The 60,948-nt window shown below is 44.6% G+C and overlaps 1 protein-coding gene and 1 long non-coding RNA gene across 7 annotated transcripts; one reads left to right on the forward strand and one right to left on the reverse strand.

Moving 5' to 3' along the window:
- Nucleotides 1–36,535: 36,535 nt before the first annotated feature.
- On the forward strand, nucleotides 36,536–44,206 carry LOC125521445. Of its 4 annotated transcripts, XR_007289280.1 has the most exons (8): nucleotides 36,540–37,072; nucleotides 37,162–37,233; nucleotides 37,683–37,853; nucleotides 38,250–38,389; nucleotides 40,521–40,574; nucleotides 41,756–42,729; nucleotides 42,824–43,058; nucleotides 43,789–44,206. It is a non-coding gene; the product is annotated as an uncharacterized LOC125521445 (long non-coding RNA). The 4 variants fall into 4 exon arrangements; XR_007289278.1 differs by having other exon boundaries at nucleotides 36,537–37,072; nucleotides 38,250–40,574; XR_007289279.1 differs by having other exon boundaries at nucleotides 36,537–37,072; nucleotides 40,521–42,729.
- Nucleotides 44,207–45,807: 1,601 nt separating this feature from the next.
- Nucleotides 45,808–49,944, reverse strand: LOC125521444. 3 transcript variants are annotated; one of them, XM_048686495.1, is made up of 3 exons: nucleotides 48,763–49,938; nucleotides 47,395–48,660; nucleotides 45,808–46,488 (listed from the first exon to the last, which is right to left on the reverse strand). In XM_048686495.1, the coding sequence occupies exons 1-2, from the start codon at nucleotides 49,669–49,671 to the stop codon at nucleotides 47,698–47,700; spliced, it is 1,872 nt and encodes a 623-aa protein (XP_048542452.1). In that variant the 5' UTR covers nucleotides 49,672–49,938; the 3' UTR covers nucleotides 45,808–46,488; nucleotides 47,395–47,697. The 3 variants fall into 3 exon arrangements, with proteins under 3 accessions (XP_048542452.1, XP_048542453.1, XP_048542454.1); XM_048686496.1 differs by having other exon boundaries at nucleotides 47,395–48,079; nucleotides 48,248–49,938; XM_048686497.1 differs by having other exon boundaries at nucleotides 47,395–49,944.
- Between the last annotated feature and the right edge of the window lie 11,004 nt (nucleotides 49,945–60,948).

The following is a 60,948-nucleotide window of genomic DNA, read 5'->3' on the forward strand; positions in this document are numbered from 1 at the left end:
AATAACTAAATTATCTAGCCTATGTTTTTGTTGTGTTTTTTGTGTTTAATTGGTGTTTGTGCCAAGTAGAACCGTTGGGAAGACTTGGGGAAAGTCTTGTTGAACTTGCTGTAAAAAACAGAAACTTTAGCGCTCACGAGAATTGCTGTCATTTTTATTTGGAAAGTGATATTTAGTTAATTATTTTTGCAGATGATTAATAGATAAATTCCTCATGTCCATAAATTTATTTTAGAATTGTTTGGGTTCCAGATCTTTCGCTAGCTACAGATTACTACAGACTGTTCTGTTTTTGACAGATTCTGTTTTTCGTGTGTTGTTTGCTTGATGAATCTATGGCTAGTAAAATAGTTTATAAACCATAGAGAAGTTGGAATACAGTAGGTATAACACCCATATAAATAAATAATGAGTTCATTACAGTACCTTGAAGTGGTATTTTTTTTCCTTTCGCTAACGGAGCTCACGAGATTTTCTACTTTAAGTTTTGTGTTGTGAAGTTTTCAAGTTTTGGGTAAAGATTTGATGGATTATGGAACAAGGAGTGGCAAGAGCCTAAGCTTGGGGATGCACATGGCACCCCCAAGATAATCTAAGGACACCTAAAAGCCAAAGCTTGGGGATTCCCCGGAAGGCATCCCCTCTTTCGTCTACTTCTATCGGTAACTTTACTTGGAGCTATATTTTTATTCGCCACATGATATGTGTTTTGCTTGGAGCGTCTTGTATTATTTGAGTCTTTTATTGTTAGTTTACCAAAATCATCCTAGATGTACACACCTTTTGAGAGAGCCATACATGATTTGGAATTTGTTAGAATACTCTATGTGCTTCGCTTTTATCTTTTGAGTTATATAATTTTGCTCTAGTACTTCACTTATATCTTTTAGAGCACGGTGGTGGATTTGTTTTATAGAAACTATTGATCTATCATGCTTCACTTAGATTATTTTGAGAGTCTTGATAGCATGGTAATTTTCTTAAAATCCTAATATGCTTGGTATGCAAAATTAATAATAAAACTCTCTTATGAGTGTGTTGAATACTATGAGAAGTTTGATACTTGACAATTGTTTTGAGATATGGAGATGGTGATATTAAAGTTGTGCTAGTTGAGTAGTTGTGAATTTGAGAAATACTTGTGTTGAAGCTTGTGATTCCCGTAGCATGCACGTATGGTGAACCGTTATGTGATGAAGTCGGAGCATGATTTATTTATTGATTGTCTTCCTTATGAGTGGCGGTCAGGGACGAGCGATGGTCTTTTCCTACCAATCTATCCCCCTAGGAGCATGCGCGTAATACTTTGCTTTGATAAACTTTAGATTTTTGCAATAAGTATATGAGTTCTTTATGACGAATGTTGAGTCCATGGATCATACACACTCTCACCCTTCCACCGTTGCTAGCCTCTCTAATACCGCGCACCTTTCGCCGGTATCATACACCCACCATATACCTTCCTCAAAATAGCCACCATACATACCTATTATGGCATTTCCATAGCCATTCCGAGATATATTGCCATGCAACTTTCCACCGTTCCGTTTATGACACACTCCATCATTGTCATATTGCTTAGCATGATCATGTAGTTGACATAGTATTTGTGGCAAAGCCACCGTTCATAATTCTTCCATACTTGTCACTCATGCATCATTGCATATCCCGGTACACCGCCGGAGGCATTCACATAGAGTCATATTTTGTTCTAAGTATCGAGTTGTAATTGTTGAGTTGTAAGAAAAATAAAAGTGTGATGATCATCATTATTAGAGCATTGTCCCAGTGAGGAAAGGATGATGGAGACTATGACTCCCCCACAAGTCGGGATGAGACTCCGGACGAAAAATAAAAAATAGAGAAAGAAAAGAGGCCATAAAAAAGAGAGAGAAAAGGCCCAAATAAAAAAATGAGAGAAAAAGAGAGAAGGGACAATGTACTACCCTTTTACCACACTTGTGCTTCAAAGTAGCACCATGATCTTCATGATAGAGAGTCTCCTATGTTATAACTTTCATATACTGGTGGGAATTTTTCATTATAGAACTTGGCTTGTATATTCCAATGATGGGCTTCCTCAAAATGCCCTAGGTCTTCATGAGCAAGCAAGTTGGATGCACACCCACTTAGTTTCTTTTTGAGCTTTCATATACTTATAGCTCTAGTGCATCCGTTGCATGGCAATCCCTACTCACTCACATTGATATCTATTGATGGGCATCTCCATAGCCCGTTGATACGCCTAGTTGATGTGAGACTATCTTCTCCTTTTTTGTCTTCTCCACAACCACCACTCTATTCCACCTATAGTGCTATATCCATGGATCACGCTCATGTATTGCGTGAAGATTGAAAAAGTTTTGAGAATGTCAAAAGTATGAAACAATTGCTTGGCTTGTCATCGGGGTTGTGCATGATTTAAATATTTTGTGTGGTGAAGATAGAGCATAGCCAGACTATATGATTTTGTAGGGATAACTTTCTTTAGCCATGTCATTTTGAGAAGACATAATTGTTTTGTTAGTATGCTTGAAGTATTATTATTTTTATGTCAATATGAACTTTTGTCTTCAATCTTTCGGATCTGAATATTCATACCACAATTAAGAAGAATTACATAAAATTATGCCAAGTAGCACTCCGCATCAAAAATTCTGTTTTTATCATTTACCTACTCGAGGACGAGCAGGAATTAAGCTTGGGGATGCTTGATACGTCTCCAACGTATCTATAATTTTTGATTGCTCCATGCTATATTATCTACTGTTTTGGACATTATTGGGCTTTATTATCCACTTTTATATTATTTTTGCGACTAACCTATTAACCGAAGGCCCAGCCCAGAATTGATGTTTTTTGCCTGTTTTAGGGTTTCGAAGAAAAGGAACATCAAACGGAGTCCAAACGGAATGAAACCTTCGGGAACGTAATTTTCTCATTGAATACAACTCAGGAGACTTGGACCCTACGCCAAGACACGTAACAGGAGGCCACGAGGTAGGGGGCGCGCCTACCCCCCTAGGCGCGCCCTCCACCCTCGTGGGCCCCTATTGCTCCACCGAAGTACTTCTTCCTCCTATATATACCCACGTACCCCCAAACGATCAGATACGGAGCCAAAACCCTAATTCCACCGCCGCAACTTTCTGTATCCACGATATCCCATCTTGCGGCCTGTTCCGGAGCTCCGCCGAAGGAGGCCTCGATCACGGAGGGCTTCTACATCAACACCATAGCCCTTCCGATAAAGTGTGAGTAGTTTACCTCAGACCTACGGGTCCATAGTTAGTAGCTAGATGGCTTCTTCTCTCTTTTTGGATCTCAATACAATGTTCTCCCCCTCTCTTGTGGAGATCTATTCGATGTAATCTTCTTTTTGTGGTGTGTTTGTTGGGACTGATGAATTGTGGGATTATGATCAAGTCTATCTATGAATAATATTTGAATCTTCTCTGAATTCTTTTATGTATGATTGGTCATCTTTGCAAGTCTATTCGAATTATCAGTTTGGTTTGGCCTACTAGATTGATCTTTCTTGCAATGGGAGAAGTGCTTAGCTTTGGGTTCAATCTTGCGGTGTCCTTTCCCAGTGACAGTAAGGGCAGCAAGGCACGTATTGTATTATTGCCATCGAGGATAACAAGATGGGGTTTTCTTCATATTGCATGAGTCTATCCCTCTACATCATGTCATCTTGCTTAAGGCGTTACTCTGTTTTTAACTTATACTCTAGATGCATGCTGGATAGCGGTCGATGAGTGGAGTAATAGTAGTAGATGCAGGCAGGAGTCGGACTACTTGTCTCGGACGTGATGCCTATATACATGATTATACCTAGATATTCTCATAACTATGCTCATTTATGTCAATTGCTAAACAGTAATTTGTTCACCCACCGTAGAATACTTATGCTCTCGAGAGAAGCCACTAGTGAAACCTATGGCCCCCGGGTCTATCTTTATCATATCAATCTCCTACTACTTTGTTATTTACTTTTCTTTTATTTTACTTTACATATTTATCATAAAAATACCAAAAATATTATCTTTATCATATCTATCAGATCTCACTCTCGTAAGTGGCCCTATAGGGATTGACAACCCCTATTTGCGTTGGTTGCGAGGATTTATTTGTTTTGTAAGGTGCGACAGACTCGCGCGTAGCCTCCTACTGGATTGATACCTTGGTTCTCAAAAGCTGAGGGAAATACTTACGCTACTTTGCTGCATCATCCCTTCCTCTTCGGGGAAAACCAACGCAGTGCTAAAAGAGGTAGCAATGCACCATTGCCAAAGTTCGTCATGCCGAGACACCACGTGATGATCGGGTATGATAAGCTCTACATTCATATACAACGGGTGCAACACAGTTTTGCACACGCAGAAATACTCAAGTTAAACTTGACGAGCGTAGCATATGCAGATATGGCCTCGGAACACTGAGACCGAAAGGTCGAGCGTGAATCATATAGTAGATATGATCAACATAGTGATGTTCACCATTGAAAACTACTCCATCTCACGTGATGATCGGACATGGTTTTGTTGATATGGATCTCGTGATCACTCAGATGATTAGAGGAATGTCTATCTAAGTGGGAGTTCTTAAGTAATTTTATTAATTGAACTTTAATTTATCATGAACTTAGTCATGGTAGTATTTGCATATCTATGTTGTAGATCAATAGCTTGCGATGTACCTCCCCATTTATTTTTTGATTTGTTCCTAGAGAAAAATAAGTTGAAAGATGTTACTAGCAATGATGCGGATTAGATCCGTGATCTGAGGATTATTCACATTGTTGCACAGAAGAATTATGTCCTTGATGCACCGCTAGGTGACGGACCTATTGCAGGAGCATATGCAGACGTTATGAACATTTGGCAAAGCTCGGTATGATGACTACTTGATAGTTTAGTGCACCATGCTTTACGGCTTAGAACCGGGACTTCAAAAATGTTTTGAACACCACGGATCATATAAGATGTTCCAAGAGTTGGAATTAGTATTTCAGACTCATGCCCATGTCGAAAGGTATGAGACCTTTGACCAATACTTTGCCTACAAGATGGAGGAGAATAGCTCAGCTAGTGAGCATGTGCTCAGAATGTCTGAGTACTACAATCACTTGAATCAAGTGGGAGTTAATCTTCCAGATAAGATAGTGTTGACCGAGTTCTCTAGTCACTATCACCAAGTTACTAGAACTTCGTGATGAACTATAATATGCAAGGGATAACGGAAACGATTGTTGGCGAACATAGTAATTTCAAAAAAAATCCTGCGCACACGCAAGATCATGGTGATGCATAGCAACAATAGGGGAGAGTGTTGACCACGTACCCTCGTAGACCGAAAGCGGAAGCGTTAGCACAATGCGGTTGATGTAGTCGTACGTCTTCGCGATCCGACCTATCAAGTACCGAACGCACGACACCTCCGAGTTCAGCACACGTTCAGCCCGATGACGTCCCTCGAACTCTGATCCAGCCGAGTGTTGAGGGAGAGTTTCGTCAGCACGATGGCGTGGTGACGATGATGATGTTCTACCGACGCAAGGCTTCGCCTAAGCACCGCTACAGTATTATCGAGGTGGACTATGGTGGAGGGGGGCACCGCACATGGCTAAAAGATCAACAGATCAATTGTTGTGTCTCAAGGGTGCCCCCTTGCCCCCGCATATAAAGGAGCAAGGGGGAGAGGCGGTCGGCCAGGAGGGGCGTGCCAGGAGGAGTCCTACTCCCACCGGGAGTAGGACTCCCTCCCTTTTCCTAGTTGGATTAGGAGAGGGGAGGGAAGGAGAGAGAGGGGGAAAGGAAAGGGGGGCGCCACCCCCCTCCTTGTCCAATTCGGACTTATGGGGGAGGGGCGCGCGGCTGCCCCTTGGCCACCTCTCCTCTTCCACCAAATTGGGCCCATGAGGCCCAATAACCTCTGGGAGGTTCCGGTGTTGGGGAACGTAGTAATTTCAAAAAATTTCCTACGCACACGCAAGATCATGGTGATGCATAGCAACGAGAGGGGAGAGTGTTGTCTACGTACCCTCGTAGACCGAAGCGGAAGCGTTGATGCAACGTAGAGGAAGTAGTCGTACGTCTTCCCGGTCCAACCGATCCAACCACCGTTACTCCGGTACCTCCGAGTTCTTGGCACATGTTCAGCTCGATGACGCTCCCCGGGCTCCGATCCAGCAAAGCTTCGGGGAGGAGTTCCGTCAGCACGACGGCGTGGTGACGATCTTGATGTTCAACCGTCGCAGGGCTTCGCCTAAGCACTGCTACAATATGACCGAGGTGGAATATGGTGGAGGGGGGCACCGCACATGGCTAAGGAACGATCACGAAGATCAACTTGTGTGTCCTAGGGTGCCCCCCTGCCCCCATATATAAAGGAGCAAGGGGGAGGCCGGCCGGCCCTATGGGGCGCGCCAAAGGGAGGGGGGAGTCCTCCTCCTAGTGGGAGTAGGACTCCCCTTTCCTAGTCCAACTAGGAAGAAAGAGGGGGAAGGAAAGAGAGGGAGAGGGAGAGGGAAAGAAGGGCCGCGCCCCCCCTCTCTAGTCCAATTCGGACTCCCCATGGGGGGGCGCCACCTCCTGGGATGCTGCCCTCTCTCTCCCCTCAGGCCCACTAAGGCCCAATACTTCCCCGGGGGGTTCCGGTAACCCCTCCGGCACTCCGGTTTTCTCCGAAATTACCCAGAACACTTCCGGTGTCCGAATATAGTCGTCCAATATATCCATCTTTATGTCTCGACCATTTCGAGACTCCTCGTCATGTCCGTGATCACATCCGGGACTCCGAACAACCTTCGGTACATCAAAATACATAAACTCATAATGAAACTGTCATCGTAACGTTAAGTGTGCGGACCCTACGGTTCGAGAACAACGTAGACATGACCGAGACACGTCTCTGGTCAATAACCAATAGCGGAACCTGGATGCTCATATTGGTTCCTAAATATTCTACGAAGATCTTTATCGGTCAGACCGCATAACAACATACGTTGTTCCCTTTGTCATTGGTATGTTACTTGCCCGAGATTCGATCGTCGGTATCTCAATACCTAGTTCAATCTCGTCACCGGCAAGTCTCTTTACTCGTTCCATAATACATCATCTCACAACTAACTCATTAGTTGCAATGCTTGCAAGGCTTATGTGATGTGCATTACCGAGAGGGCCCAGAGATACCTCTCCGACAATCGGAGTGACAAATCATAATCTCGAAATACGCCAACCCAACATGTACCTTTGGAGACACCTGTAGAGCACCTTTATAATCACCCAGTTACGTTGTGACGTTTGGTAGCACACAAAGTGTTCCTCCGGCAAATGGGAGTTGCATAATCTCATAGTCATAGGAACATGTATAAGTCATGAAGAAAGCAATAGCAACATACTAAACGATCGGGTGCTAAGCTAATGGAATGGGTCATGTCAATCAGATCATTCAACTAATGATGTGATCCCGTTAATCAAATAACAACTCTTTGTTCATGGTTAGGAAACATAACCATCTTTGATTAACGAGCTAGTCAAGTAGAGGCATACTAGTGACACTCTGTTTGTCTATGTATTCACACATGTATTATGTTTCCGGTTAATACAATTCTAGCATGAATAATAAACATTTATCATGATATAAGGAAATAAATAATAACTTTATTATTGCCTCTAGGGCATATTTCCTTCATCCGGTAACCCCCCTGTACTCCGGTATATATCCGATAACCCCCGGAACCATTCCGGTGTCCGAATATAGTCATCCAATATATCAATCTTCATGTCTCGACCATTTCGAGAATCCTCGTTATGTCCTGATCACATCCGGGACTCCGAACAACCTTCGGTACATCAAAGCATATAAACTCATAATATAACTGTCATCGAAGCTTTAAGCGTGCGGACCCTACGGGTTCGAGAACTATGTAGACATGACCGAGACACGTCTCCGGTTAATAACCAATAGCGGAACCTGGATGCTCATATTGGCTTCCACATATTCTACGAAGATCTTTATCGGTCAGACCGCATAACAACATACGTTGTTCCCTTTGTCATCGGTATGTTACTTGCCCGAGATTTGATCGTCGGTATCTCAATACCTAGTTCAATCTCGTTACTGGCAAGTCTCTTTACTCGTTCTATAATACATCATCCTGCAACTAACTAATTAGTTGCAATGCTTGCAAGGCTTAAGTGATGTGCATTACCGAGTGGGCCCAGAGATACCTCTCTGACAATCGGAGTGACAAATCCTAATCTCGAAATACGCCAACCCAACAAGTACCTTCGGAGACACCTGTAGAGTGCCTTTATAATCACCCATTTACGTTGTGACGTTTGGTAGCACACAAAGTGTTCCTCCAGTAAACAGGAGTTGCATAATCTCATAGTCATAGGAACATGTATAAGTCATGAAGAAAGCAATAGCAACATACTAAACGATCAAGTGCTAAGCTAAAGGAATGGGTCAAGTCAATCACATCATTCTCCTAATGATGTGATCCCGTTAATCAAATGACAACTCATGTCTATGTCTAGGAAACATAACCATCTTTGATCCACGAGCTAGTCTAGTAGAGGCATACTAGTGACACTCTGTTTGTCTATGTATTCACACATGTATCATGTTTTCGGTTAATACAATTATAGCATGAATAATAAACATTTATCATGATATAAGGAAATAAATAATAACTTTATTATTGCCTCTGGGGCATATTTCTTTCAGTCTCCCACTTGCACTAGAGTCAATAATCTAGTTCACATCGCCATGTGATTTAACACCAATAGTTCACATCACCATGTGATTAACACCCATACTTCACATCATCATGTGACCAATACCCAAAGGGTTTACTAGAGTCAATAATCTAGTTCACATCACTATGTGATTAACACCGAAAGAGTACTAAGGTGTGATCATGTTTTGCTTGTGAGAGAAGTTTAGTTAACGGGTCTGCCACATTCAGATCCGTATGTATTTTGCAAATTTCTATGTCAACAATGCTCAGCACGGAGCTACTCTAGCTAATTGCTCTCACTTTCAATATGTATCCAGATTGAGACTTAGAGTCATCTGGATCAGTGTCAAAACTTGCATCGACGTAACCCTTTAGGACGAACCTTTTGTCATCTCCATAATCGAGAAACATATCCTTATTCCACTAAGGATAATTTTTGACCGTTGTCCAGTGATCTACTCCTAGATCACTATTGTACTCCCTTGCCAAACTCAGTGGTAAGGTATACAATAGATCTGGTTCACAGCATGGCATACTTTATAGAACCTATGGCGAGGCATAGGGAATGACTTTTCATTCTCTTTCTATTTTCTGCCGGGGTCGGGTTTTGAGTCTTACTCAACTTCACACCTTGAAACACAGGCAAGAACTCTTTCTTTGACTGTTCCATTTTGAACTACTTCAAAAACTTGTTAAGGTATGTACTCATTGAAAAAATTTATCAAGCGTCTTGATCTATCTCTATAGATCTTGATGCTCAATATGTAAGCAGCTTCACTGAGGTCTTTCTTTGAAAAACTCCTTTCAAACACTCCTTTATGCTTTACAGAAAAATCTACATCATTTCCGATCAACAATATGCCATTCACATATACTTATCAGAAAGGCTGTAGTGCTCCCACTCACTTTCTTGTAAATACAGGCTTCGCCGCAAGTATGTATAAAACAATATGCTTTGATCAACTCATCAAAGCGTATATTCCAACTTCAAGATGCTTGCACCAGTCCATAGATGGATCACTGGAGCTTGCACACTTTGTTAGCATCTTTTGGATCGATAAAACCTTCAGACTGCATCATATACAACTCTTCTTCCAGAAATCCATTCAGGAATGCAGTCTTTACATCCATTTGCCAAATTTCATAATCATAAAATGCGGAAATTGCTAACATGATTCGAACGGACTTAAGCATCACTATGGGTGAGAAAGTCTCATCATAGTCAACTCCTTGAACTTTGTCAAAAACTTTTTTCAACAAGTCTAGCTTTGTAGATAGTAACACTACTATCAGCGTCCGTCTTCCTCTTGAAGATCCATTTATTTCTATGGCTTGCCGATCAACGGTCAAGTCAACCAAAGTCCACACTTTGTTCTCATACATGGATCCCATCTCAGATTTCATGGCCTCAAGCCATTTCGCGAAACCTGGGCTCATCATCGCTTCCTCATAGTTCGTAGGTTCGTCATGGTCAATTAACATGACCTCCAGAACAGGATTACTGTACCACTCTGGTGCGGATCTCACTCTGGTTGACCTACGAGGTTCGGTAGTAACTTGATCTGAAGTTACATGATCATCATCATTAGCTTCCTCACTAATTGGTGTAAGAGTCACAGAAACAGATTTCTATGATGAACTACTTTCCAATAAGGGAGTAGGTATAGTTACCTCATCAAGTTCTACTTTCCTCCCACTCACTTCTTTCGAGAGAAACTCCTTCTCTAGAAAGGATCCATTCTCAACAACAAATATTTTGCCTTTGGATCTGTGATAGAAGGTGTACCCAACAGTCTCCTTTGGGTATCCTATGAAGACACACTTCTCCGACTTGGGTTTGAGCTTATCAAGATGAAACTTTTTCACATAAGCATCGCAACCCCAAACTTTAAGAAATGACAACTTTGATTTCTTGCCGAACCACAGTTCATACGATGTCGTCTCAACGGATTTAGATGGTGCCCTTTTTAACGTGAATGCAGCTCTCTCTAATGCATAACCCCAAAACTATAGTGGTTAATCGGTAAGAAACATCATAGATTGCACTATATCCAATAATAGTACGGTTATGACGTTCGGACACGCCATTATGCTGAGGTGTTCCAGGTGGCACGATTTTGTGAAACTATTCCACATTGTTTTAATTGAAGACCAAACTCGTAACTCAAATATTTGTCTCTACGATCAGATCATAGAAACTTTATTTTCTTGTCACGATGATTTTCGACTTCACTCTGAATTTATATGAACTTTTCAAATATTTCAGACTTATGTTTCATCAAGTAGATATACCTATATCTGCTCAAATCATCTGTGAAGGTCGGAAAATAACGATACCCGCTGCGAGTCTCAACACTCATCGGATCGCATACATCAGTATGTATTATTTCCAATAAGTCAGTTGCTCGCTCCATTGTTCAAGATAACGGAGTCTTAGTCATCTTGCCCATAAGGCATGGTTCACAAGCATCAACTAATTCATAATCAAGTGATTCCAAAAGTCCATCAGCATGGATTTTCTTCATGCACTTTACACCAATATGACCTAAACGGTAGTGCCACAAATACGTTGTACAATCATTATTAACTTTGCATCTTTTGGCTTCAATATTATGAATATGTGTATCACTACGATCAAGATCCAACAAACAATTTTCATTGGGTGTATAACCATAGGAGGTTTTATTCATGTAAACAGAATAACAATTATTCTCTAACTTAAATGAATAACCATATTGCAATAAACATGATCAAATCATATTCTTGCTCAACGCAAACACCAAATAACATTTATTTAGGTTCAACACTAATCCCAAAAGTATAGGGAGTGTGCGATGATGATCATATCATTCTTGGAAGTACTTCCAACACACATCGTCACTTCACCCTTAACTAGTCTCTATTCACTCTGCAACTCCCGTTTCAAGTTACTACTCTTAGCAACTGAATTAGTATCAAATACCGAGGGGCTACTATAAACACTAGTAAGGTACACATTAATAACCTGTATATCAAATATACCCTTGTTCACTTTGCCATACTTTTTATCCACCAAATATTCAGGGTAATTTCACTTCCAGTGACCATTTCCTTTGCATTAGAAGCACTCATTTTCAGGCTTTAGTCTAGCTTTGGGCATCTTCACGGAAGTGACAACTTGCTTGCCATTCTGCATGAAGTTCCCTTTCTTTCCCTTTGCCCTTTTCTTGAAACTAGTGGTCTTGTTAATCATCAACACTTGACGCTCTTTCTCGATTTCTACCTTCATCGATTTCATCATCATGAAAAGCTCGGGAATTGTTTCCATCATCCCTTGCATACTATAGTTCATCACAAAGTTCTACTAACTTGGTGATGGTGACTAGAGAATTCTATCAATCACTATTTTATCTGGAAGATTAACTCCCACTTGATTCAAGCGATTGTAGTACCCAGATAATCTGAGCACATGCTCACTGCTTGAGCTATTCTCCTCCATCTTCTAGCTATAGAACTTGTTGGAGACTTCATATCTCTCAACTCGGGTATTTGCTTGAAATATTAACTTCAACTTCTGGAACATCTCATATGGTCCATGACATTCAAAACGTCTTTGAAGTCCCGATTCTAAGCCGTTAAGCATGGTGCACTCAACTATCAAGTACTCATCATATTGATCTATCCAAACGTTCATAATGTCTTCATCTGCTCATGCAATAGGTCTGTCACCTAGCGGTGCATCAAGGACATAATTCTTCTGTGCAGCAATGAGGATAAACCTCAGATCACGGACCTAGTCCGCATCATTGCTACTAACATCTTTCAACTTAGATTTCTCTAGGAACATATAAGAAATAAAACAAGGGAGCTAAACGCGAGCTATTGATCTACAACATAGATATGCTAATACTACCAGGACTAAGCTCATGATAAATTAAAGTTCAATTAATCAAATTACTTAAGAACTCCCACTTAGATAGACATCCCTCTAATCCACTAAGTGATCACGTGATCCATATCAACTAAACCATGTCCGATCATCACGTGAGATGGAGTAGTTTCAATGGTGAACATCAATATGTTGATCATATCTACTATATGATTCATGCTTGACCTTTCGGTCTCCGTGTTCCGAGGCCATATCTGTTATATGCTAGGCTCGTCAAGTTTAACCTGAGTATTCTGCATGTGCAACTATTTTGCACCCGTTGTATTTGAACGTAGAGCCTATCACACCCGATCATCACGTGGTGTCTCAGCACGAAGAACTTTCGCAACGGTGCATACTCAGGGAGAACACTTATACCTTGATAATTTAGTGAGAGATCATCTTATGATGCTACCGTCAAACAAAGCAAGATAACATGCATAAAAGATAAACATCACATGCAATCAATATAAGTGATATGATATGGCCATCATCATCTTGTGCTTGTGATCTCCATCTCCGAAGCACCGTCATGATCACCATCGTCACTGGCGCGACATCTTGATCTCCATCGTAGCATCGTTGTCATCTCGCCAATTTTATGCTTCTACCACTATCGCTACCACTTAGTGATAAAGTAAAGAAATTACAGGGTGATTACATTGCATACAATAAAGCGACAACCATATGGCTCTTGCCAGTTGCTGATAACTCGGTTACAAAACATGATCATCTCATATAATAGAATTTAGCTTCATGTCTTGACCATATCACATCACAACATGCCCTGCAAAAACAATTTAGACGTCCTCTACTTTGTTGTTGCAAATTTTACGTGGCTGCTACGGGCTTAGCAAGAACCGTTCTTACCTACGCATCAAAACCACAACGATAGTTTGTCAAGTTGGTGCTGTTTTAACCTTCGCAAGGACCGGGCGTAGCCACACTCGGTTCAACTAAAGTTGGAGAAACTGACACCCGCCAGCCACCTGTGTGCAAAGCACGTCGGTAGAACCAGTCTCGCGTAAGCGTACGCGTAATGTCGGTCCGGGACGCTTCATCCAACAATACCGCCGAACCAAAGTATGACATGCTGGTAAGCAGTATGACTTATATCACCCACAACTCATTTGTGTTCTACTCATGCATATGACATCTACGCATAAAACCAGGCTCGGATGCCACTGTTGGGGAACGTAGTAATTTCAAAAAAATTCCTACGCACACGCAAGATCATGGTGATGCATATCAACGAGAGGGGAGAGTGTTGTCCACGTACCCTCGTAGACCGAAAGCGGAAGCGTTAGCACAACGCGGTTGATGTAGTCGTACGTCTTCACGATCCGACCAATCAAATACCGAACACACGGCACCTCCGAGTTCAGCACATATTCAGCCCGATGACGTCCCTCGAACTCTGATCCAGCCGAGTGTTGAGGGAGAGTTTCGTCAGCACGACGGCGTGGTGACGATGATGATGTTCTACTGACGCAGGGCTTCGCCTAAGCACCGCTACAGTATTATCGAGGTGGACTATGGTGGAGGGGGGCACCGCACACGACTAAAAGATCAACAGATCAATTGGTGTGTCTCTAGGGTGCCCCCTTGCCCCCGTATATAAAGGAGCATGGGGAGGAGAGGCGGCCGACCAGGAGGGGCGCGCCAGGAGGATTCCTACTCCCACCGGGAGTAGGACTCCCTCCCTTTTCCTTATTGCATTAGGAGAGGAGAGGGAAGGAGAGAGAGGGGGAAAGGAAAGGGGGGGTGTTGGGGATATTACTACCAGTATGACCCGCCCAGGAGGGGTCGGGTCAGCCCTAATGACGGGTTATGTAAGAAGCCCGATAAACATTCAAGATGATAGTTTACTAAACGTATAGAAGGCCCAAAGGCCTGGGGCTGGCTTAAGGCCTGATACTGTAAACCGCCGTATGTAAGGAAAGACTTGTAAAGAAAGGCATGTAAAGGAAGTCACCGAGCCGGACACGATTATGAGCCGGCCAGGACTCTGTAGGCCACCAGGCGTCAACCCGTGTATACAAGGGGACGACCCGGCGGCGGTTTAGGACAAGAAACAACCAAGTCGATAACCAAGCCGGCGAGTTGAGCCTCTTGGAGATCGAAACCTCAGCAATACCAATCCCAACTAGACGTGGGCTTTTACCTTCATCGTAAGGGGCCGAACTAGTATAAAAACTCTCCCGTGTGTCCTTTGTCCTGATTAACCCCATTAAGCTTCCTAGTGCGATGGTCCTACGACTAAGTCCTTGCTCTAGGACATCTGCCGTGACAATTCCACGACAGTTGGCGCCCACCATGGGGCCAGCGCATAGTGGATTTGAGTTCTTGGAGGGCAACTTCGAAGGGCTCAAGGGATATGCTGTGGGTCGGATGACCAAGAGTCGTCGCGGCAAACTCTACATCGACGATGAGGGCTGGGGCCCCAAGGCCGGCTCGATCGAGTACGGGTACCAGGTCCCCTTCAGCGGAATTCACGTCTTCATCGGCCGGATCGGCGAGTCAGGCCCTGAGCCGGACGTCCACACCAACCTCATCAAAACGGCTCAGCGCACCGGGTCCGCCCGTGTTCAATCTGTCATGAAACATGCCTTCGTAGGCTGCATCCATGGCGGTGAATACTCCGAAGGATCGATGGAAGGCGGGGAGACGGCTGTCTGCTCTGATACTGCATCATCAACAGGTGAGACGGACTCATTGTACCAACTGTAAGACGGCATGCTCGGGGGCTGTTCTGATGGTAGCAGTATTCCGGACCCCCTTGAGCCGCAGAATTGGGCCAGAGTCTTCATGGCGGGGACGCAGCCCGGGCAGAACTCCACCGCAGCGACGGCAGCAGCTACCAGGTCGGCAGCAGCCGGGTCAGGAGACCCCGCGCGCCCCCCGGCTCAGGTTCTAATGGACCTCATGGATAGGCTGACAACTCTGTTAACCGCGGTGGTAGAACCGGCAGATAAAGCCCAGCACGACGCAGAAGTGGCACGTGTGCGGGAGGAGATGGTGCAAGCTAAGGAAAATCTAGCCGCGGAGGAAACCCGGATGGCAGTAGAACGAGCAGCTCTGGATGCTCGTGCTCAGCAGCTTCAAGCAGAAACCTTCCGGCTCTCAGTGGATCTTAATGCATCAAACGAGGTCATGAGGAGGAGGCATCAGAAAACTCAGTCGCGTCTGCCTCTAACGTTGGATCCAAGGAACCTGTTCCATACACCCGGGGCCAGGGGAGCAACCCGCCGGAGGCAAATTGGGTCACGACACCCGGTGCACCAGTTCAGCCACGTGCCATGGAGCCACCTCGCATGAATACAGCTCCTCGTTATGTATCAACACCTCCGGGTCACTTCTCCAACCCTATGGAAAATCTCATCGCAGCGTCGGCTCGTTTGGCAGCTCTCCCAATGGAAGGCGACTCGCCAGCAGCAATTGAAACCCGGAGGGTAAGAGAACTACTTCAGACAGCTTTGGCCCAGCAGGACACATACTCCTACAGTCGAGACATGATTCATTCAACTCCTCACCCAAGCCGGAGCCCGAGTTACAGTAGACACATGGAGTCCACAGAGATGTCAAGTAATGCTCAACGCCACAACCGGCCATACAGGCATGAGCCGGTGCGGGCTGGAGCCCTTAACTTGGCGGATCAGGAGAGGATTCGTGGGTCGGATGACCAAGAGGCGGGACGGGCGGCTCAGATAGCAGCAGAGCAGGCGGCTCACCAAACCTTTCCGGCTTATCCAGCATCTCAGTTGAGGCCGGAGTGGCCACAAGAACCGGAGGCGTGCCTTGCCTGGTCCCAGCCATACGCAATGAGCGGTTGCCCAAGGATTTTAAGGGGCCTCGTAAGGTGCCTAATTACACGGCTTACCTACAGCCGGGGGCTTGGATTGAGAGTTATGAGATGGCTATGGAGCTGTTGGAGGTTAGCGATGCTGCAATGACCAAGTATTTTACCATGATGTTGGATGGAACGGCTCAGACCTGGTTGAAGGGATTGCCACCCAATTCTATCGGCTCATGGGCAGAATTGAAAGCACGGTTCATCCAAAACTTTAAGGACACGTGTAAGCAGCCAATGTCGATTGTGGACCTGACCGATTGCAAGCAAGAGGATGGTGAATCTACAACCCATTGGGTGCGCCGGGTCAAGGAGATAATACATTCATCTGATAAGATGGATGCCGGCTCAGCAGTTTTGATGTTGGAGAAAAATTGCCGTTTTGAACCTCTGAAGCAGAAGTTGGGGCAGCTTAAACGTGACTGTAATGACATGGGAACGTTGATGGCAGCTCTTGTCAAGTATGCTGATTCTGATACCACAATGGACCCGGTGTCTGACAAAGAAAAGGCAACAAAGGGAAAAAAGAATGGCAATGGCAAGGGTCACCAGCATAACCCGGCAAATTAGGGAGGTAATAAACGTAAGGCTGATGAGTTTGTTGCTAATACTAATGCGCAGGGTGGTAATCAGCGATGCAAGGGCAGACAACCCCCTTGATCGGGCGGGTCAGGCCCCACCCTTGAACAATTGTTGAATGAACCTTGTCCAAAACACGGCACCTGGGAGAAACCAGCCACCCACTTGTGGAAGGATTGCATGATCCTGAAGGCATTTAAAAATTCAAACGCATTCGATGGGGGTCACGGCCCAGGTGGCGGCTCAGGTGGAGGCGGCTTTCAGGGCCCGGGCGCCGGTTCAAGCGGAGGAGGGTTTCACGGTCAGGGTTATCCTGGTCACCAAGGAGGATATAATCAGCAACACGGCCAAGGGAATCAGCAGCAGCAGCAATCCGGCTATCAGAGCAACCCAAAGTAGTTGAGTAGCGGACAATATCATGTCTTTACTACCAGTTTATGTAAGAGGGACCAGAAACTCCACAAGAGGGTCGTCAGTGCCATTGAACTGGTAATTCCACATTATCTACGTTGGTCTGAGCAGCCTATTGTGTGGAGCAGAGAGGATCACCCGCCCCGGGTTGATAATCCGGGTCACTTGGCTTTGGTAGTGGCACCTCAGGTTGGTGGGTACAAGTTTACTAAGGTGCTCATGGATGGAGGCAGCAGCATCAACATCCTCTACTATGAGATGTTCCGCCGGATGGGATTGACGGATAAAAATCTTAAACAATCCAACACTGTTTTTCATGGTGTAGTACCTGGTAAATCGGCATACCCAGTTGGTAAGATTGAGCCAGAAGTAGCCTTTGGGGATGAGTATGACTCCAGAGCAGAAAAATTAACCTTTGAAGTGGTTAAGATCAAAAGCCCATATCATGCTCTGTTTGGGCGGCCGGCTTATGCCAAGTTCATGGCTCGGCCGTGTTACGTATATTTGCAGCTCAAGATGTCGGGTCATAAGGGCACCATTACAGTACATGGGAGCCGGAAGATAGCCTTGGAATGTGAAGAAGGTGATGTTGCGTATGCTGAATCTGTTTGTGCAACAGAGGAGTTAAAATTCTACAAGGATCATGTTGACCCGGCGGACATGACGTCATTAAAGAAACCGACAACAGAGCATGAGCCGGAGTTGAAATTCAAATCAGCTGATGACACTAAGATGGTTGACTTTGTACCTGGCGACTCATCCAAACAGTTCATCATCAGCGCAAACTTGGATCCGAAGTAGGAAAGCGCGCTCATCGAGTTCATCCGTGAGAACCAGGACATCTTTGCATGGAAACCTTCAGACATGCCGGGTGTCCCGAGGGAACTCGCCGAGCACACTCTTAATATCGATCCAAAGTTCAAACCTGTCAGATAGTTTCTCCGACGGTTCAATGAAGAAAGGCACAAGGCCATTGGAGAAGAGGTGGCCCGGCTCTTGGCAGCCGGGTTCATTGTGGAGGTCTTTCACCCCGAATGGTTAGCTAACCCGGTGCTTGTACTTAAAAAGAATGGCACCTGGCGTATGAGTGTGGATTACACATATTTGAACAAGGCTTGTCCAGCTGATCCTTTTGCTCTCCCCCGTATTAATCAAATCATTGATGCTACGGCGGATTGCGCACGGTTGAGTTTCTTAGATGCTTATTCCGTTTATCATCCGATTAAGATGGCAGTCAAGGATCAAGAGAAGACAGCTTCTATAACTCCTTTTGGAGCTTTCTACTATGTGTTTATGCTTTTTGGGCTTAAGAGTGCCCAGGCGACTTACCAGCGGTGTGTGCAGAATTTTCTTCACGAACAAATTGGGCGCAATGTTCATGCTTATGTGGATGATATAGTGGTAAAATCCAGGGAAGAGGAAACCTTGGTCACAGACCTGAAAGAGACTTTTGATAATCTTCGGGTTTACAAAATGATGCTTAACCCGGCCAAGTGTGTTTTTGGAGTGCCAGCCGGCAAGCTCTTGGGTTTTTTGGTGTGTAACCGAGATATTGAAGCTAACCCGGAGAAAATCAAGGCAATTACATCTCTAGCCAAACCAACCTGCGTCAATGATGTTCAGCGACTGGCGGGTCGTGTGGCCGCTTTGAGCTGGTTCATAAGCCGGTTAGGGGAAAAGGCTATGCCTCTGTATCAGTTGATGAAGAAAACGGATGTTTTTGTTTGGAGTGATGCTGCGAACGCTGCTTTTGAGGATCTGAAGGCACAACTGGCTGAGCCGCCGGTCCTGGCTGCTCCAATTGAGAAAGAGCCACTATTGTTATACGTAGCTGCCAACTCACGGGCTGTTAGTGTGGCTATTGTGGTAGAGCGCCAGGAGGCTGGCCAAGAGCATCCGGTTCAGCGGCCGGTTTATTATGTCAGTGAAGTGCTAATTGAGTCTAAGCAACGATATCCACATTGGCAGAAGCTTGTTTATGGGGTGTTCATGGCAAGACGGAAGCTTAAGCATTACTTTTAGGGACATCCAATCACTGTGGTTAGCTCTGCTCCTTTGGGAGACATTATTCAAAACAGAAAAGCCACGGGGCGAGTCGCCAAGTGGGCAATTGAGCTTGGGTCTCATGGGTTGAAGTATGTTCCACGTACTGCAATTAAGTCTCAAGCCCTGGTTGACTTCATCAATGACTGGACAGAGATGCAGATACCAGAAGAGAAGCCGGACAACACATATTGGACTATTCATTTTGATGGGTCCAGACAATTGGAAGGCTCGGGGGCTGGAGTCGTGTTAACTTCCCCATGAGGTGATAAATTTTGTTATGTGTTACGGTTGATGTTTCCATGCACTAACAACCCAACAGAGTATGAAGCCTTGCTCCATGGTCTTCGAGTGGCAAAGGAGATGAGCTTGAGCCGGGTCAGATGTCTTGGTGACTCAGATCTAGTGGCTCAATAGGTATCTGGCAAGTGGGATTCCAAAGACCCTCTCATGGCGGCTTATCACCGAGAGGTCGATGCTGTTGCAGGATATTTTAAAGGTTATCAGGTGGAACACATTGACCGTCGAAAGAATGAAGCAGTTGATGCTTTAAGCCGGCTGGGGTTTCAGCGTAAGCCAGTACCACCCAACACCTTTTTGGATGTTTTGCATAACCCCTCTGTCAAGTTGCCCACAGAAGAAGATTTAGCTGTTCCTGACCCGGAGGCGCAGTTGGTAGCGGCTCTTCATGTCATCCCAGATTGGACAGTGCCGTTCTTGGCTTACATGACCCGGGGAGAGTTGCGAGCGGATGAGACCCTGGCTCGGCAGATAACCCGGCGATCTAAGTCCATGACGATTTCGGATGGAGAGTTATTTCATCGCAGTGTTTCCGGAGCGTTTCAACGGTGTGTTTCCCCCGAAGAAGGTCAAGAAATCCTTCTTGAGATCACGCCGGGTCAAAATCTTTAGTGGCCAAAGCGTTTCGTCATGGTTTTTACTGGTTGACGGCTCACGCTGATGCAGAAGATCTGGTCAGTATATGTGATGGATGTCAAAAATTTGCACGACGAGCGCATGTGCCGGCTCAAGAGCTCCAGATGATTCCAATCACTTGGCCGTTTGCGGTTTGGGGGCTTGACATGGTGGGACCTTTCAAAAGGACTAAGGATAAAAAGACACATCTCTTGGTGGCAGTTGATAAATTCACCAAATGGGTTGAGGCGAAGCCTGTGAGTAAGTGTGATGCAGCCACGGCGGTTCAGTTCATGAAAAAAGTAATCTTCCGTTTCAGTTTTCCACACAGTATTATCACAGACAATGGCACTAATCTGTCCCAAGGGGCTATGGAAGAGTTTTGTCAGCGAGAGCACATCCGGCTTGATATTTCTTCTGTAGCTCATCCTCAATCCAATGGTCAAGCTGAGAGAGCCAATCAGGAAATTCTGAAAGGGCTAAAACCCCGGCTTATGGTTCCTTTACAGCGAACGCCGGGTTGTTGGGTAGAGGAGTTACCCTCAGTGTTATGGAGCATCAATACTACGCCCAACAGGTCTATGGGTTACACACCCTTCTTCATGGTTTATGGAGCAGAAGCAGTGTTGCCTAGTGACATCCGTCATGACTCGCCCCGTGTGGCGGCTTATGTTGAAGCTCACAATGAAAAAGCCAGACAGGATGCGCTTGACTTGTTGGATGAAGAAAGAGACTTAGCAGCGGCGCGGTCAGCAATTTATCAACAGGACCTGCATCGTTATCACAGCCACCGGGTTAAGTCCAGGACTTTTCAGGAAGGCGACTTGGTGCTCCGGCTCATCCAGGATCTTTCAGATGCACACAAGTTATCCCCATCTTGGGAAGGACCCTTTGTGGTCAGTAAAAATTTAAACAATGGGTCATACTACCTCATTGATGCTCGACAGCATGCAGACTCATGTAAGTCGGAAGAGGAGACCCGCCGGCCATGGAACATTGCTCAACTTCGGCCATATTACACCTGAGCCACCGGCTCTTAACATGTACATACGTTCACGTTGTATATACTATGATAAGCAATAAAGTAAGACCATCAGTCTCTTTTCTTTTCACAGACTATACATCTTTATTATTTCTTACTTACAAATGACTATTAAGGAGCTGATCATATTTGAATCAAGTTTAACCTTTTTGGTCCAGCTTATGATCGTATCCGAATCTAGCTACAAATCTCAAGGTCACTTGGGGGCTTCCTGTTCAAACATAGGTCGTATTCGAACCAAAGAGAACATAGCTGTCGTAACCCTCTTGATCGGCTCAAGGCCAAACTCACTCGGGGGCTTCTTGATTGTATCCGAATCATAGATTAACCCCTTTTGAGTCCGACTTGGATCGTATTCGAATCAGGGTCCTTAAAAACCTCTCAAGGTCATTTGGGGGCTTCCTGTTCAAACATAGGTCGTATTCGAACCAAAGAGAACATAGTTGTCGGTACCCTCTTGATCGGCGCAACGCCAAAGCCACTGGGGGCTATATGGTCATATTCGAACCTTAGCTTAACCCCTTTGGTCCGGTTTACTGATCGTATTCAAATCAGAAACCCCCAGCCTTTTGAATACAGTGTTAAAATTATGTTTATTATATGTTGCTTGCCTTTTAGCTTTTGTTGTTTCAATATTACAAATAAGATAGCCTGGTTTTCTTCACCGGCTCAATTATGGGACAACACAGCCGCCCGGGTTATTCAAGCCGGTAGTTCAAGGATCCAAAGTTCACCACCCGGATTATTAAAACCGACAATCTAAGGATCAACAAGGACAAGGTATGGTTTTTACCTATATGCGTTTACCCCCTGCATTAACTCAAGAGTTAGTATTAACCCTTATCCTTTCTTTATATTTGTGTCTACTTTTTATTGAGGTAAATATATTGGCTGTAAATTAGGTGTTTAAGCCCGTTTGGTTCTAAACCGCCTTGCCAGTCTTTTCCTTGTATTCACAGGAACAGAGTTCAAACATTGCAGAGACAAACATTAAATGATGCATACATTGATGTCTGGAAGCAGATTCACATAGAAGTATTTTATGCGCGATGGCATAAGCAAACATGCGGTGTTTTAGCAACTAAGTTATTACAAGGCTTTATAAGCCCATGAAGATGATCATCGTCCCTCCCTCGCCGGTTCACCACCTTCTATTTGCTGGAAGTTGGATTTTGACCAAATCAAAGCCGTTCATGGCGACAAATTCGGCTTCGTCGTCAATCAGGCCGACCGGATCAATTTCCGGGGCAAAGGTATCTTCTCGCACGGGTGGGATCAGATCTGCTACTTTGTATGAAGGAGTGGCCATCTTCTTATTTTCACTATCAAAACCCGGCTGGTACTTGTCAACATTGGTGTCGTCTCCAAGACTAGTCGCCTGAGGCCGGACTTCGCGTACGCATGCTATGAAATCATCCTGATCAAACGGAGACCCGTCCTCCTTCACAGTAGGGTAATCTCTTGCTATGTCCGCCGGGTCTAGGTCTGGCACCCAAGCCTTGGAGCAGCTTAGGGCAGTCAAAGCTCTGGCTCGCGCGCAGGAGCGTTTTACTTCTTGGAATCTAGCAAGAAGGATGGACAGCTTCTTCAGGACATCGCTAAGCCGGTTGGGTCCTTGATTTGCAGGAGAGACAGCGGCCAGAGCCCGTTGTGCACCAATATACAATTGTTCAACCAGGGTGTATACTGCCTTTAGTTTAATCAACGGGTCTTGGCTCAGATTTTTACTTCGCGGACCTGCATATATTTTTAACAAAGTAAGTTGGCGGATCATATTCTGGTTTGACAGAAAATTATACGAAAGGTAAAATCAGGCAGCTTACCAAAGATAGCAGCGACCATCTGAGACACCCGGCCTTTCAAACTGTTCAGCTCTGTTGAAATTTCTTTCAAAGCTGTTTCGGCTGTCTCAGCTCGTCGGGTCAGGAGTGTTTTCTCATTTTCCCAAGCCTTCTCCTTGGTAGCAAAGCTGGTCTTCAAATTTTCCGTTGCAGAAAAGCTCATTTGCAGTTTGGAAGTGGAAGATTTGATTTCGGACTCTTGACTTGCTAGCCGGGTCTTTGCGTCTGACAATTGAGAGTTCAATTCCGACAAGGCATTCTGTGAAACGTCCGGATAAGTCAAGACTTGGTTTCAAATTCAAATATCCAAATTCAAGATTCAAGTCTCGAAGTACTTTACGAGTAAACCACTTGACACTTGGGGGCTAATGTATGCCAAATCAAATTTTTACGACTCATCGCAAACATACTTAAAGTCCCAAGTCCCTTACAAAGTAACAGCACTTGGCACTTGGGGGCTAATGTACGCAGTTCAGCAAATTTATCAAGGTTAAACCGGAGTATTAAGTATTTTGAAGACGATTTTAAATTCTAAAGTACCGATTCATTGATGGTCAAAATAAACCGGTCCTTGGGGACTATAGGTGAAGTTTTTGTTTCTATCAATATCAGGCAAAGATTCAGAGGTAAAAGTCTCGGACTGTACTTTAAGCCTACAGGTTATTCAGTTTCTCTCATAATCTGAAGGCTTGGGGGCTGAAGGAATATTAGTAAACAGGAAACAACGTACCTCATACTTCAACTGAAGCTGCTTGACCATCTCGATCTCAGACTCACGACTGGAGTGTACATGACTGAGATAGCCGGATAAGATATCACTGGCATTGAGAAGGTCATAATTGGCAACATCAAAGTGAACCTTCTGCCTCTCCAATGCTTCTTGCTTTGCTGTGCACCGAGCCAACACCGTTGGGTTCCCCGGCTCAACAAAGCGGTTCCCAGTAATTTGAACATCTTGAACACGTGGAGACGGCGGGTCAGTTGAGCTTGACGGTCCAGCTGTAGAAGGATTCATAGTGGCTTTGTCAAGGGACGGCTCCGGAGGATTTACTTCTTTAACAATAGGTGGGTCTTCTGGGGCGGCAGTTAATGGAGAAGGCGGCCTAGCCAGGTCAGATGCTAGTACTGGCGGGTCTTCCACCGGTTTTGCTGCCTTCGCCTTCTTCGATTTAGCCTCGCCACTAAGGAAAAAATATTGCAGGATAGTCAGCGTCAAGATACAATTGATCAACCCGGGAGAAAAGAGGATTTTTGATTACCTAGGAGCAGTCTTGAAAGCCGGAAATTGTGTTTGTGATGAGTCGCCTGAGGAACGAGACACCTCCTGAAAAGGTAAAAGAAAGGAGTTAAAAGAAGTACAAGGAGCAGGATTCATTAAAACAAGTTAAGGACAGTAATAAGTAAACCTCGGTCGGGCGTTTTCGAGGGGTCTGTTGAAGGACGACAGCCGGCTCATCTTCAATCTCAACTTCACAGCGGTTTTCATGTTGCTGCTTTTTCAAATGAAAGTTGGGATCCAAGTGAGCTAAGGGGTTAGAAAACCTTACTTTACGGATCACTCGTCGAACATTGTGTCTTGGTAAGGGCTCTGAGTCGGAGGAAATGATAGTTACCTATGCTTCCCCGGCCTGACTGGCCCCAATGTCATCCTAGTAAGGATCAGTGTCAATAAGATTGTTAAAAAGTTGGCCAAGGGAATCAAGGGCTACCTCCGAGTCATACGTGTCATCAAGTTTCATTAAATCTTCAATAGTAGTTTTCTTCTTCGTCGTCGTCCTCCGGGTCGATTTCTTGGCGTTCATGGCGGCAAGTTTCGCCTTCTTGGCAGCTTCGTGATCATATTTCACTTTCCAAAAGTCAGAGTTGGCCTACAAAGACAAGAGGAAGGATCAATGATAAACAATACGACTGGACAAAATACAAAGGGAAAAAGATCAGAATATCCTTACTTCTGGTACCGGGTTAAATTTACAGAAGGGATTTAACCCAACAACACTACAATCTTCATACTTCGCATTCACCAGAACATTTGACATTGCGACAACATCCTCCTCGGTTAGTGGAACCGGGGTATGACGGAGAGAGTCGTCCGGGTCTCCACCATATTCATACATCAACTTCGAACAACGGCTTAATGGAATAATCCGCCATGAGATCCAGCAGCGGGTTAGATCGACTCCGGTTAAACCGTTCCCTAACAAACTGTTGATTCTTCTGATAGATGGAAGCAGCTTCTTGTGTTCAGCAATGGTAAGTTTATCTGGCAGGGCGAACTTGGTGTCAAGACGATCAGGGCGGTAACCCGGTAGTGGCTTCTCGTTGGCGGGTGAGATGTCCTGACAGTAAAACCAAGTTTGGTTCCAGTCCTTTGGGTGACTTGGTAAAACTATGAGAGGGAAAACCACACCCTGCCGGCGCTGAATTGAAATGCCTCCAAGTTCTAAGCTAAGGCCATTGGTGCACTCGTTCTGCCGGTTCAGATAGAAGTACTCTCTAAATAGTTCCACAGTCGGCTCTTGCTGAAGATATACCTCACAGAGCACTTGGAAGTTACAAATATTGGATATGGAATTGGGCCCAGTATCCTGAGGATGGAGTTTGAAAAAGTGAAGAACTTCTCTGAAAAACTTTGAGTCGGGCGGTGAGAAGCCCCGGTTCATGTGGTCAGTAAAGACGATCACCTCGCCGTCTTTTGGATTGGGTCGTTCTTCTTCCGGGTCAGGAGCACGATAAGACATGATGTTTCTTGAGGGCAGAAATCCAATGAGGAAGAACTCTTTCAGACGCTCCTCGGTTATGGTTGAGGGGACCCAATTGCAGATGGTGGGTGTCTTTGACAGCATGATGTGCAAGGGACTGGAAAAAGGAAAAACAACATGCCGTTTCAATTTACGGCAAAAGGTTGAAGTTGTAAAACAAGTAACGGCGGCTTAAGCTAAGGGCTAATGACATATAAGGAAAAGAAAGCCGAAGTGGTAAGCCGCCACGACTACAGATTTTCTCAGAAAGCAGATTCAGCTAAGTGTTGGCATAAACAAGTTTCACCAAGCTATCATTACTATTTTGGATCAAATGGCTGTCCCAAAAACAAAATATTCTAGACCTAAAAACCCAGTGCAGATGAGTTTATCAGCTAACAAAGCATCTATACAGGAGAAATAGATCTACTGCTATCAAAAATGAATACCAAACAGCTACCGCGGCAGTTCTACACTATCCGACGATCAGGAAAGGGCATCGGAGGTGAAATCTACCAAGAGTCTGTGACGAACACCGACGAACTCGAGAAGCTGAAATGCAGATCTAAGGCAAAGAAGGAAAGGGACTTACAGATGCAGGGCTACTACGGAGGTTCATCGCGTTTTCTCTGGTCAAATCAGGTTGATGCAGCGGCCTGAGGTGAAGAAGACGAGGGGATCTGCGGTGGCGGCGGTAGAGCTCGAGCGGCAGCGAAACAGCGAGAGGAGGAAGACGACTGAAGGGGGAGAATGAAAAAGACCTAGGTCGTGCCTATTTATAAGGGAGTACGCGAACAGGCGGGTGCGAAAATCAAGGAGACCCGAATAATGATTATCCAACTAAACGGGCGCCTCGATTCTCGAAAGGTATTAAAAAATAAAAGATCCGTTGGAAGATGACATCATGAAAGTTTTTTGTGTTTTCAGAAGATGACGTCACGGCGGGTTACAAAAGTTTTCAGACAGAGGATGAATTCCATCTAAGTATTGAAGATTGACAAAGAACAAAGTTCAAAGTCAACCTGGGGCCTAATGTTGGGGATATTACTACCAGTATGACCCGCCCGGGAGGGGCCGGGTCAGCCCTAATGACGGGTTACGTAAGAAGCCCGATAAACATTCAAGATGATAGTTTACTAAACATATAGAAGGCCCAAAGGCCTGGGGCCGGCTTAAGGCCTGATACTGTAAACCGCCGTATGTAAGGAAAGACTTGTAAAGAAAGGCATGTAAAGGAAGTCACCGAGCCGGACACGATTATGAGCCGGCCGGGACTCTGTAGGCCACCAGGCATCAACCCGTGTATATAAGGGGACGACCCGGCGACGGTTTAGGACAAGAAACAACCAAGTCGATAACCAAGCCGGCGAGTTGAGCCTCTTGGAGATCGAAACTTCAGCAATACCAATCCCAACTAGACGTAGGCTTTTACCTTCATCGTAAGGGGCCGAACTAGTATAAAAACTCTCCCGTGTGTCCTTTGTCCCGATTAACCCCATTAAGCTTCCTAGTGCGATGGCCCTATGACTAAGTCCTTGCTCTAGGACATCTGTCGTGACAATTCCATGACAGGGGGCACCGCCCCCCTCCTTGTCCAATTCGGACTTGGGGGAGAGGGGCGCGCGGCTGCCCCTTGGCCGCCTCTTCTCTTCCACCAATTGGGCCCATGAGGCCCAATAACCTCCGGGGGGTTCCGGTAACCCCCCGGTACTCCGGTATATATCCGATAACCCCCGGAACCATTCCGGTGTCTGAATATAGTCGTCCAATATATCAATATTCATGTATCGACCATTTCGAGACTCCTCGTTATGTCCGTGATCACATCCGGGATTCAGATCAACCTTCGGTACATCAAAACTTATAAACTCACAATATAACTGTCATCGAAACTTTAAGCGTGCGGACCCTACAGGTTCGAGAACTATGTAGACATGACCAAGACACGTCTCCGGTCAATAACCAATAGCGGAACCTGGATGCTCATATTGGCTCCCACATATTCTATGAAGATCTTTATCAGTCAGACCGCATAACAACATACGTTGTTCCCTTTGTCATCGGTATGTTACTTGCCCGAGATTCGATCATCGGTATCTCAATACCTAGTTCAATCTTGTTACCGGCAAGTCTCTTTACTCGTTCTATAATACATCATCCCGCAACTAACTCATTAGTTGCAATGCTTGCAAGGCTTAAGTGACGTGCATTACCGAGTGGACCCAGAGATACCTCTCTGACAATCGGAGTGACAAATCCTAATCTCGAAATACGCCAACCCAACAAGTACCTTCGGAGACACCTGTAGAGCACCTTTATAATCACCCATTTACGTTGTGACGTTTGGTAGAACATAAAGTGTTCCTCCGGTAAACGGGAGTTGCATAATCTCATAGTCATAGGAACATGTATAAGTCGTGAAGAAAGCAATAGCAACATACTAAACGATCAAGTGCCAAGCCAACGGAATGGGTCAGGTCAATCACATCATTCTCCTAATGATGTGATCCCGTTAATCAAATGACAAATCATGTCTTTGGCTAGGAAACATAACCATCTTTGATCAACGAGCTAGTCTAGTAGAGGCATACTAGTGATACTCTGTTTGTCTATGTATTCACACATGTATCACGTTTCCGGTTAATACAGTTCTAGCATGAATAATAAACATTTATCATGATATAAGGAAATAAATAATAACTTTATTATTGCCTTTGGGGCATTTTTCCTTCAATGATTCCCAAGCTCTTAGTGATGCTGAAATCGATGAAGGTAGAAATCAAGAAAAGAATCAAGTGTTGATGGTTGACAAGACCACTGGTTTCAAGAAAAGGGCAAAGGGAAGAAGGGGAACTTCAAGAAGAATGGCAAGCAAGTTGCTGCTCAAGTGAAGAAGCCCAAGTCTAGACCTAAGCCTGAGACTAAGTGCTTCTACTGCAAAGGGACTGGTCACTGGAAGCAGAACTGCCCCAGGTATATTTGATATACATGTTATTGATGTGTACTTTAATTATTAGTGTTTATAGCAACCCCTCAGTATTTGATACTAGTTCAGTTTCTAAGATTAGTAAGTCGAAACGGGAGTTGCAGAATGAACAGAGACTAGTTAGGGGGTGAAGTGACGATGTGTGTTGGAAGTGGTTCCAAGATTTATATGATCATCATCGCACACTCCCTATACTTTCGGGATTAGTGTTGAACCTAAATAAATGTTATTTGGTGTTTGCGTTAAGCATGAATATGATTTTATCATGTTTATTGCCATACGGTTATTCATTTAAAGTCAGAGAATAATTTTTGTTCTGTTTACATGAATAAAACCTTCAATGGTCATACACCCAAGGTGAATGGTTTATTGAATCTCGATCGTAGTGAAACACATATTCATAATATTGAATCCAAAAGATGCAAAGTTAAGAATGATAGTGCAACTTATTTGTGGCATTGCCATTTAGGTCATATTGGTGTAAATCGCATGAAGAAAATCCATGCTGATGGGCTTTTGGAATCACTTGATTATGAATCAGTTGATGCTTGCGAACCATGCCTCATAGGCAAGATGACCAAGACTCCGTTCTCCGGAACAATGGAGCGAGCAACTGACTTATTGGAAATAATACATACTGATGTATGCGGTCCGATGAGTGTTGGGGCTCGCGGCGGGTATCATTATTTTTTGACCTTCACATATGATTTGAGCAGATATGGGTATATCTACTTGATGAAACATAAGTCTGAAACATTTGAAAAGTTCAAAGAATTTCAGAGTGAAGTGGAAAATCATGATAACAAGAAAATAAAGTTTCTACGATCTGATCGCAGAGACGAATATTTGAGTTACGAGTTTGGTCTTCAACTAAAACAATGTGGAATAGTTTCACAAATTCATGCCATCTGGAACACCACAATATAATGGTGTGTTCGAACGTCATAACCGTACTTTATTGGATATAGTGCAATCTATGATCTCTCTTACCGATTGGCCACTATCGTTTTGGGGTTGTGCATTAGAGATAGCTACATTCACATTAAATAGGGCACCGTCTAATCCATTGAGACGACATCGTATGAACAATGGTTTGACTAGAAACCTAAGTTGTCGTTTCTTAAAGTTTGGGGTTGTGATGCTTCTGTGAAAAGTTTCAACCTGATAAGCACAAACCTAAATCAGAAAAGTGCATCTTTATAGGATACCCAAAAGAAACTCTTGGGTACACCTTCTATCACAGATCTGAAAGGCAATATCTTTGTTGCTAAGAATGGATCCTTTCTAAAGAAGAAGTTTCTCTCGAAAGAAGTGAGTGGGAGGAATGTAGAACTTGATGAGGTAATTGTACCTTCTCCCGAATTGGAAAGTTGTTCATCACAAAAATTAGTTCTAGTGATCTCTACACCAATTAGTGAGGAAGCTAATGATGATGATCATGAAACTTCATATCAAGTTACTACCGAACCTCGTAGGATAAACAGAGTATGGTCCGCACGAGAGTGGTACGGTAATCCTTTCTGGAAGTCATGTTACTAGACCATGACGAACCTACGTGCTATGAGGAAGCGATGATGAGCCCAGATTCCGTGAAATGGCTTGAGGCCATGAAATCTGATATGGGATCCATGTATGAGAACAAAGTATGGACTTTGATTGACTTGCCCGATGATCGGTGAGTCATTAAGAATAAATGGATCTTCAAGAGGAAGACAGACGCTGATAGTAGTGTTACTATCTACAAAGCTAGACTTGTCGAAAAAGGTTTTGACAAAGTTCAAGGTGTTGACTACAATGAGATTTTCTCACTCGTAGCGATGCTTAAGTCTGTCCCAATCATGTTAGCAAATTGCCACATGTTATGAAATCTGGCAAATGAATGTCAAAACTACATTCCTTAATGGATTTATTAAAGAAGAGTTGTATATGATGCAACCAGAAGGTTTTGTCGATCCTAAAGGTGCTAACAAAATGTGCAAGCTCCAGCGATCCATCTATGGACTGGTGCAAGCATCTCCGAGTCGGATATACGCTTTGATGAGTTGATCAAAGCATATAGTTTTATACAGACTTGCGGTGAAGCTTGTATTTACAAGAAAGTGAGTGGGAGCACTACAACATTTCTGATAAATATATGTGAATGACATATTGTTGATCAGAAATAATGTTGAATTTTCTGGAAAGCATAAAGGAGTATTTGAAAAGAGTTTTTTTTTCAAAGAAAGACCTCAATGAAGCTGCTTACATATTGAGCATCAAGATCTATAGAGATAGATCACGACGCTTGATAAGTTTTTTCAATGAGTACATACCTTGACAAGATTTTGAAGTAGTTCAAAATGGAACAGTCAAAGAAGGAGTTCTTGCCTGTGTTGCAAAGTGTGAAGTTTAGTAAAGACTCAAAACCCGACCGCAGCAGAAGATAGAAAGAGAATGAAAAGTCATTTCCTATGCCTCAGTCATAGGTTCTAAAAAGTATGCTATGCTGTTTACCAGTCCTATTGTATACCTTAGCATGATTCTGGCAAGGGAGTACAATAGTGATCTAGGAGTAGATCACTGGACAATGGTCAAAATTATCCTTAGAGGACTAAGGAAATATTTCTCGGTTATGGAGGTGATAAAATAGTTCGTCATAAAGAGTTACGTCGATGCAAGCTTTTTACATCGATCTAGATGACTCTAAGTCTTGATGTAGATACATATTGAAAGTGGGAGCAATTAGCTATAGTAGCTCTGTGCAGAGCATTGTAGACATAGAAATTTGCGAAATACATACGGATCTGAATGTTGCAGACCCGTAGACTAAACTTCTCTCACAAGCAAAACATGATCACTCTTTGGGTGTTAATCACATAGCGATGTGAACTAGATTATTGACTCTAGCAAACCCTTCGGGTATTAGTCACATGGAGATGTGAACTAATCACATAAAGATATGAACTAGATTATTGACTCTAGTGCAAGTGGGAGACTGAAGGAAATATGCCCTAGAGGCAATAATAAAGTTATTATTTATTTCCTTATATCATGATAAATGTTTATTATTCATGCTAGAATTGTATTAACCGGAAACATGATACATGTGTGAATACATAGACAAACAGAGTATCACTAGTATGCCTCTACTAGACTAGCTCGTTGATCAAAGATGGTTATGTTTCCTAGCCATAGACATGAGTTGTCATTTGATTAACGGGATCACATCATTAGGAGAATGATGTGATTGACTTGACCCATTCCGTTAGCTTAGCACTTGATCGTTTAGTATGTTGCTATTGCTTTCTTCATGACTTATACATGTTCCCGTGACTATGAGATTATGCAACTCTCGTTTACCGGAGGAACACTTTATGTGCTACCAAACGTCACAACGTAAATGGGTGATTATAAAGGTGCTCTACAGGTGTCTCCAAAGGTACTTGTTTGGTTGGCGTATTTCGAGATTAGGATTTGTCACTCTGATTGTCGGAGAGGCATCTCTAGGCCCACTCGGTAATGCACATCACTTAAGCCTTGCAAGCATTGCAACTAATGAGTTAGTTGCAGGATGATGTATTACAGAACGAGTAAAGAGACTTGCCGGTAACGAGATTGAACTAGGTATTGAGATACCGACGATCAAATCTCGGGCAAGTAACATACCGATGACAAAGGGAACAACGTATGTTGTTATGCGGTCTGACCGATAAAGATCTTCATAGAATATGTGGGAGCCAATATGAGCATCCAGGTTCCGCTATTGGTTATTGACCGGAGACGTGTCTCGGTCATGTCTACATAGTTCTCGAACCCATAGGGTTCGCACGCTTAACGTTTGGTGACAATCAGTATTATGAGTTTATGTAATTTGATGTACCGAAGGTAGTTTGGAGTCCCGGATGAGGCCGGGGACATGACTAGGAGTCTCGAAATGGTCGAGACGTAAAGATCGATATATTGGACGACTATATTCAGACATCGGAAAGGTTTCGAGTGATTCGGGTATTTTTCGAAGTACCGGGGGGGGGGGGTTACGGGAATACGAGGAAGAAGTATTGGGCCTCATCGGCCAAGTGGTGGAAGAGAGGAGGCAGGGCGCGCGGCCCCCCTAGCCCAAACCGAATTGGACTAGGGGCCGGCCCCCCTTTCCTCCTTTCCTCCCTCTCCTTCCTTCTCCCTTTCCCCCTTCCTTTCCTCCTCCTAGTAGGAGTAGGAAAGGGGAGTCCTACTCCTACTAGGAGGAGGACTCCTCCTCCTGGCGCGCCCTAGGAGGGCCGGCCGGCCTCCCCCCTTGCTCCTTTATATACAGGGACAGGGGGCACTCTAGAACACACAAGTTGATCATTGATCTCTTAGCCGTGTGCGGTGCCCCCCTCCACCATAACCCACCTCAATCATATCGTAGCGGTGCTTAGGAGAAGCCCTGCGTCGGTAGCAACATCATCACCGTCATCATGCCGTCGTGCTGATGAAACTCTCCCGTGAAGCTCTGCTGGATCGGAGTTCGTGGGACGCCATCGAGCTGAACGTGTGCTGAACTCGGAGGTGCCGTGCGTTTGGTACTTGGATCGGTCGGATCGTGAAGACGTTTGACTACATCAACCGCGTTCTCATAACGCTTCCGCTTACGGTCTACAAGGGTATGTGGACAATACTCTTCCCTCTCGTTGCTATGCATCACCATGATCTTGCGTGTACGTAGGAATTTTTTTTGAAATTACTACGTTCCCGAACACGATCGTCACCGAATGTTAAGCGTGCGGACCCTACGGGTTTGAGAACTATGTAGACATGACAGAGACACGTCTCCGGTCAATAACCAATAGTAGAACCTGAATGCTCATATTGGCTCCTACATATTCTACGAAGATCTTTATCGGTCAAACCGCATAATAACATACGTTGTTCCCTTTGTCATCGGTATGTTACTTGCTCGAGATTCAATCGTCGGTATCTCAATACCTAGCTCAATCTCGTTACCGGCAAGTCTCTTTACTCGTTCCGTAATGCATCATACCGCAACTAACTCATTAGTTGCATTGCTTGCAAGGCTTATAGTGATGTGCATTACCGAGAGGCCCCAGAGATACCTCTCCGACAATCCGAGTGACAAATCCTAATCTCGATCTATGCCAACTCAACAAGTACCATCGGAGACACCTGTAGAGCACCTTTATAATCACCCAGTTACGTTGTGACGTTTGGTAGCACACAAAGTGTTCCTCCAGTAATCAGGAGTTGCATAATCTCATAGTCATAGGAACATGTATAAGTCATGAAGAAAGCAATAGCAGTAAACTTAAAACGATCAAGTGCTAAGCTAACGGAATGGGTCAAGTCAATCACATCATTCTCCTAATGATGTGATCGTGTTTATCAAATGACAACTCATGTCTATGGTTAGGAAACATAACCATCTTTGACCAACAAGCTAGTCAAGTAGAGGCATACTAGTGACACTCTGTTTGTCTATGTATTCACACATGTATTATGTTTCCAGTCAATACAATTCTAGCATGAATAATAAACATTTATCATGAAATAAGGAAATAAATAATAACTTAATTTGTTATTGACTCTAGGGCATATTTCCTTCACAAACGTGGCTAGAAATTGAGGAGTACAAGGGAATCGAGTCTATGTGTCTGAATGGAGTTTGGGAGAAAATATGGAAACTACAATTCCCAACTAAGGTGAAAATCTTTTCATGTAGAGACATTAACAAGGACGCTTCCCTACCGAGTCAGTCTTCCCAATCGACACACTATGGTTTCTAGACAATGCCCATGTGCAATGCAGGTGCAGAGGATGTAACTCACCTACTATTTAAATGCAACAAAGCAGCCGAGGTATGGCGTCTTTTATGGTTGGATGAGATTATATATCAAGAGGGCGTGCAACATCGATAGGCGGATGAAGCTGTAATGGATTTTTTGATTCAGACTCCGATACAAGAGCTTGGTCTTCTCGGTCAAAATAATATACATGAAATAATAGCCATCGCCTATTGGCATTTTTTATGGGAAAGAAGGGAAATTGTCCATGGTGAGCAAACACATAATTATAATAAAATAGTATCATACATCAAAGCTTTAACAATGAATTTTGTCGCCTCATTAGCTTCAAAGGCAATGATAAAGAAAGATGGATGGCTTAAGCCACCAGTTGGTTTTGTCAAAAGTTAATGCGGATGCAGCTTTTGATCAAGACCACATAAAATGTGCATCGATTTGGACCTGTGTCCTTCGTGATTCATCTGGTAATTTACTAACTGATGCTAACTGAAAGATTGACATGTGTATAGATGTACTATTTGCTGAAGCTATGGCATTGCGTTAGGGTTTATTTGTGGCCAAAAGTGGGATGCAACAAGTTGATGATCAACTCGGACAACTTAAAAGCCATGGAAACTATGAAGAATGAAGGCTGATCAATGGGGATAGTGACGGTGATTTTCCATGACTACTACAATCTTGCTTGCAAGTTTCCTCATTTTTTTTATAATGGCGTAGCTCATGAGCTAGTTTAGGATGCCCATGAGAGCTCTTTCTTGCGTGTGGATGGATGATGCCCCATTGAAGTTTCTTCCTCGTTGAACGATGCAACCATTATCACTTGCTAATAAAAGAGGGATGAAATTATATAAAAAAGGTATAGATATAGATTGTAGTAGAGATATGAAAGAAGGTTTGTTTCTCCAATTTGTTTGTTTGTGCCAGTTTTCTTTACGTCGCCCGCCTCCTAGAAATTCACTATTTGATGCATTTTGCGTCAAATAGTCGTGTCATCGCATAGGAGGTTCGCAACAGCGAGCGCAATGGGCCAGTCCCTAATTTATAGCGGTACGCAGATGCATTTTGTTACGGTTTTAGGAACCTTCTAGATGGTTCCCAGTTCCTGGCTGCTTTTTTTGTTTTCTTTTTTGTTCTATTTACTTGTTTTTATGGTTTCCTTATTTTTATTTTTTACGTTTTTGTGTTTTATGTTTCTTTTTCTTCCTTTTTGTTGTTTCATAAATTCAAAAGTTGTTTGCATATTGAAAACAATTCAGGATTAGAAATTTTTGTTCGTGTTTTAAAACACAATGTTCAGAATTTCAAATATTTTTTCATGTTTTTCAAAAAGGTTCGAAAATTTGAAACATGTTCAAATATTTCAATAAATATTCATTTTTTTAAATATCAGCATTTCAAATTTTTGTTCACGGTTTTAGAAATTCTGCATGCTTTTCAAAATTTGTTTGGAGTTTCGAAAATTCTTCACACTTTTAATAAATGTTTTAAAATTAAAAAAATGTTTGATTTTTTGTTCAGGTTTTCCAAAAAATGTTCGAAATTCCAAAAATGGTTCAAAAGTTTCAAATAATAAGGTTCCCTCTTTGGTAAGTGAAGGCAGAAGCTACAGTAAGGCGCTGCAGTATTTATTTTTTCTGACCGTTGGTGCGTGGCCTCCACTTACCAAAGTTGTTCTTCAACACAGGAAAGGAAAACCCAGCCCAGTAGCCCACGCAATCGTCCGTCTCGTCCGTCTCCAACACAATCCGCCGCCGCCGTCTCCCCTCATCCCCGTCTCTCACATCCCGTCGCTTCCGCCGTCGGCCGTCCCGAATTCTTCGTCCGCCGTCCCTCCCCGCACTCAGGCACGCGTACACCTATCTTCCTCGCTCGCCTGGTTCCGTGGTTCGTGTACGATTCACAGCGGAGTAGGGGGTCAGGTTCGGCTTCCATCCAAACCGGCCATATTGACCACGCGAAACCCTAGACGCCACGGAGATGGAGAATCTCCGCGGCCTCGCCCAGTTCTTGCTCGCCTCAGCTCGCGGGGATGGAGCAGGACGGCGCCGCCCGTCCCCTCGCACCAGGCAGGACGACGGCGCCGTGGATGGCTGGGCGCGGAACGACAGCGAGCCCCCTCCTGTACGGCGCTCAGGCGGAGTGCCCCGAGGTCGTAGATCCTCCTCCTTGCCGGCGCTTCCGCGGCCACGTCTCCGCTGCTGCCTCCGCTTGCGCGACCCTCAACGACGACTGTGCGTGCCCTTCAACTCCTGTCTGGTATCCATCGATTGTATTGTCATTTGTTTCTGATCTGAGTATCCAAATCCATGGATGGTGGCAGCGGTGGGGAGGAGCCCTGCGACGACCTCGACAACGCCTGCTCCCCCGACCACAACTACTGCGTCCAAGAAAGGTACTGAACCAACCACACATCCCCCCTTCAAGAATCAAAACAACCATACATGCTGCCATGAACAACAATACATTACATTGCGTTGTTAGGACAAGCGAATCCATATGGTAGTAACGATTAATAAGATTAGCGGCCTTGGATGCAGTGAAGTGGCTATAGAATTTCAGAATCCAGACTGTTGCTGCTATAGATCTACTCTGCACCGCCATTTGGTAACTAAATGGCAATGCAGTAGTTGTGTGGTTCACGGTTTATGCAGCAGCTGTTCTTCTACCGATCTGTTGCTCGATTGTGTGGGGTTGGTTAATTTACTGGGTAAACTGCACAGCTCAGTAGCATGCAATGCGCTGGGATGACCGGACAAGTCACATGTTCAGTCAGCCATTCCCTGCCTGCCTATGGCTATGTGTTCCAGCGATATCCTTCTAAATTCCACTTGTTATGTGCAGCCACATGGATTGGGGATATGTACCTCGGTTTGGGTTTAAAGGGGCAATCTTTGAGCATTTGTATATCAACTATCGAGGATCTCAAGTTGACATGGACCGCACTATGATCAAGTGCATTCTGGTGCTATGATGATTGTGATAGAAGATGTTAGCTGCAGAAGCAATCACTATGTAAGTGTGACGTCTCTTTTGACCCTGCTTTGTTTATTTTTCAAATCATTAATATTTCCATTGCTTTCCTTCTTGCATAATTGCTCTAATCTCCAGAAATTTTGTGTTGATAAAAATTGCTAGTATATGGATCATGAAATTGTATTGAGCAGAATAGGAAAAAGGTCATTTGATTAATGGAATAGATTATGCCTTGACTCTGCTCAATACAGGTCTCAGCTGTGATAATGAAATTGTACTAAGCAGAACAGGAAAACATTTGATTAATGGAATAGATTATGCCTTAACTCTGTTCAAGATAGGTCTCAACTGTGATAATGAAATTGTACTGAGCAAAACAGGAAATATGTTGTTTTTTTAGTGGAATAGATTACGCCTTAACTCTGCTCGTGACAGGTCTCAGCTCCAATATTAAAAATCAGTGCACCTGAAATACGACACAATTTTTGTCATCTGGAACTGCGCTTATAAGGTGTTTGGTCTGAAAGCTACGCTCCTGAATACAATATGATATAAAAGGTTCATGAAATCATCAGGTATGGAAATGCTTGACCGTTTTTGTAAATCACTTAGTACAATATTATCAGTTTGTTTTTTGCATTATTTCCCAGTTCTCTTGCAGTCTATTCAACAACCTATCTTCCTGCCTACTAGATAAAAGAGGGGTTTTGTTTACTTAACATGGTTGCCTGATTAACATAGTCATGGTTTCTGTTAGTTATTTTTTCCACTACCAAAGCAACAACTTATGTTCCTACCTACCAGATATACTACTCCTTGATTGCTTAGCTCCCGGCTTAAGAAGCTCCACCATTCTTTTATATAATATTAGAAAAAAAATTGAGTTCTAACTTTGTTGAAAGACACGCACAGTTCTGATGTTCTGGGCCCAATGTTCATTTCTAGAGGCAAATACTCTCGGATTTCTTAGTGAACTGTAATCCCATCGAGATAACCCCCCTCGATATAGCTCCCTTTATTTGCACGACACAATCTAGCATATGACGGCTCTGATTTGGATTGTGCGTGTTTCTCCAAAAACTAGGATTATATACCTGAGAACAAACAAATAACGTTATAAACTTACCTCAAAGCCTATGGGTTGACTGAAGCTTGATAAATAGTTTCAGATGCACTATGGTCTCATAACAGTAGAAATAAACTTCGAGGGAAAGAGAACCATAAGTATAGGTGACTGCATAGTAGAAGACGTGTAATCGTGTTGCATTATACTGTCTTTATAGAAGCCGACAAAATCAGAGACATCCTAAATTTGGTTTTCTGTTCTTGTCAGTTAAGAAAAGAAACATTAACTCTTGGATTATCAGTAAGGGAATATGCCTTATTAGCATACTCTTATGGTGGTTATTATTGCTCAACGTTGTGAGGAAAAAGAAGAATCAGATTTTTCTATTTGTGGTTATATCTTTTGGATAAACAATAGAAGGGTAAACTGCGAAGAAGAAACATAACGACCACTAGTAGATATATCTTTATTTTGAATTAAACTAAAGTTGCCATGATAGCAATATTTTAGAATATTCAGATTTTTTTCAATATTTATGGTGATTATATCTTTTGCACATTAACACTGAAACTGAACTATTTTTGTCGGGCTAGAGAAGCGTAATTTCAATACAAACTGCAATTGCTTGGGCAAGAGAAATCAACTCAATACTACAATTTTCCATATGATGTAGTAAGAGGGGGCGTACCATTGTAAACCGATGTAGGGTGAAGGCTAGCCGCATCTTTGGCGTGTGGTCAAACCCGACAAGCTGCAACTATGTGGAGCATCCACATTACTGCCACCACATGCTTGCTAAAACAGTTAATATGTTCGTCCCCGTACATCAGACACATCTTCGGCGAGCATGCTTGATGGCAAAATCGGGCAACTATTGTTGTATTGAGTATCCAGAGATGATAACCGTCATGAAAATAATTGCATGGATCGATGATATCCCACACGGTCTTGTTTGCATCAAAAGCGTTGGATAAGAATACACCAACCATTTTGGTAATGGGCATCTCAACAGTTCTATTTGGGCGTGAGCGGGTATTGCCCCTCGCCAGGTCGTATGTGAACCTAGCCGACATGGAAGGCTCCAGCGACGAAAGGGCGGGTGGCTCCTTGTCGGGAAAGGTGAACCTGGAATGAGTCAGCGATTCGGGTGGTCGAGGGGGGGGGGGACCGGCCTGGATTGGGCTGACTAGCAGCGGCGGGGGTGGCAGCTGCACTCACGGCCTTGGCGGTGGTCAAGGCGGGGCTAAGAGTAGTGATGGACTCGTTAGCGGCAGCCAGGTCATCATGGCGACGTGCGAAGTTCCTTCTGACTAGCGGCGGCGTGGGTGGCAGCTGCACTCAAGGCCTTGGCGGTGGTCAAGGCGGGGCTACGAGTAGTGATGGACTCATTAGCGGCGGCCAGGTCATCATGGCGGCGCGTGAAGTTCCTTGTGAAGCACATCCTCTAGCCCAAGTGGTACATTTGCTCATTTGTGATATGTTCTGTTAGTGTTATGTTCTCCTTGTCTCTTGCTCTGTTTCTCTTGCCCACATGTACATTTGTTCATTTTCGTAGACCTGCTATGTTCTATTGTAATTCGAGTTCAAATGTCAAGTTGCGCCGCAACAAAATGCTGCTACTTTAACTTCTGTAAGCGCAGAGGCGGCCGTTGCAGCTGCTCACATGGAACGTATGCCCTGTTGCAGCCTCGCAGGTACCCACATCTCTCCCTCCCTCCCTCCTCTTGATTTGATCCCCATAAATTCTCAGCTTTATTTCTGTGGATTTTTGTTTTATCTATGCCTGTTATGTCTTTGACAAAATCCAAGCAGATTGAGGGGAAGATTTTGTGCTTAGTTTTTTACTCAAGTATTTCATCTTTCTCTCAAATTTAGCTCCAATGAACTGAATTATTTTGGCATCACTTTTTTCCCTGGAGAGCATTATCATCTCATCTCACCACACTCATGCCACATAACCTGGCGAGCTCACTCCTTACTCATTCTATGTACCACATTTGTAGATCAGTTTAAGGTACTGCTAATGAACCAAAAGTTAATGTTGTTGGCCTTGCCAAAATGCCATGAAGCTTAACATTCGACACTTCCTTCCAAGGAGAAGGGAAGTGATGTCTGACAGGGAAAGAAACTAGGCAAAGCTCTGGATGCTCGATTGAGTACACACCCAATTAGCACTCTACTTCGTCGGTTGTCCACTGAAATTTGCTCCATGACATCTTGCTTGCCATGTGGTCACCTTACCTCAAAATTGACATATTATAATCTATGAACTACTACAAGTAAACTATACAACCAAATGATTGTTCCAAAAATTCAAATTTGCACCATGCTTTCCACCTGATCTGCCAGTTTAACTATCTTAATTGTACCGCAGACATTTGATGTGTGGTAGTAAGTGTGTGATGAAGCATGGTGTAGTAGCAAACTAGCAACTGAATTTTTTGACATACCATGGATTTCTTTCTGCCTCTATTTGATGCTCGGGGGTGCTGATCCGAAGGTCCGTGCGGACCCTGCTCTGGACATACGTCTCCTTAATTTCCGTGTGCAATTCTGCAATCCATGCTTTACACTTTAAAATGAGACAATAAAATTTAGCTCATGTTGCCCTTCCATCATGCACCCAGAATATATTACCTTTCTGCTTTTTATATTTTGGTTGGGCATGTTTCATGATCAGAGGATCGATGATTTGTTATGCTAGACAATGGAAATAAGATTTGGTGGAAAACAAATGATATGATAGGTGATTTATGATGTATTACTATTTTAGATAACATTATCCAAAATTAGTTTTTGGTATACGCAAACTTTGGAATTTGTTGATAAAGAAAGATCACGCCTAATTTGCTGGCTCTCTGTTGACACTTAACAGTACTGGCCTCCTGACTCTAGTTGGATAATGTTGATGACTCGATATGCGGAGAGAGGTTAGGAATTGTTGCTATGGACTAAAACAATGCAGAGTTGAAGGTTCTGAACTGGGAACTTGAACAAACAGTTTGCCTACCTTTCTTGTGGAGTTGATTTTTTAAAAGTGAATGTTCTTCTGGTTGGTGCTTCTTCAGTGGGATCTGGACCATGGAATCTTCAATTGCATCTGCTTGGTTCACTGGGAATTTCCTAGTTTTAATTTGATTGACAACTAGCAAAACAGTCCGGCTAATTTGATGATTAATTCCTGCTGATTGTACACTTTCAACTCAAGTTCCTGCTGATTCTACACTTTTCAACCCAAGTTACATTGTACCATATGCCAGTTTGTTTCATACCTCATCCATCCTGGATTTTTAGACGCAAAGCATCTGGATTTTAAAACAAGAAATAACATGTCTTTAACAAAATTATTCACTCAAAGACCATGCCCAAGATTGGATCTCTCATCTTTACAGTAAATTTGGACAGCAGGGATCTCTCATCTTTACAGTAAATTTGGATAGCAGGGATGTTCAGTAGAAAAGCTATAATAGCATGGAAGCGTTGTTTCTGAACTCGAGCACATATGTGCTCTTTATCTGGGCAGTTCGTCATAGCATTGGGATGCGGTGCATTACTTTCTGTGTCAGGCTGTTGTTCACTGGAAAAGGGGGAAATGCAGAAGGAGCACCTCCTTTAACGATTCAAAACAGGGCCGTGGCTCATGCCGTCATTCCCGTCCTGATCCGTGGCTCGTTTAGGGCCTCAGTAGCTGAGTAAATGGAGGGATGGGTTGCTGGGCAGAGTTCTCTCCTACCTCCGGCTCCTGGTTTTTCCTATTATCGAGTGAGGCTAGATGGGCGGCGGAGCTTCTATTCGAAGGAAACAAAGGCTAGCGCAGAAGATGGAATTTCTGATGCAATCGATTAAAAGGTATGATTCTGCGGTGCTTGTATTCTATTGGCCTCGGATTAGGTATAGCTTTTGCCTGAGTTCTGTCTTCAATTTTAATTTTTTTTCTAAGCAGAACCACCGTGCTGGAGGACGTTAACGATGGCAACGTACTCATGGAGCCACTACACTGCCAGTGGTCGCAACCGTTGCAGATCCGCTGCCGCCCATGGCGGCAATGAGTGCGGAAGGCCAGATCTGTGCGGCTGATGGCGTGGTCGATACTGAAATCGATGGTTTACTGCAAGCATCCGAGCAGTCGATTACTCGATTTGTTAGATCGACCCAAAAGCCCCAGCATGGACTCGAAGGTATGAATTTATTCAGCTGTGCAGTCTGAAGAAACACGAAATGCAATTGCCATTACATGTGGACCAGCAGAATAGTTGTGGTTGCACATCTTGGAATTTTGATTACCCTGGGACTAGCTTAGCACTTATGTATGTAAGAATTAAGATGTGGATATGTACAATTTATGAACTGTAGCAAACATATGAACCTTGGTGAACTCAGGTTGAGTGTCATTAGACAGTGGATGGCATACATAATGCAGTTGCAAAATTTTGCACTGTACTTTAAAAAATATGACATTGCACAGGTTAAAATTTGGATTACATATTCAGTATCCTAAATACATGGTCACAGTTTAATAAGCTTTAGCAACTTAAGGCTGTCTATGAATTAACATCCATAATTATATCGACAGTGGTTGCTGATATGAGTAGTGGAGCTAGTGTGGGCTGAAGTACAAATTTGACAGAGAATGTGGCAAGCTGTCCATAATTGGGATTTCTATTTTGTTGTGTGCTGTATTGAAACTACTAGTCTGATATAATACAATATAATGAGGTATGTAGTTCATGTTCACTGATAAAAGACTTGAAAAAATGTTAGCTGGAATGCGGCAGTATTTTTATTTTTGAAAGCTTAGTTCATGAAGCGGGTTTTGTGTGATTGTGACTCCGTAACTAAAAATGGGCTGCTGCTGCTGTCATATATTTATATCTGTAGCTGATGGCATATCTGGTCTTGCGTGCACAGTGAGGATCGGTGCTGCCGCACCAGGAAGGTCACCTTGTCGTAATCGCACTAGTGCACTGGAGAAGGCAATTCATGGTTTTGCGGAAAATCCAGGAGATGATGTGATTGTCCCTGCACTAGGAACAAGCTTTGATTGTTTGAGTGAAGCCTTCGACTATTGCCATTGGACTTCGATTCTTTTGGATGAAGCATACGACTTTTACAAGCTTCGATTCTTTGACTAATCTATATTTTAGTAATCCTCCTTATTTTCTGAAACTGATGTATAGCGGTATGATGTACATTTAAATGGATTTCTAAAGTGACAGTAAATTAGACAACTATTTTACGATGTGTAGCCAAAAGCCAAAAGGATAATTGCACTATTATCAGAATCAGATATGATTTCAAGTCTGGAGAAAATCTGCCTTTTCTTCTTCCTTTGTGACTTCCAATAATCTAAATCAAAAGCCACTGGGTTGTACTGTTTTTCAGTGCATTTTGAAAGTTGTTAGCACAAAGTAGGAGCAAATGACCCAATTTCTTTGCATTCATTTTTGTCGGGTTTGCTTTCTTTTCACCTTCATTCTGTACTTTTGTGCTTTTGTACTGACTTTGCATACTCCGAATCCTAGTATTTTGTATGCACTAGCAACTTCACACTTAGATAATTATTCTTGTCACACAGAAGCTGTTATTTCACCATTACAAGTTGTACTGATTGTCACCGTACTTCGTGAGCCGTGCTGTCGTGATTTTATAGCGATTTTTCCTGAGAACGATGAACTGCCATCTGTTTTCCAATTAATCTTGAGATCTTGTCGAATGTTTTATGTTTACGGAGGTACTGCCACATCTTAGCTTTTGCAGATGAATTGATATGCGTCTTGGGTTGGCTGACCAAACATGGTAACACTGTCGACTAAATATCGCTGAGGTTTCCTGACTGCATTCAGATCGCAAACCAGACCGCGTTCAGAAAATAGTTGAAACATGGCGTGAAGCCGTGAACCATCTGTACACCTGAACTTGAGTTTGAATCTTGAATTTCGGAACCGTTGAGCGGGAAAAGCTTTGGATTTAGAATAATGGCGCAGACATAGCTTTGGATCTACTAGGCTTGGTGATGAAGAGCCGGACGCCCAACTATAATTCAGTGAGATGTTTGTAGAAGAAGACAGCTTGGCAGGTGGGAGGCATCGGAAACACAGCCGAGGTATTAAGGGCGCGTTTGGTAGTCTGCATTAAGGCCAACCAGGTTCTAGCGGGCTAAGGAAAAAAGAATTCTATGAGACCAGGTGTCATCCATCAGGACGGGTCTCACCTGCTAATCGTGAGACCTGGAGGATAATTGGTTTGATGCCAACATTTGGCATTGCCAATACTTGGCAAGCCAACAATTGGCAATATTCAAAGTTGCCATAATTGACAACTTCTTGTGAGGTTGGCAAGTAAACTTGGTAACCAACCAAGCACTAGCCAATATTTGGCATTTGTCAAATGTTGGCATGCCAATTTTTGGCATCAAACCAATCATGCTCCTGGTCTCATATAATTTTTTTTCCTGGGCTAAGTAGCATATGTTGTTTGGTTGTCTGGCTCGCACGTAGAAACTGGTCAGCACGAAACTTAAGCGCCCTCAACCTGGCTCACTAGGAACGTTTAAATTGACCGTTTTTTCAGATGCAGGCTGGGCTTAGTGCAATTTACGATATGAAGAATATGCGAGTTGGGCTTAATGTGGGCAACCAAACTACATGTAGATGATGGTTCGGAGCCTGTATCTAAACGTTCTCATATTATGAGACGGAGGGAGTAACAAACAGATGTGGGCCAGCTGTGTCCCCCAAATTTGAAATACCATCGCGTGTACATATGGCAATACTATGACGTGAACAAATCTTAGAGCCAAAGGACAGCGTAGATATAGCGAGCATCTGAGCTCTTTCGTAATAGCATAGCATACATACTTCATAGTTCAGAATATTCACAGGATGTGCAAGATTTGCATATGGATTTTAAAACAACAAATAACATGTCTTTAACAAAATTAACTCAAAGACCATGCCAAGATTGAATTTCTCATCTTTACAGTAAATTTGGACAGCAGAGATGTTCAGAATATTCATAGGATGTGCAAGACAATCGTAAGTACCATCCTAAATGACATGCTCAGCCTTTGGCTTTTGGATCAGACCTGGAAATCACGAGCACCCACATGCTATCTACTCCCAAGAAACTATAAATCATTTTTTGTTCATATGATGTACTCTGGCTCCAGATTTTATGGCAAAGCATCCAAAAGACGAACCAAGCATCCAAATTTTCTGACACCCGAGATAATGAAGAACTGCAGACCAACAAAGGCAGAGCTCCAAAAGCTAAACGATAACCAGACAAGAACAAATCTACTACTCTAGTAGATATCCTATTACAAGGTCCCACCAGGATCACATTCTGAGTGACAAATTGCATCTTCATGTATATGAAAATAGAGCAATGTGAAGCAGGGAAGAACATGTTGCTTCGTTGACACATTTAAGTTGCTGGCCGCATTCAAAACCAATAATGCTCTTCTCCGGTAGATATAAGCCATGTGAGTTCATCCCTGCAGTGCGAAGTCATCGCCCCCAACGGCATACTACAGTCATAGTTGGCTGCAGAAGCAACGACAAGAACGATGATGAAGCACGCGGACCAGGAGGGGAGATGGAGATGGACCTGCAAGATGGATGATGATGAATGTCTTTTGGTTTCCATTAAATATATAGCAGGAGAACACTTGTAATGCCAGCTTGTAGCCAGTCATGGCGGCGGAGTTTACGAGCATCAACTAATTGCTAAATTTTCCTGCAGACTGCAAACTAATTCATGATGAGCTACTCCAGCTAGGCAAAGGTTTTATTTGGAGATAATTCATGACGAGTAATTACTATCTACATTCACAAATACACAACTTTCTAGAAGGCATTTAGTCAAAGTTATCTTTAGACCGTCATTACATTATAAATACATAGGCATTTACATTGGTCATACTATTGCTAGATTTATGGTAAATTATACTATTGCTAGATTTATGATAAATGTTATCATATTTTTATGCTTTATTTCATTAGTACGAACAATACTGATCGCACCATGATACGAACTTCTAGCAGTAATTAAAATATTATTATACCACCGTATTACTTCTCAGCAACGACATATAAACATATTATGGAAGAAAAGATCCAAACTAACCACTTGAAGAACAGAAATGCCATATTTCTAACAAACCAAGCATCGCATCATAAACACTGTCATTCTTCAACAACAGAAATGCCATATTTCTAACAAACCAAGACTGAATATCGTATCATAAACATTGTCATTCTTCCACAACAGAAATGTCATATTTCAACAAACCAAGACTGAATATCGCATCATAAACACTGTCATTCTTGCTTCTTCATGATGCAACACGAAAGTAAATTTTGACAGCAGGGACAATCAGTAGAAAAACTAAAATAGCATAGATACTTCACAGTTCAGAATAATCACAGAGTGTTCAAGACACAAGCATCATCCGAAATGACATGCTCTACGAATAGTACTAATAAGTAACAGGAATCAAGATAAGGATCAGACCTGGAAATCCCGAGCATCCACATGCTGACTACTCCCAAAAAAGTACAAACATCCAACAAATATATCATTTTTTTCATATGAAGTACTCTGGCTCCAGGTTTTAGGGCAGCACATCCAGAAGATGAACCAATGATTCCAGTTCTCCAAGACTAGCCAACCAAGAGCTAGCACAGCCAGATAATCCTTCTCGCTACAGACCACCAAATGCCGAGCTCCAAAAGCCAAACGCTCATGAGATGAGAGCAAATCTACATCCTGTTACTGATCCCACCAGGATCACATTCGAGCGTGAGAACCATTCTCCTATTTAGTGACCTCCACTACTGCACCACTCAGCTTCAGCGGGGAGCCAGACGGTGGAGAGTCCTGCAAGATATGTACGATGGTTTCTGCAGACAGTGTCTCGTTCAGCACCTTTATTGCCTGGATAAACATCTCTGCTTCAAGCAACTCCTTTGGAGGTTGGTTCTCCAGTCGCGCATGTTTAAACTCACTCTTTATTCCTATAACGTCACAAGAACTATTTGCGGAGGAGATTCTTGATCCACTGGGTACACTACGCTTGCTCCTCTTACGGGTCCACTTCTGTCGATTGCCCTGCTGAAACTGCTGCTTCACATGCCTCACTCCATGCTTGTGTGCATCAGCCTGCCCAGGCTCCACCAGGGCAGCTTCCATGCTGTCCCTCGCATAATCATTCAGCACTATGAATCCACTGGGTACACTACACTTGTTACTGTTACAGGTCTGATTCTGTTGATTGCCCTGCTGAAACTGCTGCTTCACATGCTTCACTCCATGCTTGTGTGTATCAGCGTGCCTAGGCTCTGCCAGGGCAGCCTCCAAGCTGTTCCTCTTGCCCACGCTTGCATCATTATTCAGCACTATGGTCAGCGGTGAGCTCTGTACCACCATGGATTGCTGTTGAACTTGAACAACTGCTGCAGCTTCATCCCCCACCATGGATTGCTGTTGAACTTGAACAACTGCTGCAGCTTCATCCCCCACCATGGATTGTTGTTGAACTTGAACTTGAACAGCTGCTGCAGCTTCATCCCCCACCATGGATTGCTGTTGAACTTGAACAACTGCTGCAGCTTCATCCCCCACCATGGATTGTTGTTGAACTTGAACTTGAACAGCTGCTGCAGCTTCATCCCCCACCATGGATTGCTGTTGAACTTGAACAACTGCTGCAGCTTCATCCCCCACCATGGATTGTTGTTGAACTTGAACTTGAACAGCTGCTGCAGCTTCATCCCCCACCATGGATTGCTGTTGAACTTGAACAACTGCTGCAGCTTCATCCCCCACCATGGATTGTTGTTGAACTTGAACTTGAACAGCTGCTGCAGCTTCATCCCCCACCATGGATTGCTGTTGAACTTGAACAACTGCTGCAGCTTCATCCCCAGACTCCACCGGTTTGGACAGGTTGTTGACCACCTGCGGCTGCTGCACCCGGAAGAATCTCGTAATCTTCTTGGGTCTCGTAAATTCCAACCGGATTCTTTCCGTCACATTGTCGACTACCTGCGGTAAGATTCTGTCAAGTTGCACCCGAGCGAGTATTTCCATCCTGTCCTTCAACCCAAACACCTCTGGATGGTTTACCCAAACAAGTCTCAGGAGATGCAACCCAAAGTAAGAATTTTTATCATCCCTCTTTGGCAATTCAAGAATCTCATTCTGTACTAGGTCCCAGATCAGCTCACCCCAGTCGACGTTATGCGCCAACTCCGCCTTCACCTCCCGCATCGCAGCCGACACAATCGACGGCAACATGTCCCTGCCCTGGAACTGCGGGAGGATCCAGATTTCCATGAACTGCAAGGCGGCGGAGGTAACCGTGGACGAGCTCCTTGTGCTCCTCGTCCTGCGCCGTGGAGGGAGCACCTTGTGCTCCGCCGTGGCTTGGAGGGCTGCCGCGCTGAGGAAGGACTTGCGGTCGACACTGACGCGGACGCCCCAGAGGTAGGCGTGGCCGCGGCAGTTCTCCCGGTGGTAGGAGGCGACCAGATCGGAGACGAGGTCGTGCCGGGGGATACCGTCCGGGAGCTGGAGCCGCGCGAAATCGAGGAGGCCGAGGTGGCGGAGGGCGGCCTCCGTGTCGTGGTCGTCGGGCCAGCCACGGAGAGAGGATGGCGGCTGGTAGATGTGGAACTGGGCGGCGGAGACCTCCCCGGACCTGCCGCCGGCGCTGACCATGGGCGGCACTGCCTCTGGGGCTTTCTCGGCGGTGGGGCTCTTCTCGAACCTGCCGCCGGCGCTGACCATGGGCGGCACTGCCTCTAGGATTCTTTCGGCGGTGGTCTTGGGGGTTGGGGCGAGATTGGCTGGGGATTTGGGGGAGTTCTTGCCTGTGCTGCCTGCTCGGGTAGGGGACGGGTCGGAGGCGGGGGAGAGAGAGGGGCAAGGCGTGGGCTTCGGCAACCGCCCGCGCTGTGCTGTGCTGTGCTGCTGAGGATGGGGACGGCGGCTGCGGAGACGGCGGCTGTGGAGATGGATGAGGGAGAGACGAAGGGGCCGTGGGCACTGGGCAAGGAGGTCTCTCACGTCTCCCTTATTTCACCAATCTTCCATTTTTTTTATTTGCCATTAAAAATTTACTAATGAATTATTCAATTTATTTAATTCTTTACAATCGTGTTTTGATATTTTAATTTTTTGCGTACATATTCATAAATGTTCAAACAGCAATTATCCCAGTCATATTTCAAACACTTTCAGCAACGTTTCATGCAAAATTTAATTGTTTATTTATATTCAGTTTGAGAAACTTTTCATACGATGTACTACATTTTTATAAAAATAATATAAGAATATACTCCCTCTGCCCCATAATATAAGAGCGTTTAAACGCTCTTATATTGTGGGACGGAAGCATTTTAACTATTTTATTAATCTTCCAGTCAATTACAGAAACATTTCAAACAAATTCCCACAAAAAACACACATTTTTATAATTATCTGATGGCGGGCGAACGGAGCTTCGGCGTCGTCCAGGGCCGACCCAGTATAGTTGCCCTGATTCAGATCTGGACAACTTCGCTTACTCTCCGTCTAGCGAAGGTGCCAGATCCTTAAAGTAAAGTATCTATCAGCCTAGTGTACCAACCACGTGGTACGACGGGCACTCAAAGACCTGGCGAATGAGGGCCCACCCCACCCAAGAGCGCTTATGTCATATGGGAACTCTCGGCTGGAAACAATCCTTATGGTTTTTATATCTGGTTAGAATAATAAGAAAGAATCAAAGTCCAGGTTGGTTGGTGAGCCTAGTGATAGGAGACTATCTAGGCGGCGGTGATACAGACCTGGTCGGGCCGGTGATGGCGGCTGCACATTGTACTACAATGACCTCCCGCGGTTTCGGAGGTCATTGAAAGGTCTTCGGAGAGAGTTCATCTTCAGACCTGGTGGTTGACTTTGGCGGTGAGATGCAAACTATGGATGAAGACTTGACGCAGAGAGAGGGTTGTGCAGCAATGAGGATACTTCACATGTAGATGCAAGGATCGCGAAAAGTCGTGGCGACAACACATGTGCGCCCTCGATGGTGGTGATGCGAGCAACCTGGTCTCGAGCTCCGGAGTGAAAACCTAGGTCTGACCCGAGTTGGTTGTACCTGGCAATGACGACATTTTTTTATGTTGTTACCTTCTTGAGGCATTGCTTGGATATGCTCAGACTGATTTTTCAGGGTGAAAACCAAGATTCTGGCTTTGATGGTTGGATCCAATGACGACGATGCATGAGCGTCACTTTCTTCCTGGAGGCGTTGCTGTTGGAAAACTTCGTCATCGATGTGATGTCATGAAATGGTTGGTGAGGATATGGTCATTGCTATAGTTTGCTGACTACGAATCTGATCGCTTAGATCCCCCCACCTACATAGCTTTGAATTTATATGACTACTAGGTATCAGTGTGTGTGTATTTGTGATGCTCTCGATTCGATCGTACACTAATTATACATGCAAATGTGTATGATCAAGATCAAGGACTCACGGGAAGATATCACAACACAACTCTAGACACAAATTAAAATAATACAAGCATTATATTACAAGCCAGGGGCTTCGAGGGCTCGAATACATAAGTTCGAATACACAAGAGTCAGCGGAAGCAACAATATCTGAGTACAGACATAAGTTAGACAAGTTTGCCTTAAGAAGGCTAGCACAAAAGTAGCAACGATCGAAAAGGCAAGGCCTCCTGCCTGGGAGCCTCCTAACTACTCCTGGTCGTCGGAGGTCTCCACGTAGTAGTAGGCATCGACGGTGGCATCTGGCTCCTGGGCTCCGACATCTGGTTGCATCAACCGGAAAGAAGAAGAAAGGGGAAAAGGGGGACCAAAGCAACCGTGAGTACTCATCCAAAGTACTCGCAAGCAAGGATCTACGCTACATATGCAACATTATCAAAGGAAGGCTGTATATGTGGACTGGGCTGCAGAAATGCCAGAATAGAGGGGAGAACCTAGTCCTATCGAAGACTAGCATCTTCTGAAAACCACCATCTTGCAGCAACAGGAGGGAGTAGAGTAGCATAAAGTAAAGTAGTAGTGTTATCAACCTCGGCCAGAGATCCTTTCTCGACTCCCTGCGAGAAAGCAATCCCAGAGCCATACTATCCAGTTATCATCACAATCCATTACTCATCACAAGTATCCAGTTCTAGTTGTATCGATCGGGATACAACTCCAAGTGTCCGTTACCGTAGGACAGGCTATTGATAGATGTTTTCTTCCCTGCAGGGGTGCACCAACTTACCCATCACGCTCGATTAACTCCGGCCGGACACACTTTCCTGGGTCATGCCCGGCCTCGGCTAAACAATACGCCGCAACCCGACCTAGGATTAATAGAGAGGCCAGCACGCCGGACTAAACCTATGCCCCCAGGGGTCATGGGCCATCTCCCCGGGAACTCCTGCACGTTGCGTACGCGGCCGGTGAGTAGACCTAGCTACCTTCCTAAAAAGGCAGCAGCTTACCAGTCCAACCCGGCGCGCGCCGCTTAGTCGCTGACGTCTATTAAGCTTCGGCTGATGTATACGACGTAGAACGCCCATACTATGCCCACGTGATGGTTAGTGCTATCAGGCCAGAGGCCCCTCGGATCAAATATCCAAATCGTAGTGGATTATGAACGCGCGGTAACAAGTAGAGACTCACGAAAGATGCGACCCCGTTACCCCGTCTCGAGGACTTGCGGCAAGGGCTAGGAATGCCCGGCCACGCCTCGTAATTATCTCGCGGGCACCCTCCAGGTCAACCCGTCTCCACATCACTCGCAATTAAGCTCGCGCGGGTACCCCTCAGGGCCGACCCGTCTTCAGTAACATGGTTCAGCGTAAAGTCATAGTAACCATAGTAACTGTGTGTCCAAACATCAAGGAGAAAACCTGAGGAATCACCCTTGACGGATTCCACTCGATGTAATCATCAAGGTGAACGCAAGAGGAACCACCCTCTAAGTTCACACTTGAGGGGTTGCACGACAGAGCCGTATCGGAAGTAGTTAAGGCGGAATCACCCTCGATGACCACGACCAAATAGCTACACTACAGGGTAACATCAGAAGTGCTGATGAGGTCTCACCCCCGGCACTCGATAGTAACCCAGTAGTGTCGAGCAACTAAGGGGAAAGTGATGTGCGGTGTCGGGGCCTGGTCTTCGATCCCGTTGATTGGGTCTTCAATGATGAAGCAGGGGCAAAAGGACAAGGTGGGGGTCACCGATGGATCACTAACCAACCTATACTAAGCAGTTTAGGATAAGCAGGTAGGTAACAATAAGCAGGTTACAAAAAAGCAGGCTATGCATCAGAATAGGAGCAATCAATTACAGTAGCAAAATCTAATGCAAGCATGAGAGAATGGAATGGGCGATATCGGGATGATCAAAGGGGGGGCTTGCCTGGTTGCTCTGGCAACAAGGGGTCATCGTCGACGTAGTCGATCACAGGGGCGGCATCGGTCTCGGGGTCTACCGGAGAGAAGAGGGGGAAGAAACAGTAAATATAAAGCAAGGATAGCATCACAAAGTATAACATGGCAATAAGCTGTGCCAGGTGTGACCTAACGTATAGCTACACGATATAGGTGAAGGGGGAATTCAACCGGGAATGTAATCCCGGTTCCGGACCTGTGTCAGACAGATGACCGGAGGGGGAAAGTTCCATGTTCAGCATGCTAGGGGCATGTGACAGATGAACGGACCGCGTAATCGGATTCGTTGGATTTTTCTGAGCTACTTTCATTTAGAAAACATTTTCATCCGAGCTACGGTTTATTTTCTATGAAATTTCAAAGATTAAACCATATTCTGGATTTATTTACATTAACAAAAAAGATAAAATGATGTCAGCATGACGTGCTGATGATGTCAGCAGTCAACAGACTCGCTGACCAGGTCAAACTGACCTGTGGGTCCAGTGGGACCCACATGTCAGCCTCTGTTAGTCTAACAGTATATTAAACTAACTAATCTAGGTTAATTATCTACTGGACCCCACCTGTCATAGACTAATTAGCTAAACTAATTAGTTTTCATTATTAAAACATTTTAATTAAACGATTAAGCGGTGGGGCCCACACGTTAGTGGCTGGGGCTGCCCAGTCAGCAGTTGACTGGGTCAACCCGGTCAACAGGGGCCCATGGGGCCCGTTGGCAGTGACCCTGGGGGTGGCCCCAGGTCGGCCACGTCGGCGGCCGGCGCCGGAGTTGCTCCGGCGGGCCTGCGCGCGGCGACTGAACGCCGGTGAGCGCTGGAATCACGCTGTAGTTCCCCGTTTTGCACGTTCTTGGTCGCGTTTGAACGGGCAGAACGCGTCGCGTCGATCTGTGGCATCGGTTAGTGCGGGGGCGACCGGAATCATGGACGGCGACGAGGTCCGCGGTGGCGAGTTTTCGGGCGACGACGCAAACGGCGATGCAGCCCATAGTAGTCCAAACTAAAGCTTCGGGCGTGCTCTACGTGCGCGCGAGGACAACGGACACAGGCCCTTGACCAAAAGGTCACCGGAGACGCGCCGGCGACCAAACGAGGCGACGGTGGTTCGGGCTTCGTCGGGGTAGTGGCTACGGGCGGCTAGAGAGGGCAGGGGACGGCGCGTTCGGCGCAGGAGCTCACCGCGGGAGTGTGGGGTCTAGGCAGAGGGCTCGGGGAGGTCCGATGAAGTAGATCGGCCGCGAGGTCGTGTATTGGCCGTCGAGGAGGAAGACGAAGGGGATCTGGCGCTGGGGTGGCTCCCGCCTTGAGGTCGTTGGTGCGGACGAAGCAGAAGACGGTCGTGGGGCTCGTGGACACATCGGGGCGGCGAGGAGGGCACGGTGGCCACGGTGGCGCAGCAACGCGGCGGCGACAGTGCGTCGGGGCGAGGTGAATCTGGAGAAGGGGGCGAGGCCAGAGGAAGAGAGGGGAGAGGGGGCGTCCAGGGGGAGTGAGCGGGTGCGGGGAGCCCGAGGGGTCGAGGGGACGTCGCCCTTATCCCTTCCCCGACGGGGACGGCGACAGGGTTCGGTGGCGACCGGCGAGTGCGGTCGCTGGGTCGGGTGAACAGAGAGGAGGGAGGCGACCGGGGGAGGTGGGCTGCTGGGTTGGGCCGCCCAGATGACTAAGGCCCAGGGGGTCCAGTTTTTTTCTTTTCTTTCACTTTTGCTCTTTTCTTTTTACAGAAAAAGCATGGTAATATTTGGGCTGCCAAAAGGATTTTGTAAAATGTGGGACTTGGCCACATAATTACATTGCAATAGTTAGCACTACCACAAAAAGGTTGTGAGGCTTTTGACATAGTTTGAAATTTTTACAAAGTAAAAAGCCATTTAAACTATTGTTTTAGCCACTGCTTTAATTGCTTTAGGCCATTTAAACACCTTGCAAAAATGTTGGTTCACCACCAATATTAACAAATGGCCATTTGCCACAAGATGAACATTTTAGATCTCATGTCTGACAAATAAGAGTTTTTTTACTTTAGATTGGATTTGAATTTGAATCGGTGATTTGGATCAAGTGAAGATTAGCAATAGTAACAATGATGACAAGGCATCATTAGAAGGGGATGACTGTAGCATGATTCTTGGGGTGTTACAAATCTCCTCCACTACAAGAAATCTTGTCCCGAGATTTAAGGGGTGGAGTAAGGGGAAAGACTCGGGAAAGACGGAGTTCAACACAAGATAGGTACCTGGGGCTATCTCAATGAATGTGGCATAGAGGCATCTCTCGAGTTGAAATTCAAGAAAGTCATCGAGAGCAAGGTGAGGTGCAATAAGAAGCTCCAACCGGGTAGGCAATTGTTTGTTGCCTAAAACAGAGGGTGAAAGGGGTTCAGAGCAATGGGAATAAGTATTGCGTCTGATACCAGAATAGACCACTAGGAAGGTGGCTCGTGATTTACATACGAAGCCAAGTGCGAGGAACAATTTTGGAAAACAGGGATGTATAGGAGAGTCAGGTTTCGATCCCGTGGAACTGTGGGTTATGGGCCCACCATGTGGGTTAAAAGCAGGAAGACGCTAACACCTCGAACGGTCATGATAGCAAGACAGGCCAGAGGATAGCCTGTTAGTTATGTTGGCAACAAAGTTTGGTACCAAGGGCGTGGGACGAAGAGAACCATTTTCCTGCTCGTTGAACGAGGCAGGCCAATAGGCTAAGTTCTCATCCATCGATGGTTACCGGAATGTCATCAACTATAGTAATAGGGTCTTACTGACAAGGTTGTACATCAGGGTATTTTATAAGCAGGGAATTATTTCTGCTTATATCATATAGATCACAAGAAGGTTAAACAACCTAATGGAAGGAAAAAAAGAAATTATCAGATTAATCAGACCAATGGAAAGGAAAATGTGTTTACACACAAAAATTGGGAGTAAATCCTTCCCAAGGGGAAGCGGAGCAGGATATACATGATATGACAACAAGTTCAAAAGCATTTAGATAAAGGGGGCGAGGGAAGAATCATGATATTACCCATACAACGATGTTTGCATAATAAATCAAGAAACATTCGACAATGTGCTTCCAATGTTCTTGTTGATTGTCGGAATACCTCAGTCATGCTTCGAGGTAGCATTAACATGGTGTTCCAAGTAGGGGTTGGAATTGAAGATCACAAGAAATACTCAAGGAACAATTGCAGGAATAGCAAGGAGTCCAAGGTATAACCAAGACATGATCAAACATGTGTTGGAAAAAAAGACAAGGGGGTTGTCGATGACAACTCAAATCATCGAAGATCAAGGATGATATTTCTTATCCGAATTTGATTGATATGCTGGAAGAGCTCAGAATGTTGACGAGCACGGCACAATTATCAAGAGATTTCAGGAAGATGTAACCGATCGGCGATGACATCAAGTCAAAGGAATGATGAAGCAAAAATTTATTGGAACCACGGGTACAACACAAACTCGAAAGCAAGCTTGCTGTTCAAGGCGAAATGGTATAACGAGGAAAATCGACATAAGCTTAGCTCTTCGTCGAAAATTCTGTTCCGGGAAGAAGGACCAGGTAGCACAGTTAAAATTTAGCACGATAATGATATAGCCGATCATGCTAGGAGTGACTTGAAGGATTATTAAACTCGTAAGCAACGAAAATAGCTTAGAGTTATTGAATCGGAGTGTGGTATCGATTCACTTATCGGTGTTCTCGAGTGACTAATAACTCAGAACCCGGGGCAATCTGAAATTGCTGAGGAGCAATACCAGGTGAAGACTCATAGGAAGCAACACAGTTCTGTGTTATTCTCGAGATACCAGAGGGTAATACTTGAAGGAAGGTCAAGATAGAGGTTGCGAAGATGCATTGATCTGCACAAGACAAGTGCTTTAACTTGTCCGAGAAATAGAATCAAAGGGGAACAATCATGGTCAGAACCATGGTTGCAAAGTATCAATTCATAGATACAAGATGAGCTTGTACCAGAGAAATAATTATTTTTACGAGCAGCTTCCATGATAAGTTCTACATCAGGTCCATGGGCATGAACACAAAGGTTCAAGGTCAACTCCCACTTCTTCAATGCATAACCTTTCATTCACTCCTCGTTTTCGAAGAAATCATAGAGTAGAAGATTTATTTGGCGAAGTACCAGAAGAGTAAGACTCGTGAGAACTCTCGGGTTCACACGGATTATGGAAGGCATAAGTTCAACCCATCGGGGCATTTTTACGAATATATACAACCATCAACCAAGCAGAAGATACGAGTTCGAAAGCAGAGTATCGAAGTCAAAGCAGATGATACAATTTACCGAAGGTATTATGTATCAGGGGAAAACTCACAAGATTTTGGATGTGAAGGACACTGACGGATATCAACCTAGCACTGGATCTGGCGATTCACGACAGAGTTGATGGGAGTATCGGTAATCAATCAGATTAAGAAGGGGATGCAAAGGCATCGGCTCATAGAAACCGTATGAACGATTCGATGCTTGGGTACAAAGGAATTATGATTTCAAGACGACGGATCAGAAGCAGAGGCTCTGATCAAAAGATGAGTAAGTTGAATAGACTTAGAGTTGCACCCGATCAAATCTGGATTGGGCAAGAACCAGCTCATATCTGGAACGATGTCTGAGCCGGAAAGAAAATTTCCAAGGATTAATTGATGATTGCGAGTATTCGCTCACACGTTGAATCCATAGGAACAGAGTGACAAACACAAAGAATTTTAAAGAATATTGCTAGACATATGGAATTAATCCTAATGCAAGCAGGTAGGGGTGGGCATAAAAACCGACAAACCAAAAACCGAACCGAAGCCGAAACCAAATAAACCGAATTTTCAGTTTTTTCTACTGTCACAAAGAATTTCGGTTTTCATGTCCACTAACCGAACAAAATTCGGTAGGTTCAGTTTTTATCTCGGTTAACCGAAGAAAAACCGAATAACACGACTCAGTGTAACGAACAACGCAAAAGACGGCGCAGACAAAGCCGCGCAGGCGCTCAGCAACGACTCGCGGGAGTCACGCGCCCATGATCGAGCACAGGATCGACCGCCACCAAACACAACCTGGACAACATGCATGCAAGGCCCAACTCACGTGGGCTCTTTTGTAAAGGCTGTGCGTGCCCGCGCGTGCAGCATGCGAACGGCTGACCACGCGCCTGTGCCATTTGACTCATTTAGTCCCACCTCGCCCGACTAATGTGTTGAGGCAGATTTTTTGCCTATATAACAGGGTGCCGTTGCAGCACTCTAGGCACAGATACTTAAACTGTGGTGCTTCGGTTTAAAACCGAAAACCGCACCGAATATTTGGTTAACCGAATTTTCAGTTGCCATTTTTGGTTTTGTGTTTTCCTAACCGAATTTAATGAAAAACCGATTGGTAGAAACCGAAATTTCGGTTTATACCGAACGCCCACCCCTACAAGCAGGCAAGGAGAATCAAGAGCAACAGGCTGCAGAGGATTTTTGGAAGATCAGATAGTATTTCGAAGACACATAATCAACAGGGGAGAAACAAATCCTCGGTGTGGGTGAGGATTAACTTGTAGGCGTATTCAGGTGACAAGGAACTTCAAGGCAGTAGGCACAAAGTATTCTCGGAACAATAGGGAGCATTTCCGGGTATCTTGTAGGAACAAGAGCAACTGGGGACGAATGTAAGAATGGAAAGTGTATGTAGTTATCCATAGGGGTATTTCAATGGAAGGGAATTGAAAAAGCAATGGGCACAAAGTCTCGAGAGAACATCGGAGAGTATCTTCGAAATCCTTCTGTGCATCAAGTAATCATCTGGAGTAAGGGGCTCTCCGGGTGGAAGTAGTTACGAGATCCTAATGTTAGAGTTAGCAAAATCGTTTAACCTGAATGGAAGAGAGAGCAGAGTCCCAGAGTATAGACGAGGAATAAAAGATCCTAATACCACCCAATTGGCGACGTGGGCCCGTAAGCAACACAGCCAAGTTAGTAAAACGGTTTTCGGTTTCTAGACTCAACTTCGGCCAAGGAGTTGGAAAGGGGGATCCTACAGGCAGTCGGCTCTGATACCAACTTGTGACGCCCTCGATTCAATCATACACTAATCATACACGCAAATGTGTACGATCAAGATCAAGGACTCACGGGAAGATATCACAACACAACTCTAGACACAAATTAAAATAATACAAGCATTATATTACAAGCCAGGGGCCTCGAGGGCTCGAATACATAAGCTCGAATACACAAGAGTCAGCGGAAGCAACAATATCTGAGTACAGACATAAGTTAGACAAGTTTGCCTTAAGAAGGCTAGCACAAAAGTAGCAACTATCGAAAAGGCAAGGCCTCCTGCCCAGGAGCCTCCTAACTACTCCTGGTCGTCGGCGCTCTCCACATAGTAGTAGGCATCGACGGTGGCATCTGGCTCCTGGGCTCCGACATCTGGTTGCATCAACCGGAAAGAAGAAGAAAGGGGAAAAGGGGGAGCAAAGCAACCGTGAGTACTCATCCAAAGTACTCGCAAGCAAGGATCTATGCTACATATGCAACATTATCAAAGGAAGGCTGGATATGTGGACTGGGCTGCAGAAATGTCAGAATAGAGGGGAGAACCTAGTCCTATCGAAGACTAGCATCTTCTGAAAACCACCATCTTGCAGCAACAGGAGGGAGTAGAGTAGCATAAAGTAAAGTAGTAGTAGTGTTATCAACCTCGGCCAGAGATCCTTTCTCGACTCCCTGCGAGAAAGCAACCCCAGAGTCATACTATCCAGTTATCATCACAATCCATTACTCATCACAAGTATCCAGTTCTAGTTGTATCGATCGGGATACAACTCCAAGTGTCCGTTACCGTAGGATAGGCTATCGATAGATGTTTTCTTCCCTGCAGGGGTGCACCAACTTACCCACCACGCTCGATTAACTCCGGCCAGACACACTTTTCCTGGGTCATGCCCGGCCTCGGCCAATTCCGCCGCAACCCGACCTAGGATTAATAGAGAGGCCAGCACGCCGGACTAAACCTATGCCCCCAGGGGTCATGGGCCATCTCCCCGGGAACTCCTGCACGTTGCGTACGCGGCCGGTGAGCAGACCTAGCTACCTCCCTAAAAAGGCGGGAGCTTACCAGTCCAACCCGGCGCGCGCCGCTCAGTCGCTGACGTCTATTAAGCTTCGGCTGATGTATACGACGCAAAACGCCCATACTATGCCCACGTGATGGTTAGTGCTATCAGGCCAGAGGCCCCTCAGATCAAATATCCAAATCGTAGTGGATTAGGAACGCGTGGTAACAAGAAGAAACTCACGAAAGATGTGACCCCGTTGCCCTGTCTCGAGGACTTGCGGCAAGGGCTAGGAATGCCCGGCCACGCCTCGTAATTATCTCGCGGGCACCCTCCAGGTCAACCCGTCTCCACATCACTCGCAATTAAGCTCGCGCAGGTACCCCTCAGGGCCGACCCGTCTTCAGTAACATGGTTCAGCGTAAAGTCATAGTAACCATAGTAACTGTGTGTCCAAACATCAAGGAGAAAACCTGAGGAATCACCCTTGACGGATTCCACTCGATGTAATCATCAAGGTGAACGCAAGAG

This window comes from Triticum urartu, chromosome 7 (genome assembly GCF_003073215.2).
Source record: "Triticum urartu cultivar G1812 chromosome 7, Tu2.1, whole genome shotgun sequence".
NCBI lineage: Eukaryota > Viridiplantae > Streptophyta > Magnoliopsida > Poales > Poaceae > Triticum > Triticum urartu.

What these genes read in the sequence shown, in the direction of transcription:
- LOC125521444 (XM_048686497.1), bottom strand. Translation starts at nt 49,671, where the DNA reads ATGGTCAGCGCCGGCGGCAGGTTCGAGAAGAGCCCCACCGCCGAGAAA.